General features: G+C 43.5%; 1 protein-coding gene across 1 annotated transcript; it reads right to left on the bottom strand.

Annotated features, from left to right (window-relative positions):
• Positions 1-39,032: 39,032 nt before the first annotated feature.
• On the bottom strand, positions 39,033-65,807 carry Lpl (lipoprotein lipase). Its single transcript, XM_075986927.1, has 10 exons — positions 65,505-65,807; positions 55,706-55,866; positions 52,008-52,187; positions 51,540-51,651; positions 50,370-50,603; positions 49,292-49,534; positions 46,551-46,671; positions 44,787-44,969; positions 43,130-43,231; positions 39,033-41,170 (listed from the first exon to the last, which is right to left on the bottom strand). Coding segments are annotated over exons 1-10 (1,425 nt in total). The 5' UTR covers positions 65,593-65,807; the 3' UTR covers positions 39,033-41,169.
• Positions 65,808-72,089: the final 6,282 nt, after the last annotated feature.

Raw genomic sequence — 72,089 nt, 5'->3', positions numbered from 1 at the left:
CTGGAGCCCAGCAGCTCTCCAGAATCCTTCAGGCCTTCAGCACCAGATGGGCACTGTTGAGGAAGCTAGTCTCATGGACGGAGCAGCTGCCAAGTTGTCGGACTCTGCAGTGTGTAAAGAGGCATGCTGGACTATCTACTGTATGGTGTATGCCAATGTAATAGGTCTTCTAATACATATTCATTCTATTGATGTTCCCCTAGAGAACCCTAGACTGTTCTATTAGAAACCTGCACTATAAAGTTTTGTATCATCATTTCTGCTGCTCCCTTTAGTACTACAACATAGCTACACATGGGAATCACATAGGCCCCAGGTCCTAGGGGAATCTGAAAAATACAGATTCTGCTAGTTGGATCCCACCCTGTGGATGATGATTTAGCTCACATGGGCTGTGTCCAGACATGACATTTGTGAAAACCTCCCCTGTTAATTCTAATATGAGAAAAATTGAGAACATTGTCTTACTGGATCATATAAGATTCCAGCTGATAGCAATTATTATCTTTGGTGGGGCCTTTTGTTTGTCTCTTTAGACTTTCTGCGTGGGGGCGGGGAGGGGGGACGACAAACAAGCGACAATTACCAGTAAGCTGGATAAATCTACAGAGAATTTCTCAACAGCAACCACACAGCTGCTTTAGGGACGGCTGAAGTCATGTGCACATCACAAGAGTTAGGGAAAGGAATTTGGCCCAGAGTAACCTTCTGGCCACTGGAATTTTTAAATGCTATTCTTTATGACCAGTCTACAGTAAGGGACATGATCGGAATTTTCTAGAAAGACTTTCAAAGCAAGAGTTAGGCCTCATGACACTATTTTCCCCCAAGTCATTACAGGAGATTAAGATAGCCTTTTTGATTTAAATCTAGTATTTAGGGCAAAGCATCACTGCCTCTTTGGAACCCGATAACTTGTATTTTTCCTCAAAACAGTGAAACGTTGTGGTTCTAACAATGCTCTAGGAAAGTAAGTGCTTTGGGGCAGTCTCATCCTTTGTAAGAAAGATGAAAGGGAGGAAGGGACACCTGGCCAGGGTCTATCTAGGAAATCTGGAGAACCAGAAGCAGGATGTGGGATGTTAATCAGATTTCATGGTCTTAAGGTTCCCAGGGACTACAAGTTTCTCTCGTGTAAAAAACAACCAGGCCAGCTGCTGCTTTCTGTTATCAAGATGGACAACACACACGCTCACCAAAACAGAGAACAATTTTTGTTATTGTACTGAATATCTTAACCCTTCAACATATCATTCATATCAATTCCGGATCCTGCGCAGCGTCAACCTCTTTGACAGACACAGAAAAGTCCTGTTGGCCTTGATGTGGGAGTCTGTGCCTGGGACTTTCTCTGAAAGCAATCCCCTGGGGGGAGACCCAAGTTCCTCTCTAACTCTGGGGAGTTTGTGATATAAGAAGATCTTAGCGTGGCAGGAGAGAAGGATCCAGAGAAAGATAAAGATTCACACATTAAAAAAAAGCCAGTTTGCAGAGGAAAATGGCCAGCCCTTCCTTATCTGAGCTGCTACTTCTTTTTTTATATATCCAATTTTATTTCCACATTTATTTTACTATAAATGTGAGTCATTATCCAGTTGTAGGCAGGCAGTTGTAGTAGGCAGGGTAAGGTTTATACAAGAGACAGAACAAAGGCAGGTTTGTGCTATGGGATCTACAACCCCAGGCAGCAACATGGCTGTGCCCATGTGTCTGTGTCGTCAGACTGAGCATCTTCTAATGAACCAGGCACAGCCTAGGAAAGACCCACTATATAAACCTAAGAGAGGGCATTCATGCTGTGTACGTGCCCTATAAAGGGACAGGTGCCATGTGGGTCAGAGCTTTTGGGCTTGTTCCTCACTCAATAATCTAGTGCCCTATTCCCATCCTTGGGAGTGCTTTTCCTTTCTTAGTAAGTTGTCTCCGTCTCTATGTTTAACCTTGCGTCCCTGGTACGATCTTTTGTGCTTGGACACAAATACCTGGAATCTAATCCCCTCTGAGCTCAGATCTGCAGCTCAGCATTTCTAAGTATTTCCCTGACACTCTGTTTCTCTGACCTCCACATTTAACTTAAAAGGCGTGGAGTTTTCTCCATACCCCCTTCTCCTGGCAGCTATCAAGATTTTCCGCTCTCCTATCCTGTTGTTTGTCTTTTAGTGCAAGCATCCACAGGCTTTCTTTCGAGTTTGTTTGTAAATTCTTTTATCGGTGTGGCTAAGAATCAAAAGGAAACTTCAGTTTCCCCAGTAACATTAGTGCCCACAGGGAGTTCCTCTGCTTACACTAGAATATCATCTGTGTCTTCAGGGTTGCTTGGTTACCCTGAAGCTTCTGTCTTCATCAGTGCCAGAGAAACACACATGTAGATCTGCCAGTCGATACTCAAATTTAAGTTCCAATTCCTTCTCATGGAACACAGCCAGGACAAATAAATAAATCCCCAAGAAGTGATATATGACTTTCAACTGATGAAGGGAAAGAGAAGGAGAGGGAGAACAAGGAGGAGTTCAGTTAAGGTCAGCTTTGGGAGAAGCCCAGAAAATGTCCTAAACCAGGGAAAGGTTTGTTACAGAGATAGAGAGAAACCCCTGGCTTTTCCATTGACAGGAGAGTCAGGTTATCCATGTGTGCTTTGATTACTAAAAAGAAATTTCTGTTTTCTGAGCTACTCCTGTATCCTTGATTTTTCAAATCAACCTTTATGCCAAAGAAGCACACTTGGGACTGGCACGGTCTGTCTCTTCTTACAAAAGTTGAGTATTTGGACTCGTAGCATTGGGAGCCCCATGTGCTGTAGTCCCTGGTAGTGCTTGCTTGTCTCTGTGGGAACCCACTTAACTTGCCCCTGCTATCATAAGCATAAAGTTTATCTGAAGCTGAAATCAGCTGACTTAAATAGAGAAAGATTGGAGCATGGTAGCACATATCTTTAATCCAAGCTTTCAATTAAGTGCTTTTGTTTATAAGAGTTGTTCTACACACACACACGCACACACACACACACGCATGCACGCACACACACACACGCACACACACACACACTGCACATATACATGCACTTGCAGTGGTAAAAAGGTAAGACAGTAGTGGTTGTCTCTGTCACAGTGCTGGACGTTCTCACTATGTAGTACTGGCTGTCCTAGAATTCACTATGTTAACCAGGCTGGCCTCAAACTCACGGAAATCCAACTGCCTCTTCATTCTGAGTGTGGGGTTAAAAGTAATCTACACCATGTCTGGTCTTTCTCTTTTTAAAGAAAGATTTTGTTCTATCTATCTATCTATCTATCTATCTATCTATCTATCTATCTATCTATCTATCTATCTATGTTTATGAGTGTTTTGCTTGTATATATTTATGTGTACTGTGTACATGCTTAATGTCCACAGGGGCCAGAAGAGAACATCAGATCTCCTGGAACTGGAGTTACAGGCAGTTATGAGCTACCATGGGGGTGCTGGGAACTGATGTTAGGTCATCTGCAAAACAAACAAATGTTCTTAGTTGTTGAGCCAACTCGAGGACCTTGGGTACCATTTCAACTCCCAGGGACAGGTCACCTATCAGTCTGTGCTGTGCAGGCAGTGCCAGTCAGATGGTGCTGCTCATATGTGCATATGAGTACAGAGTTACCCCTTATTATCCAATGGACTCAAACTGTTTGTAAAATGGAATTTCTCAGGAAAAGATGGAGGAGGGTCATCTGTCTATGTGTTACTTTCATTGGTTAATAAAGAAACTGCCTTGGCCCCTTTGATAGGACAGAAAATTAAGTAGGCAGAATAAACAGAACAGGATGCTGGGTAGAAGGCAGTGAGGCACATGCCATAGCTCTCCTCTCCTAGATGGACGCAGGTTAAGATCCTTCCCGGTAAGCTATTAGCCAATAAGAGGCTAGAACTAATGGGCCAAGCAGTGTTTAAAAGAATACAGTTTCAGTGTAATTATTTCAGTATAAAGCTAGCCATGCGGGAGCTGGTGGCTGGGAGCTCTCCCCGGCAGCGGGAAGCAGCCTACCGTTCCATCTACAAAAGGCATATTCTGCCAACCACTGTTTTACACACTAAGAGGTAATGTAGAATAGGGCACAGCCTGATGTAAAATAGCGTCTGTCTAGTAGATTCATGTGGTAAAGCATGGCCCCAGCTGGTAGATCCAAGTATTGAGAAGCAAGGGCTCAAACAAGTCAAGATGTATGTGAACAATTCGAGAAGAGTACCTGAACAGAGTGTGTCCTGAACTTGTCAATAAGAGCAAGGGTAGAGAATTCACAGAGGAGTTCTATAGGGTACTAACTATCATTAATTGAAACCCTACAATTGGTTTAAACCTGTGAGTTCATAGTTATCTAAAATGGGACTAAAAAAATTCCATTATTTTCCTTTAGAGCCACAAGGAACTATCATTATTCTGTAACCAATAATGAATTAACAGAGCTTCACAGCGATGGCATGACTGAGGGGACCTCCTGACATCCTGATGATTGTACACGACATACTATTGCTCAAAATATGTAACCTTAGTCTGCTCAAACCTGTAGATCTACTTGAGAATGTATCTGAAGTATGGAGAGCAAAGGAAACAGTTAAGTATTGTCAGTCTCTAGGGATTCCCCTTGACCTGGCTGTAGCCACCATGAGTTGAGGTACTATGGTTGTCTCTGAGTAGCCCTTGTGAATTTGGCTAGAATTAAATAAACAAAAACATTTCAGTGATTTTAGATGATGATGGAGCCTTGTGACCAATCCTGTTATCCATGCCATGCGTGTGTCTGAGGTCCTTGATTAGCAATTGAGGTGAAGTAGCTACACTCTGGCTTGGACAAAGTCTGCTCTGTTCTACCGCTGTGTGAGTCCCCTTTCCCTGACAATGGTGGCGATCCACTGCTCTTGCTGCAGCCCTTAATCACGCTTACGTCAGTAAGACCTCAAACATCCATTTGTAAAGAAGTATTGTCTATATTTCTACTTCATGTGACCTATGTAGAACCACAAAATGCTGTTCTGTAGACGGTGCAGATAGCTACCAGAATGAACTTCAGGGTTTAAGAACAATACCCCCAACTCACCTATATGTCCACATACTTTCAGTGAACAAAGAGATGCTCACAGATCAACACAGATACTCACAGATGCTCACAGATCAACACAGGTGCTCACAGATAACAGGTGCTAACAGATCATCACAGCTGCTCACAGATCATCACAGGTGCTAACAGATCATCACAGCTGCTCACAGATCAACACAGATCAACACAGGTGCTCACAGATCATCACAGGTGCTCACAGATCATCACAGGTGCTCACAGATCATCACAGGTGCTCACAGATCATCACAGGTGTTTACAGATAATCACAGATGCTCACAGATCAATACAGATGCACACAGATCAACACAGGTACTCACAGATCATCACAGGTGCTCACAGATCATCACAGATGCTTACGGACCATTACAGATGCTCACAGACTATCAGGCTCAGTATTACATAGCTGGATTTTTTCCTTACAAAGATCTGTAGGTTCAAGGCAATCCTGAACAAAACCCAGTAGGGGTTTTTGTTATTTTATTAATTTTATGGAGTAGAAATTTTATTTTAAAAATTATATAGAAATGAAAATAAAGAAGAGCCAGAAATACTTTTTAGCACAAGAATTAAACAAGTGGTAGTTACTGAGCATCTGTAAGCAATTATGAGGGATATTCCCAGAATACATCAGTCTTCTCTCAAGCTTCCGTGTTTGAGCAAGCAAGATATGCAAGCAAATGTCTCTGATTTAAATCAGGATGGTAAATACCAAAAACATGACCTGTGTTTGTGTTCAGAAAAAGCAGGAATTTGCAAGGCCTGAAGCCTGAGGGAGATGTGCTGGGCAGCTGGCTTTCCAAGCTTAGGAAGAGGCGGGCTCATTGGAGAAACCAAAAGGCCAGGGCTTTTAAGGTAAAAGAGATGAACAAACTCTGGATGGAAAGGGAGTTCATATTTGGGGACAAGGTTTAAACTGTCCAAGTTACTGGCTTGGCTATCTTTTTCACAGTGTGCTCAATACACACGGGGTGAGGAGAAGAAGGAACAAGGGGAGAGAGAAGGGAAAAGGACGAGGAAGGAGGGAGGAGGGGTAGGCGCTGCTTTCCAAGATGCTGAATCAGCTTATTCTCACAAACATACTCGTCTATCCAGCAGCAGAACGTCATTGCATTTATCAGCGCAATTCGAAGTTCTTTCTAGTCCTCTCTGGAGACAGTGGAGCATGTAAACAAACACTCCATCAGTCTCACCTTACCTTCAGTATGGACCACCGTCAGGGAGGGAAGATCTTTGCCCCTTTGTGCTCAACTCGGCAGATTCTAATTTTCAGGGGGGAAGAGAGCTTTAACCTCTTTCCCCTCACTTTAGGATAGCTCCTGCCAGGCCTGATGGGCTACCCTCCAAGTGTAGAGACAGTAAACAGGGCTGACTGCTTCCAAGAAAACCAAGCCCAGCTCTAAGCTCGCCAGAACCGTCTGCCAGAGAAAGTCAGACGGGAGTGAGCAGACACATTTGGAGGGACCATATATTTGTCCTCGGGGATACTGAGGTGAACGTGCTAATTGGGGCCGGACAGAAGACAGATTCTCCCTTTTGTATGTACACTTGTGTGCACATGCAGCTGGAGGCCAGCAGTCAACACTGGATGGCTTTTCTCAGGCACTCTCTACCTTATGTTTTGAGACAGAGTCTCCACTGTATCTGAAGCTCACAGACAGGCAGCCAGCAGGACCCAGCGATCTGCCGGTGTCCACCTCCTCGGTGCTGGAATTACAAGCACATGCCACCATGCTCAGCTTTTTAATGTGGCTTCTGGGAATTGAACCCAAGTCCTTATGCTTGCAAGGTGACAAGTGCTACTACCTCTTCCTGTCTCAACAGGGGACTCTCTAAGAAGAGCATGTGCTCATGACACTACCCAAGCCTTGGGATTGGAAGGCAACAAAATTTCCTACCACTGCACTATCGGGCATCCTCTTCTTTCTGTGATACGAGTCATACCCGTCATTGGTCTAGTGTGTTCATAAAACTATTATATATTTCTGATGAATTGAATATGCTTATGTGTGCACATGGGCCCAGTCTGCCTTCTTAAGTTTACAGGTGGTACCGTTTACTCTCAGGACTACATAGTATCAGCCTGTGCCTCATGGACGGTGATGGATGGGTCCTGGGGTCTATATGCACAGTGAGGTGCAGAGGTATTCTGCCTTCGTACCTTGCACACAAAATGAAGCCAAGTGCTGCCTGTAGGAGTCATCCATAGCCAGGCACAACCCTAAAGCAATGATTTTCCATACAGCACAGTGACTCAGAGCAGGCACAGACTGATCTCGACAGTTAGCCCCTGATTCCCTCCATCACTCAGGTCCACAGCCCACCACTGCCTTTGCTTCCCCGTATTCCAAAAGAAATTGGAATCATAATTAATAACAAAAGATGAACTGGCTGATAGTTTGGCCAACGTAGGGAGATAAGGAATGTAATTTTTTTTCTGTCCACCATGCCAATGGCTATCTTAAAATTTCTAAAAAACCATGAGGCAAAGGTCGGAAGATGGACAGATATGGCTGTGAGATAATTTAACAAACCTTTTTCTTGAGTGGTTGGGTGGGGACAGAGACCTCAGGTTCTTCGTTGTTCTTTCTGAACATGGAGGGGACACACATGTCTTTCTTTTAAAGATTTATTTACTTTTAATTTTATGTATGGGGCTGGAGAGATGGCTCAGTGGTTAAGAGCATTGCCTGCTCTTCCAAAGGTCCTCAGTTCAATTCCCAGCAACCACATGGTGGCTCACAACCATCTGTAATGAGGTCTGGTGCCCTCTTCTGGCCTGCAGACATACACACAGACAGAACATTGTATACATAATAAATAAATAAACAAATATTTTTTTAAAAAATTATGTATGCATGAGTGGGTATATGCGTATGAGTGCTGTGCCCATGGAAGCCGGAAGGGGGCATCAGATTCCTGGGAGCTGGAGCTGCAGGTGGTTGTGAGCTGGGAGACAAACTCGTGCCCTCTGCAAGAGCGGGAGTGTTCGTTTCTGCCAAGCCAGCTCTCTGGCCGCAAGTGCCTCTCTCTATAGAATATCTCCTCTGTCCTACCCCGGCTCCAGCCCATTCTCTCTCAGCAGGGTATCATAGGTATAATTTAGATTTGTGAAAATGACAGAAACAAAAATTACAACAGTTTATTTTCAAAAATAATCATTAGGAATTAAAATATTTATATGTATGTATGTCAAGATGTCTAGAAACTCAAGAAATTGTGCCTGGCCATCATTTGATTTCACCACTCTTCAAGGTCTGGCAATTGTTCCCACACTTTCTCTGGAACAATCTTTTTTTTCCACTCATGTGTAGGGCTAACTGTATGCTCTTAAGTAGAAGGGAAAAAAACCACACTGTTTTCACCCTTATCCCTTGGGTTGGTATAGTCTCTTTATTTTGGTTTTTTGTTTGTTTTGTTTTGCAAAACTTGTCCAGAAATTTTTGAAAATTTATTCATTTATTTCCCTCAAACTTATTTAATTATTTTAACATCTCTCTCTGTATCTCTCTCTCTCTCTTTCTGTGTGTGTATCGGTGTGCATGCATGCAGGCGTACACTTGCCTTTGCGCACACAGAGATCAGAGGACCGCACCCAGTGTTGGTCCTTGTCTTCCACCCTGCTTGGGACAGGGTCTCCTGGTTTTGTTGTTCTGGGGCTCTGAATTCAGATCCTCTGTGTTCCACTAGGCCTAAGCCACTGGATCATCTCCTCAGCCCTGGGATCTGGTCTGTGACTGTTCGATCCCAGAGCTTCTACTGACTGCCTTCTCGGTTTATTTAACTATGCATTTCCAGAACAATCTTTCCATTTGACCAGTAACTTCTGCTTTCATCTTGCCTTCTTTAAGGTTCTTTCAATGGCTGCTTTCCTACCTCCTCTTTCCTATATTAAGTAACCCACAGAGGTCTTGGCTTTCTGTCTCTCTCTCGTTTTCTCCATCTGTTATCTTATTTAATGAAGCGGCTGCTGACCTCTGATGAACTCCTGTGCTTCCCGTGCAGGTGAACGTCCACCCCCTCATGTTCTGTTTGCTGAGTCTAAGTCCATCATCACGTTCGAAACTGGGTTTTCTCCAGTTTATTTTAGTTTTGTTTTTTGATTTGGGATTTTCCTGTCGGTCCACTTGAAACCCGTTTGTCAATGTTTCCTTCTCCTTTGTCCCTCACCTTTGGTCCGGACCTTGCTCAATCACTCACTATCTCTTCATGAATTGCTGCTGATTTATCTCCCTCAGCCACGTTTCCTTCCTGAATTACTGTAGAATCGCCTGTCTTTGTTCAAGATTGCTTTTATATATTTCTGGGGAAATACCCCTAAACAGAATTTTAATTTTTTCACTCATTCTTTGACAATCTTGCACACATATGTAGTGCGGGCTGACAATGTTTACCCACCGCCCTCTCACGCACCCCACTTCTGTTGAGCCCCTTCTCTCAACAAATCTGCCCTCCCCCCATATTTCTACATCTTTTTTCTACAGAGCTCCTCATACCAGCTTTGTTGGTTGTTTGGTTGGTTTTGAGATAGGGTCTCAGTAATTGCCTGGAAATCAAGATCCATCTTTGTCTTCCTTTTGCCTTGTTCATGTACCATGTTCGTAACTCTAAACTTCAAACACTTTCCTTAGCATCTTCTAAATACGAGTGTAATTTTTGAAGCTTTTCCCCAGTGTCTACCAAATAAAATCCAGCCTTCTTATCAGAGCTTTGGCTTTAATTTTGTTCACTGAGCAAATGTTTACAAAGTGCTTGTTATTTGACAGATAAGACAGGGTAAACTAAGAGGAAATAGGAAGGGAAAAGTAATTCTTACCACAAAGTCTAGGAGAATTTTCTCACCAGGTAAGAATCAAGAATTCCAGAAAATTAACATTTGTTTTGAATATTGCCTACCTAGAGATAGTATTTCTTTATATAGAAATGTTTCAAGTAAAAATGCCACCGGTTGGAGAGATAGCTTAGTAATTAAGAGCACTTTCTGATCTTCCAGAGGATTCAGGCTTGGTTCCCAGCACCGGCACAAGGAAACTCACAGCTGCCTGTAACACCAGCTCCAAGGGACCCATCACCTCTAGCCTCTGCCTGCATTCACATGCGCATCACACATATGCACACATATGCATGCACACGCACATGGGAACAACATAATTTAAAAAGAATAAAAATAATCTTTTGGAAGGCTATTAAAACATCAACGAGTCATGCTTCAGGCATCAGAGTGGATAACTAAATCAGCCCCCTCCCAGTTATACATCTGTGATTATCTGGTACTGTCAGAGGAACTTCTATTTAGTGTTAAAGATCTGTTTAAACCCCTATCTACAACCCATGTGACCTGTGGCTTCACCTGACTAGTTCGCAATCCTATCCAGACACCTCCAGGAACACGGACCAAAAAGTAGGGGGAGAAGGTCTAGGGTATAATAAGAGTCAGTAGACTCTTGAGATTGTTCTCTCTCTCTCTCTCTCTCTCTCTCTCTCTCTCTCTCTCTCTCTCTCTTTCTCTCTCTCTCTCTCTGTGGGGTGTGTGTGTGTGTGTGTGTGTGTGTGTGTGAGAGAGAGAGAGAGAGAGAGAGAGAGAGAGAGAGAGAAACTCTATACTAATGTTAGACTCTCTTCCTAATAAATTCCAATTCTGCTTTCCTACTCATCAGCTCATTCTGAAATTCCTTTCTGGGACAAAGAAACCCATCTTTTCCTGAGCTACATTTCGGAAAAGAACTGAGGCCATTGCAGGTGGCCATGCACAGCACTGCCAGCCCGTGTCCTGCTGCACCGACAGCACACCTGCAGGAGGGGTGCACTTAGAGATCCCACACACGTCATGATCTAGCAGGAGAGCAAGGGACAACATGAACACACAAGCGGGGCCTCGGCCCATGGCCAGGGAGATTGCGTGTAGGAAATGCATCAACTGGGATGGGCAAGCACTCTGTTAAATTAGCAAACAGAAAGCAGGGGTAAGTGAGTTTCTAGCAGGACCCAGCAGCGTGAGCATCCTTGAACACTCTTCTAAACCAGCTACAGCCATGAAGCATTACACATTCTGGGGTTGAAAGTCTGTTTTATTAGGGTCTGTACTTCTATAGATTTCCACCCTGACCCACACTTCCTCTCTTTCTCCCTCCCTCCTCCTCCCTTTCTTCCTTATTGTTGACACGGTCTCATACATACCAGGATGGCCTTAAACTCACTGTGTAGCAGAGGCTGACCTTGAACTTCTGGATCCTCCTTCTGAGTGCTGTAATTATAGACTTGCAGTACCTGGATTTACAAAGTGCTGGTGCTCAAATCCAGGTCCTCATCCCACTACACAAGGTTCTATTAACCGAGTTATACTCCAGCTCCCATCTGCCCTTGTCTCAGAGCACATATCTTATCTCCATGCTCCATCACTCTTCTATCCCTCTTTCACTGTTTTTAACATGTATTTACTGTTTTTGTGTGTGCCACAGTGTACACATGGTTGTCTGGGGACATCTTTCAGGAGCGGATTCCCTCTTTCCATCATGTGTGCTCTGGGGATGGAACCCAGGTTGCCAGGCTTGGTGGCAGGCGCCTTTGACTGCTGAACCATCTCGCTAGTCTCTCTTTTCTCTACAATCTTCAGAAGCTTCCCTAACACAGAAACAAACTTATTTGTCTTTTTTAGTTCTTAGAAAAATTGCACTCAATTGCTTATTCAGGATAAAAACTCAGAGCTTTTCAGGTGCTGGAGCCAAGAATTTGAGGGTGAAGCAGGTATCACAGCGCAAACAGCACAGCAAGCTGGAGGCAAAGATGGGGTTGGTTGGGTGAGGAGCAGAGGGAGGATGCAGAGGATGTGGAGGAGGCAGACTCTTATCAAGTGCTCTTTTGAGGCACTCTTCCCTCAGTCTACATACCTAATCTCCTATGGGGAAGGCCTGCCGCCCTCTCTGTGGAAGCAGAGAAACTTGCCTACTGCCAGACAAGACTAACATGTTAGCTTTACAGCCATCCTGATGATTTCTCCTTCCCAGTTGCCTTCCTATCCCTGCTCACTTTGGGAGGAGCACGGGAAGCTGAAAAGAACAAGGAAATGCATAGTAGAAATTTTAGAACAAACTGAGGGTAGCAGAGGCAGGGGGAGCGGGGTGATCTTCAGCTTTAGCCCTTCCCGGATGTTAGTAGCAGGTTCAGTCGAGAGACATACAGATGATAAGGTGCCTGCCCTTGTCTATAACAAGGAGGGTGAGGCAAGGGGGCATGGGCAGGGCTCACAATTTAAATATCCGGGTCAGATGCACACATGCACACTCAACCTAGAGAGCGCATAGACACCTCCTTCAGTCTTGACAAAGGCGGTCTTTCCAAAGCTGCTTTTATTGAGTATTTAGCCACAGCCAAGAGACAAGTAACTTATAGCATCCTAACCCTATCCTAGGAGCCAGCATTGGTCTTTATGATTTAAGCATCAAAAATGAAAATGGCTGGTCCCGTAAGGTCAGACACCATGGACTGGCATCTGTGATGTGTTCGCTAGGGCACAGCCCAGAACTGGTTAGGTTTGCAAAGGAAAGGGAATATTCACACACAAATCATTTCCCTTCTCTAAAGAGTTACCCAACTCTGGGGGAAGGCCCCTCTTTTAACCTGTGCTTCTAAATCGTCATGAAATGTAGAAAACAAAACAAACAACTAACACAACTTAAAAATTTCCTTCAAAGACGATCCATGAAACTTGGGCTGGTGGCTCTTCAACACACCTCATCTCTCTGGCAGCCGGGATCAGTGAAAGACTATGGGGGTATCAGTCTCTGTGAGATCCTCTCTTTATCCTGATCTTAAAGCTATTGTTCCCATCTTATAACAAATCCAGAAGGTTTGGGAATATGGTAGACTCAGTCAAGTGGCTCAAAAACTGGTAAGGTTTAAAACATTGGCCCTTGGCTTTCTCAGGCATGAAATGATGTTTCTGAACTATTAGAGTCTGTAGATGTATCTCTCACCAAATATCACAACATTCTTAAATCAGTGATCCAAACCAGCTCCTTATTACACCCCAACATGTATGGACCAGGAACTCAGGCAGGGCATTGAGGCAGATATGAAGTGAAAGACCTCAGTGTCTATGACTTGTTCAAGAGTAGCAGCCAGTGAAGCAGCTAGAGACAGCCTAGCTCTCTGCAATGTAGCATGTTCTTCTGTGTTTAATTCTCTTAACGTGAGATGTGGGTCCCAGAGCTCCTCAGATGTGGAAAATGAACCCGGTGGAATAATTCCCACAAGCTCAAATGACTCATAACTGGAGGTTGATTTTTAGGATACACTTTTAAAACTTCCTGCCAGTTCGTTTATTATCTGTTGTAATTATCTCCTTGTAAGTTGTTTGGCCTCTTTAGGCAAAACTTTTCATTTATTTATTTTAGAATCTGTTGACTGCTGTGGCCCATCTCCCAGGAAAGAAGACCATTTTGTGCCAAGTGTTAAATATAACTTACAGTGGAAAGCATCCGTGGCAAAGGTCTCCTAGGAAGGGGTTGTAGACGCTAGATGAGGACAGGGTTACATTATCATAGGCCTAACAGCTTCTCTCCTGCTATAATTCTTCCCTGAATCTTGATGGAGATTTCTCACTTATTTTACCAAGTAGTGTGAAATAGTGAAGATTTAGTAGTCAGAATTCTACTTGTTTTGAAAATGACATGAGACTTTTTCTTTTTTCAAATTGGGCAACAATTGAATAGGTATTTCTTTTTAATTTTTAATATGATATTTTATTAATTCTTTTAAAATTTCATACATGTTTATAGTATATTTTGATCATAGCCATCCTCCATTCCTTCCCCAAACCCCTCCTAGAACCACTCCCATTCCTCTCCCAGATTCAGGTCTTCTTCTTTTTTTTTTTTTAAAGATTTTATTTATTTATTATGTATACAGTGTTTTGACTGCACATATGCCTCCAGGCCTGAAGAGGGCACCAGATCTCAATACAGATGGTTGTGAGACACCATGTGGTTGATGGGAATTGAACTCAGGACCTCTGGAAGAGCAGCCAGTGCTGTTAATCGCTGAGCCATCCCTCCAGCCCTCTCTTTTCTTTCTTTATTAATCCAGAGAACTCAATTTGTGCTGTACATGGGTGTGGCTATGCACTAGAGGCCGGTCAACCTATGAGAGCCCATGTCCTTAAAGAAAATCAGTTATAATTCTTTGAGTAGCCACCAGTGCCATTCAGCCTCCCCCGGGATTATTTGTTAACTTGTGTTATTCACCATGTAAGGCAATAGTCAGAGCCCACTTGAAGCTTAATGTGTTAGTAATATTTCCTACCCGATTCTTAGCTCAGTGTAACCCCCAGCACAACAAATCGACCCCTGATTTATAGTGCTTGCCATATTTAGTGTAAATAACCCCACCAGGGAAATTGGCAAGTGTGGACATGATGTCATTTATGAAACATGGAGTTGCCAAGAGATGAACCAAATCACGCTATTATGCAGTGTTTACAGACCATAGACACAGCCTCGGGGCCATTGGTGACGACACACCGTAACAGGTAACAATTGGGAAGTTTTGTCTCCCCTCTTACTTTGGTTTAAAACACAGTTTATTTAATTTTATATTCATGTGATATTTTTCTTAAAGATGTATGTACTTTTATTTTTTGTTCATGAGTATTTCATCTGCATGTGTGTCCGTGTATCATGTGCATATCTGGTCCCCACAGAGCAGAAGAGAGCACCATATTCCCTGGAGGCTGAGTTGCAGATGCTTATGATCTGCGTATGTATGCCGGGGACCCAACCTAGGCCGTCTGCAAGAGCAGCTAGTGTTCTCAACCACAGAGCCATCTCTCCAGTTCAGGTTTAACGACAGCAGGACTTAGAAACTGAACACAAAACTCCTAACAATGTAACAATGGCTTCTCTTGAGTTCGGTCCCAGAGCCCGAGCAGGCTGAGCTGGGAGGTGCTATGCCGCCAAAGAAGGGAGGGAGGGAGGAAGGGAGGGAGGGAGGGAGGGAGGGAGGGAGGGAGGGAGACAGGGGGTGGGGGGATCTGGATGTAAGCTGGATGGGATAGGAAGAGAGAGGAGGTATCGGGCAGTATAGCCCACCTGAAAGCTCTAGAAAAAAAAAAGAAGCAGACTCACCTAGGAGGAGTAGAAGACTGGAAATAATCAAACTGAGGGCAGAAATCAACAAAATAGAAACACAGAAAACAATCCAAAGAATCAATGAAACAAAAAGCTGGTTACTGGAGAAAATCAACAAGATTGATAAACCCCTATCCAAACTAATCAAACGGCAGAGAGAGAATACGCAAATTAATAAAAGATCAGAAATGAAAAGGGGGACATAACCACAGACACAGAGGAAATTCAGAGAATCATTAGATCTTATTACAAAAGCCTGTATAACACAAAACTGGAAAATGTAAAAGAAATGGACACCTTTTTAGATAAATACCATATACCAAAGTTAAACCAGGACCAGGTGAACAATCTAAACAGACCTGTTGGTCGCGAAGAATTAGAAGCTGTTATCAAACACCTCCCTACCAAAAAAAGCCCAGGACCAGATGGTTTCAATGCGGAATTCTACCAGAACTTCCAAGAAGAGCTAATACCTATACTCCTTAATGTATTCCACAATATAGAAACAGAAGTGTCATTACCAAATTCCTTTTATGAAGCTACAGTTACTCTGATACCAAAACCACACAAAGACTCAACCAGGAAAGAGAATTACAGGCCAATCTCACTCATGAACATCGACGCAAAAATCCTAAACAAAATACTGGCAAACCGAATCCAAGAACACATCCGAAAAATTATCCATTATGATCAAGTAGGCTTCATTCCTGAGATGCAGGGCTGGTTCAACATACGAAAAAATATCAATGTAATCCAGCATATAAATAAACTGAAAGAAAAAAACCATATGATCATTTCATTAGATGCTGAAAAAGCATTTGACAAAATTCAACATCCATTTATGTTAAAAGTCTTGGAGAGATTAGGGATACAAGGGTCATACCTAAATATAATAAAAGCTATATACAGCAAGCCGACAGCTAACATCAAATTAAACGGCGAGAAACTCAAAGCCATCCCGCTTAACTCAGGAACACGACAAGGCTGTCCACTCTCGCCATACCTCTTCAATATAGTGCTTGAAGTTCTAGCAATAGCAATAAGACAACATAATAGGATCAAGGGGATTCGAATTGGAAAGGAAGAAGTTTAACTTTCGTTATTTGCAGATGATATGGGTACATAAGCGACCCCCAAAACTCCACCAAAGAACTTTTTACAGCTGATAAACAGCTTTAGTAATGTGGCAGGATACAAGATCAACTCCAAAAAATCAGTCGCCCTCTTATACACAAAGGATATGGAAGCAGAGAGGGAAATCAGAGAAGCTTCTCCATTCACGATAGCCACAAACAGCATAAAATATCTTGGGGTAAATCTAACCAAGGAAGTGAAAGATCTATTTAACAAGAACTTTAAGGCATTGAAGAAAGAAATTGAAGAGGATACAAAAAAATGGATGGACCTCCCTTGCTCTTGGATTGGAAGGATCAACATAGTAAAAATGGCAATTCTACCAAAGGCAATTTATAGATGCAATGCAATCCCCATCAAGATCCCATCAAAATTCTTCACAGATCTAGAGAGGACAATAATCAACTTTATATGGAAAAACAAAAAACCCAGGATAGCCAAAACAATCCTATACAATAAAGGATCCTCTGGAGGCATTACCATCCCTGACTTCAAACTCTATTACAGAGCTACAGTAATGAAAACAGTGTGGTACTGGCATAAAAACAGAGAAGTTGCCGGGCGGTGGTGGCGCACACCTTTAATCCCAGCACTCGGGAGGCAGAGGCAGGCGGATCTCTGTGAGTTCAAGGCCAGCCTGGTCTACAAGAGCTAGTTCCAGGACAGGAACCAAAAGCTACGGAGAAACCCTGTCTCGAAAAATTAAAAAAAAAAAAAAACAGAGAAGTCGACCAATGGTATCGAATAGAAGACCCGGATTTTAACCCACAAACCTATGAACACCTCATTTTTGATAAAGGAGCTAAAAGTATACAATGGAAGAAAGAAAGCATCTTCAACAAATGGTGCTGGCAGAACTGGATGTCAACCTGTAGAAGAATGAAAATAGACCCATATCTATCACCGTGCACAAAACTCAAGTCCAAGTGGATTAAAGACCTCAATATCAGCCCGAACACACTGAACCTGATAGAAGAGAAAGTGGGAAGTACCCTACAACAGCTGGGCACAGGAGATCACTTCCTATATAGAACCCCAGCAGCACAGACATTAAGGGCAACATTGAATAAATGGGACCTACTAAAACTGAGAAGCTTCTGTAAAGCAAAGGACACTGTCACTAAGACACAAAGGCAACCTACTGACTGGGAGAAGATCTTCACCAACCCCGCAACAGACAAAGGTCTGATCTCCAAAATATATAGAGAACTCAAGAAACTAGACTCTAATATGCTAATTAACCCAATTAAAAAATGGGGCACTGAACTGAACAGAGAATTCTCAACAGAAGAAGTTCAAATGGCCAAAAGACACTTAAGGTCATGCTCAACTTCCTTAGCAATCAGGTAAATGCAAATCAAAACAACTTTGAGATATCATCTTACACCTGTCAGAATGGCTAAAGTCAAAAGCACCAAGGATAGCCTTTGCTGGAGAGGCTGTGGAGGAAGGGGTACCCTCATCCATTGCTGGTGGGAATGCAATCTTGTGCAACCACTGTGGAAGTCAGTGTTTCGGTTTCTCAGGAAATTCGGGATCAACCTACCCCTGGACCCAGCAATACCACTCTTGGGAATATACCCAAGAGATGCCCTATCATATGACAAAAGCATTTGTTCAACTATGTTCATAGCAGTATTATTTGTAATAGCCAGAACCTGGAAACAACCTAGATGCCCTTCAATGGAAGAATGGATGAAGAAAGTATGGAATATATACACATTAGAGTACTACGCTGCGGTAAAAAACAATGACTTCTCAAATTTTGCATGCAAATGGATGGAAATAGAAAACACTATCCTGAGTGAAGTATCCCAGACCCAAAAAGATGAACATGGGATGTACTCACTCATAATTGGTTTCTAGCCATAAATAAGGGTCACGGAGTCTACAATAGGTGAACCTAAAGAAACTAAATAAGAAGGTGAACCCAAGGAAAAACATAGAGTTATCCTCTTGGCTATGGGAAGTAGACAAAATTGCCGGGGAGAAAATTGGGATCTTGGGGGTGGGGTGGGATGGGGGTAAGGGGAGATGGGGAGAGAAAAGTTAGAAGGGAAGGAGGGGGGAACTTGGGGAAACAGGAGGATTGGGATAAAGGAAGGTTGGACAGGGGAGCATGGAACCACAATTCTTAGTTAAGGGAGCCACTTTACGGTTGGCAAGAGATTTGACCCTAGAGGGGCTCCCAGGAACCCATGGTGATGTCCCCTGTTAGTCCCTTGGGCAGCTGAGGATAGGGTACCTGAAATGACCCTATCCTATAGCAATACTGATGAATATCTTGCATATCACCATAGAACCTTCATCTGGTGATGGATGGAGATAGAGACAGAGACCCACACTGGAGCACTGGTCTGAGCTCCCAAGGTCCCAATGAGGAGCAGAAGGAGGGAGAAGATGAGCAAGGAAGTCAGGACCACGAGGGGCGCACCCACCCACTGAGACAAGGGGGCTGAGCTATTGGGAGCTCACCAAGGCCAGCTGGACTGTGACTGAAAAAGCATGGGATAAAACCGGACTCTCTGAACATGGCGAACAATGAGGGCTGATGAGAAGCCAAGGACAATGGCATGGGGTTTTGATCCTACTTCATGTTCTGGCTTTGTGGGAGCCTAGCCAGTCTGGTTGTTCACCTTCCTAGACATGGACGGAGCGGGGCGGACCTTGGACTTTCCACAGGGCAGGAAACCCTGACTGCTCTATGGACTGGAGAGGGAGGGGGAGAGGAGTTTGGGGGAGGGGGAGAGGGGTGGGAGGAGGGGGAGGGAAAGGGGAGGCTGGGAGGAAGCGGATACTTTTTTTCCTTTTCTCAATAAAAAAGAAAAAAGAAAAAAAAGAAAAGGATGAGACTAGAGACGCCTGGAGGAGCAGTGCCCTGCAGCACTTCAGCCGAAGCCTGCCCACAGTGGCTTTGGACCACAGGGCTGTAACAGGTGCACGGCTTTGGGGGTGGGGGCTTTTGTTAGAGCAGCAGTAGAAACTAACACACCTCAATGGGCATGAGCCATCACCATGGGTCTTGTCGATATGCACCTCCATTTATCTGGGCCCTAGGAATGTGCAGCTCTAACTTCACAAGAACTGAGAAAACTATTTTCCAGCGTGGCTGAACCTTTCTCTGCTGCCTCCAGCACTGTGAGAGACAGCTAGCTGCTCAGCATCTGTGCTAGAATTTAATTCATGTTTTTCTTAATTTTAACTACTTAATATAAAAATGTGCAACACCTTTTACACATTTACCAACAATATACTAGATGTTAAGCATCTAAATATTTTGCTTAATTTAATTTTCCCATCCCCACCACTCCTTTTTTGCCTTAGTAACAATTTGCCTATTCTGGACATTCACAGAAAGGCGGTCAAATTGGTGGGATTTTTTTGTTGTTGTTTGTTTTTTGTTTTTACTAAATTCTTGCCCTAAAGGTTAAGTGTTCAAGTACAGTATTTTGTTACAATTTATACCATGTTTTTCTCTCTCCTTGTAGACATTTGAACTGTTTCACCTTTTCCGTGTTGTGGATAAGGGTGCAATAAAAGTCAATGTTGACAACTTATTTTCCTTTCCCTAGGATGTATAACCAGAGGGGGGTTGTTGGGGTGTATGGTAATTCCTTGTTAAGTTGCTTAGCAACTGTCTGCTTTCAAACGTGGCTTGACTTTTTCTTCCCCACCATAATGCAGGAGGATTCTGCAATCACTAGACCCTCTAGCTCTTGTTATTCTGTTTCCATGGTTGCGGCTGTTCTCTTGAGGGCAGAGTGCATGCCCTTCCTCATGACTGTGAAGAACCTTTTCAGGTATTTACTGGTTAGTTGTTTATCTTTTCTCTAGAAATGAGTATTGATAACCTCTAAATATTTTTAAATTTGTGCTGCTTGTCATATATCATTACTGCATATGTCTTAGGGTTACTGTTGCTATGATGACCAAAAGCAAGTTGAAGAGGAAGGAGTTTATTTGTCTTACGTGTCTCAAATCCCAGACCCTTGAGGGAAGCCAAGATAGGAATTCAAACAAGACAGGAACCTGGAGGCAGGAGCTGATGCAGAGGCCCTCCAGGGGTGCTGCTTACTGTTGTGCTTTCCAGGGCTTGCTCAGCCCATATTCTTATAGAACCCAGGACCACAGACCCGTAATGGACTGGGCCCTCCTACATCAGACACTAATTAAGAAAATGTCCCACAGGCTTGCTGGCAGCTAGATCTTATGAAGGCATTTTCTCAATTGTGTTTTCTCCTTTCAGATGACTATAGCTTGTGTCTAGTTGACATAAAACTAGCCCTCTCAGACTGAGATAGTTTTTTGATTCATTTTAGATATAATTCCCTTATTAGGTAAATATTCTGTTGTGTGAGTTTGGTTTTCCCTCCCTCCCTCCCTCCCTCCCTCCCTCCCTCCCTCCCTCCCTCCCTTCCTTCTTTCCTTCCTTCCTTCCTGTTATTTATTTTTGTTTTTTGAGACATGGTTTCTCTGTGTTTCTCTGGTTGTCTTGGAATTCACTCTGTAGACTAGGCTGCCCTTGAACTCACAGAGATCCACCTGTCTCTGCCTCCCCACTGCTGAGATTAAAGGTGTGTGCCACCACTGCCCAGCTGGTTTCCACTTTCTTAATAATTACTTAAGCAGGAAAGGTTTTACTTTCCACACACTTCAATTTATCTGTAATTTTTGTTGGTGCTATTTTTTGTTTGTATAAGTTCATATCTAAGAATCCTTTGCCAAAACTAAAGTCATGAAGATTTACTCTTCTGTTGTTTTAAGTTTCAAAGTTTTTTCTTTTGTTGTTGTTGTTATTGTTTTAATATCCCAAATTAGTTTTGTATTTGATATAGGGAGAGACTAATTTTTTAAAGCATTTCTTTTATTTAAAATGTGTGTATGTGTCTGTGTGTGTCTGTGTCTCAACATGTCTGTGTGTCTGTGTGTGTCTGTGTCTATGTGTGTGTCTCAACATGTGCACTTGAGTGTGAGTGCCAAAAAAAAGCAGATCCTGGGGAGCTGGAGTTACAGGAGCTCCTGAGTCCCTTGATGTGGGTGCTGGGAAGGAAACTCAGCACCTCAGCAAGTGTAATGTGTTCTCTAAGCCATGCTTCTGGTGCCCATTAGCTTCATTCTTTGTTCTTTTGCTTTACCCCAGTTACCCCATCTTCAGGAGCTGCCAGGCAGGTGTATTTTGTTTTTAGGGATATCACCTGTGCTCCTGAAGGAGTGGAGAAGTAATGTTGCCTTTTGTTTCAGAGATAAGAAACTTTTAAGAAACTGCTAAAATTGCCAAGTCACCCTGCTGCTCCCACTCTGGGTGACCTGAAGTAAACTTTGTTCACCATTGCTCCATGGTCTCAGTCCTGGGGGTTTCCACTTTTTCTTTTTATTAACATGTGACGTGTGAAGAGATATAACCTCAAACTAGACGTGTTCAGGCCTGTCCCCACCTCCACACAAGATGATTAGTCTCCCAAATGAAAGCCCTGTGCTTTCTTTCTGTGTCCAGGGAGACGCTGGCTTTGGGAATTATCAGGTCTACCTGAGCTTTCCTTCACCCTTACTTCCTGTTTATCTTGTCAGCTGTGTTCTTACCACTGGGTGAACCCATTCCCCCATTCCGTTGTGCTACAAAGGACTGTGTTTCCTTCCAACGAACGGTTTTGTAATTCTTGGTGAAAATGAGCTGCCCATATATAAACATGTGGCTCTCTCATGGGCCCTGAATTCTACTGATCCTTTCTTTTCCCTCTGCCATCAACACCAGGCTCTCTGTATTACCATTGTCTTGTAGTAAATTCCAAAGAGAGCTTTGGCATTTTAGGACTTTTATAATTTCATATGAATTTTAGAATCAGCTTATGAATATCTACTAAGAAGACATCTGGGAGCCCTGATAGGAATTTCATCATGTCTGCACACGGAAATTAATAAATATTTCCATTTTACTACTTGTTAAATTTTCCAATCTATAAACCAGAAGTTTTTCATTTAAATACTATTGAGTCCTTTAAATTTCTTTTAACAATGCTTTATAGTCTCGATATGAATTCATTACTCTTCTCATAGCTGTGATCAAATATCTGTCAAGAAAGCAGCTTAAGGGGAGAGGGTGTATTCTTCTCATAGTTTAAGAGATATAAGTCCTTTGTGATGGGGAAGGCATAGAAGTGGGGGCTTTTCTCTTCTATTGTAGCAGGAGCATAAAGCCGTTTGCTCACATCTTGGTGGGTCGGTAAAGCAGAGGCAGGACAGGAGACGGAAGAGGGAAACCTTCACCCCTTTGACTGACGTCCAGCTGGTCACCTCTCCAGGGTTTCACAACCTCTCAAGATCGGCACTGCCAGTCAAGGGCCCAGTGTTCACATATGTGAGCCCAGGAGAACTGCTTCACATTCCAAATACAACAACATATAGAAGATTTTATTTCTTTTGTTAACTTTGTTACTAAGGATTGTTTGTTGTGGTGATCTGATCACAAATGATATCTTTGAGGATGTTATTTTTAGGTTATAGATAGTACACTGATTTTGTAATTTGATCTTGTAGGATACAGCCTTGCTGAACTTGTTTAAGAGTTTATCCAGAAATGATTATGAAGATTTATCTCAGTGTTCGGCAATTTAATACTTTTTTTTTTGCGTATATGCTCGAAGGTAATGGTCCAGACTCCTTCTCTTACCTGTGGCAGCCCAGTCGCTCTGTCTCCACAGGAGTTGACGGACTTTTAGTGGATTCATTGTTTTTGTCATTTATAAGTATGGATAGATGGATGCTCTATTTATTCCAGATCCTTCTGGTAACGTCTTTTAGCCCAACTAGAGCCTCCACATCAATACTAACTGGAAGTGATGAGAACAGACATCTTTTTTTTTTCTTTTACTTGAAAGGTAAAGCATCTAGAGTTAAGGACATGCCCCTTCTGCTCCAAGTTTTCTGAAAAGTTTTAGGATGAATGGATATTTGGCTGAACAGATGATTTTTCTCACCTTTAGTTTGTTTATGGCTGAAACATGATTCTGAGTAGAGGACACATATGCTGTGCACAGATCTGCTGTTACAAACAAAACGGCAATGACAAGAACACACTTACTATCCTTTTTCAGAAGCATTCATTCAAGATAAATTCCAGTGAGCGAGAAGAACGTGCATGTATTTTTGCATATATCATTAAGTAACCATCATAGGGGTTATACCAATGTTCTTTCCCACCAAAAGTAAAGAGTATTCTTGCTTCATAATAGAGTTGCTATCACTTTTTAAACATTGAGATCCTTCTTATCTGAATCAGTAAAAAGTGGCATTTTGGTATGGTATATCCGACTTCTTAGTATGAGTGACAATGATCTATCTATATGATTAAGAGCACTTTATATTTGCTCTTTTGTTTCTATCTTTGCTGTATGATTTTCTTCTTGTTTTTGTGGAAGTTGTTTTTTATGTACTTATTTTAGAGGTCTATGTTTCTTTTTTATTTTTGATGTGGGTAAAAGCTTATATAGTATTTATATTTGATGGTCACATTTTTCATTTGGTATTTCTGATAAAATTTTAAAGATTGTGACTTAAAAACACTTCAAGAAAATAGTTTTGGGTTTTTATCAATTTCGTTGACAAACTGCTTGTGGAAAGACATGCCCAGCTGTTGAACTTGATAGATAAATTGTGTCTGTTCATGTTAATCCTTCTCACAAAATATACCATATAACAGAAATGTTTCTTCTATCATGGTTGTAATAAAAATAAATAAATATAAAATAAAATAAAAAATCCCACCAAGACTCTCACGACATTTTCTCAAGTATGGATGGAACATTGAGGGCAAAGGAGTCCCATGGCCTCATCTGTTCGCTATAGTGTTACAACACACCCTTGGATTTGAAATCATTTAAGATAATTGATTCCACATCTCAGATAAAATGTTCTACATCATTGGTGTGTTAGTCATCCTGAAGACCTCTGAGAGTTTAATTTCTAATTCCCTAGTCCTTATTTGGATTACACAGTGCTGGGTCTACAATATCGTATAAATACTGCAGAGAACCTTTATCTGAGGGGCAGGATGCCTGTCCTCAGTGTGTGGCACAGCCTCACATGATGTTGGGATGTGCAGAAGCTAAAACAGTTTTTTTTAAAAACGTTATTAAGATATTGAAATAATACAATAGAAATGCCTCTCTTCCTTCTTTCTAACTTCTGTTTTCCATTGTTTTATCTTTTTTAACCCCGGTTCAGCAACCCACTTTTTCCAAATGGCTTTTCTGAGGGGAGACACAATATCTCAGTTCCTGTTTTTTCCTTCCTTTTTTAAGAACATATAGCAGAAATGCTTCCTAATGGTAATAATACTCATGGTTGCTACATTATTGAGAAATTCACTCTAATGAATCAAGCAATGTATTTTTAGAACATATTATATTTCTTGTTCCCAGGAAGAATGAGTACACAGGTCAGTGTCAATTGCTCCCACTATGTGTAGAACATTGTGAAGTGAAAATTTCATTTCTGTATGTTGGTCAGAGTTCAAAAAGTACTTATCATGATAGTCATTGTTCTTTTATATACTGGTTCATTGAACAGATAGTATTAAAATGTAAATACGTGTATTTTTTTTTACTCTTTGAGACTATTTAAGATGTTTTATTTATTTATGTGCTCTTGGAGCCCATGGGAATTGCAGCAGGTGACATCAAGTATTCAGATGTCAACCTACCAAAGGAATGATTCTCTGATGGGAAAAATCCTTTCCAGGCAGGGCCTAGGGGATCATCGACTCTGGAAACTGTTGCTATCTGTAATTACTATCTGTAGTTTTACATTTGCTAAAGCAACTATGGTTTCTCACAAATATCTGCACTGTAGTATGTAATTCCATATGTTATCCCATGATTGTATTTCAATATATGGACACATATATCTGTGGGTGGCCAGGAAAATGACTTTTTGTTAAGATGTACTATTTTGATATATAGAAAATATACTAGGATATGCTTCATAACTAGATCCACTGCCCCATGGGGACTGTGAGGACACTTGAAAGCCTACTTTGTTCCTATTATCCCAACTGCATGTAATTAGCTCATTTTTACCACAGAGCAAGTTCAAACTAGATTGAATGCTTCTTTAAATGGATCATTAGTTAAAAACTTTGCAGATATACACAAGATGAGAGTTGCAGATGTGTAACCAAGGTTATCAAAACAAAGCAACCTAAAAAATCATGCCAATTCTTTGCTTGCCAAGTCTGGCTGATAAAGACCTATGTCTTGCAGCTTGTCTCACTAGGCACCATGTCCTCAACCTCTGGTCACAGTCTTACACCAGAAACCTTGAAACCTTGTGTTACCATGGTAAACAGCTCTGTCCTTATCACTTGCCCAAAGAATGTGCTGTGACCAATGATATGTAATTCTTGTAACTTTCTTTCTTATTGCCTCAAGCCTCATGTAGAAATATATTTAAGCTAGGTGAACAAAGAATCAAGAGAAAATTGAAACAAAGGAGAACCAGAAAGATTTAGAACAATAATGTGTGTGTATGTACGTGCGTGCTCATGTACACACCATGGCACACTTGTAGATGTCAGAGAACAACATGCGGGAGTCAGTTGTCTCCTGCTACAATGAAGGTTCTAGGATTGGCAGCAAGTGCCTTTGCCATCAAGTCGTCTTGCTGGCCTAAGTCTCTTTAAAAAAAAATAGTAAGTAGATGAGTGACAGAGTCACTGCCATCAAGGTGACTTGCTGCTCACCTGAGAAAGTGGGACCGAGACAAACATCCATCTCTGAAAGCAGAGTGGTGGTACCAAATAAAGGAATGAACAAAATGTGTGCCCTGGCAATGCTGAAGCATGCATGGACAGACTGTATATGGCGGTTCTGTTGAATTTAACCATATTGGGTTTCATGGTCTAAGTTGATCAAGAGAACTAATCAGATCTCTTCCTCAAGAGGGCACCAGATCTCATTACAGATGGTTGAGAGCCACCTTGTGGTTGCTGGGAATTGAACTCAGGACCTTTGGAAGAGCTCTTAACTGCTGAGCCATTTCTCCAGCCGCCAACAACACCAGGCTGAAATAACAGCACAGTTTTATTCTTTTAGTTTTCTAGGAGCCTTCAGCATTTTAAAGTCTTTCATTAGTAATTTACATGAAGCCTAGGTCAGCAATTAAGTCTTGTTTCGGCATGTGTGGCGTTGTGTGAATTAACAAAAGACACCCCTCTGGGCAGATGAAGGCATTGCTGAAAGACATTTCCTTCTGAGTACATGACGCATGTGAAGACCTGCACTAGGCCAGCTCTCCCAGATGTCCCCGTGTCTGTGCAGAGCTTCAGGAGGTACGGAGACACTAGCACCTACAGCCGCCTGATATGGAGGGCATCTGGTAACTATCTGTCAACTGGAGTTGATGCTGTTCTTCACTCAAGGTGCTAGCCTCACTCACGCAGCCCGCTACCAATGGGTAGTCCATGTTCCAGAAGTGTAAAAAATTACTGACTGATTCTTCACTCAAACCAGTGAATGCCCGTTAGAGAAGAGATGGCTTAGTGGATGCAGCTGTAAGGACTGAGTTTGGATTTCCCAGCACTTATAGCAAAGTCAGCCAAGTATGGTGACATTTGACAGGCAAGAATCCCTGCCTCAATAAATACAGAACTATTGGGGAAGACATCTGATGTCAACTTTGGGTGCACGCACGCACACACACAAACACACACACACAAACACACCACACTCACTTTCACCTTCAAACACAAATATTCATATATTACATATACACATTCATATGTATGTACATGCAAAAGAATAAAAACCTTTCTGTTAGTCATCTTTCTGTCACTGTCACAAAGGGCTCTAGAAAATCAGCGTCCAGGGGAAAAGCTCTGTTTTGGGTCATGGCTTGAGAAGTTTTAGTCCACACTCTTGCCTCTGCTGTTTCTGGACTTGGTGAGGCGGTGGACCATGGCAGGAAGTACATGATGAAACAGAGTTGCTCACCTCATGCTATCTGGAAAGCTAAACAAGAACTTGTGTTTTTAACAAAATTCCTTTCCCTAAATATAATAAGCCATGAATCTATAATTGAATTAATTCATTCATAAGGCCAGAGAAGCTCTCAAAGTCCTCATCTCTGAGTGTTGCTGCCCTGTGAACTAAGCCTTCAATAGCTGAGTTTTGGGGACCAGTTAAGATCCAAACCACTGCAACCTTGCTGGAAACGTCCGGGGCCACTGTGCCCTGCGCCATGGCTACCAAATTACCTTCCGACTGTCATAGTTTGCTCTGTCCAAGCCTCATACATTTTTCCCTAGGGGATGGACTGCAAGACCATAATGGAAACAGACACTTCCGTGTACTCTGGATTGTTTTCCCTAGAAGAAAACTTGGTTAACAAAAGATTTTCAATAGATAATTTGCAAGTAGCCCAGATACATTCAAAAAGGCTTAAAACTGACTAAGGACCAAAATGAGGCTATGAAAGCCAACAGAGAAGGCTACAGGCTAACTGGAGTTCCCTGACAGTTGTGGAAAGACTGGCTTGACTCAAGTAGGATAGTCAAAGAAGAGACGAAACTAAAGTTAAGAGTTAGGAACAGCAAGTTGTAGGATATGTGTGGAGAATCCTGGGCAAAGGTAGATTAGAAGGTAGGACCGTGGGAGGAGAGCAGAGGAAGAGATTCCAGGGCTGGAGTGTTTATGTGTCATGGGCATGTATTCCAACTCTCCATGGCAGGATAGCGGGAGGAGAGAAGAGGAAGAGATTCCAGGGCTGGCGTGTTCACGTATCATGGACATATATTCCAACTCTCCGTGGTGTAATGTAGCCTCTCAAAGTCTAGTTTAAAGGATATTTTTAAGGAAGTATCTCAGATACATATCCTCAAACTTGCTCTGTAACTGAGGGTAACCCTGAACTTCTGCTCATACTTCCTCTATCTCCCAAGTGCTGGGATGATAGATGTGTGCCTGGTGTATGCGACTCTAGGGATCAAATCCAGGACTTCATACATGCTAGCCAAGACCTCTACCAACTGACTTAGTACAAACCCAATCAGGCCAGATTTATTATTTCTGTAAGTACTGTAGCTTTTCTGGACTTAGCTAGGCATTTCTCTTTCGGTGTCCCTCCTGTAGTGGTGTCTGGATGCCAGATGGAACCGTCGGTCGCCTTCTGAATCTCTACCTGGTTAGAAGTCCAAGATGGCTCAGCCTGACAGATGACACCAGCCATTGGCTAGGAGTTCAGCAAGGCTTTGGCACAGAGTGCCAGCTTCCCCTCTTTCATGTCTCTTGGAGTGTCTACATTCTGAGAGCTGAGTTCCAAGGGGAATTTCCTCAAGCATCATATTCTAGGATGCAGAATGAAGAAGCTAGAGCTAGTGAAGGGCAGGACCCATGCTGCCAGTCATTTATGTCACGTTCTATTCATGGGAACAACTCCTGCGCCCACTAAGTCAGAGGGGTAGGAAGTGAGACTCCAACTCTTAATGGCGTTGATGAGAAAATACTACAAGCACATCAGGAATGAAAGATGCTGCAGGGACCATGTCTGGGAACAAAATCTGTCACAACATGGGTACTTAAAGACTTACATTTTACCTGGGTGGTAGCAGTGCACCCCGTTAATCCCAGCACTTGGGAGATAGAGGCTGTCATATCTCTAAGTTCGAGGCTAGCCTGATTTATAGAGTGAGTTCCAGAACAGTCAGGAATGTTACACAGAGAACCCTGTCTCGAAAAGGAGGGGCTTACTTTTCGTTTTCTTCATGTGAATGTATGCATAAGTACATATCACATGAGTGTGGGTTCCCATAGAGACTGAAAGAGTCTATCAGATCTCCTGGGGATGGAGTCATGGATTGTAGTGAGATACCCAACTTGGGTGTTGAGAACCAAACTTGAGTCCTCTGAAAGGGTAGGAAGCAGTCTGAATCACTGAGCCATCTCGTTAGTCCTCCAAAGCATGGGTACTTAAACCAGTAGGGATGATGACAGGACCAGAGCTGGAGAGAGAGTGAGCAAGTTGCTAAAATGATAGCAGAGAGAAAACACAATTGTAAAAACCTGCAGCAAGGAAAAATAGGAGCAGTAAGTTTGTTGTGTTAGTTTGCTTCCACTTGTAACAAACAACCACCAACTTGGGAAAAAAAGGGTTTCCTCAGTTTACACATCCCAATTACAGCCCATCATTGAAGGAAGTCAGGATAGCAACGTACAGGCAGTTACAGAAGCAGAGGCCATGGTGCTTCTGACTTGTTCTGCATCACTTGCCCAGCCTGCCTTTTTATACAGCCCAGGACTACTTGCCTGGGGGCATCACAGTGCACCATCAACTGGGTTTTTCCTATCAATCTCTAAGAAGAAAATACCCGACAGCTTGCACATAGGCCAATCTGATGGACACAATTCCTCAGAACTTTGAAGGCCTTTGTGGTCTCCTCTTCACAGACATGTCAAGGTTTTCATGACAAAAACTAACCAGCCCCTTCACTGACATAAACTTTATTGAAGGGAGAAGTGGCAAAATGGAATGAAAAAGGCCACTCTAAGGCCAAGGAACATGATGAGAAATAATGAGTTTGTGGGAGAGCTTAAGGAAAAGAGTGTGCTTCAAAAGTGGCCAAGTCTCAGAGCAAGAAGGCCAAGCTTGTGTTCAGACAAGAAGCTGAAGGGGGTAGTGGTGGCCTTTGCTAAGGACAAACACGATTTCAGAGAGAACTGTGGAAGGATGAGGGGGTTGAAGGGTATACAGTGCTGCCCGATTAGGTAGCACACATATTCTCTAGAAGATGGAGGCGGTTTGGGACTTACAGCCTCCTGATGAGCACTGTGGGATTAAGGTGTAATAATTTCTTAGACAAAATGCTGCATCAAAGCCGCAAGCGTTAGGCATCGTGTTTTCTCTGGGGAAGAGAAACACTATGAGGCCCCTTTTCTGTTTTGGAGACTTGAGCTCCAGGAGCTGGGGGAATCTCTATAAGAAATAAATTCATCTCTATTATTTCTGGGCATAAATATTATACAAATGCCTTCCTCTTGGTTTTGTTTTTAGTATATTATTGAGCTATAACTGACCCATAGCGAACTACATCTCTAACTTGTACATTTTTCTCTAACTTTTAAAAGAAGCTGCCTTTCTCATCTGTGCGTGTGTGTGTATTTATGCGTGTTGTTGTTTGACACAATTTCTGAGGAGATTTGAATAAATGTCCACTCATCCTTAATAGAAACCCACTACAGATCAAAGTAAGGATACCACCAAATTCTAACTTGCCGGACCAGTGAATTTTTTGGAGTTACTTAAAGAAGTGTGGAGGAAAGGTTATAGGATTGAAAAGAACTCAAAGACGGTCACATGACCAAAGCCTATCCCAGCACGGGTGTCAGCACACAAAAGCAGAGACCCAGAGTGGCCTGCCCAATTTGCAGGCAGATCAACATGTTGGAGACTGTCCTTTCCAGATAGCTCAGTTGATCTGAACGTCTTCAAGGCAGCTTGGGTCTCAACTTTTTGCAAGAATCTTGACTGATCTGCTTCTTGGGAGTGTCTAGGCTGGTCTGAAACTTTCCTAGTCAGCGTCCCAGCAACTCAGGTTGTCTGGGAGTAGCTCTTAGCATCTCTGCCCTTTATATATGCTATACCTGGGAAGGGAGAGGCCTAATGAATTTGGTCAGTTTCAGGGATTTCCTGAAGCAACTGGGTTGTTACTTCCTACACATAACTAGTGTCCAGAAGAATGGAATATTTCACTTTCCTTAGATGGTTTTGTTGCTTCACCTCCCTTTTAATATGTCGTCTTTGCAAGCTTCGCTCCATACTGGGGAGTTTTATCCCTGAGGCAATTGCTACACAATAGCGTTATACATGTGTACATGTGGTGCATTCTGTGTGTGTGTGTGTGTGTGTGTAAGGGTCTGCACACATGCTCAGAGGAGGGTGTCAGGTTCCTCCTCCAATCTATGCCTAGTTCTTCATTGAACCTTACCCCTTGAAGGTCAGCTCTCCTTCTAAGCCTGGAACTCATATTTATTGGCTATGCTGGCAGCCAGTAAACCCAGTGATCCCCCATTTCCAACCTTATAGCACTGGAGCAACAGGCACACAGTGCCACACCCAGCTCTTTGTGTGGGTCACAGGGACTTGAAGCAGGTCTTCAAGGTTGTGCAGCTCTCGCAACCACTGAGTCATGTCCCGAACCTCAGCTTTTACAGCCGAGTAAGCAGGCGATGGTGAAACCCTCAGTTCAGTCAAGATCATGAACATATCTATGACTTCGTGAGTCTTTCGTAATTCCTGCTTCTGTTTCTTTTCCCCAATTCGTCTTCAGGCAGTTGCCAACCCGCTTCCTGGCTCAATGGGTTAATTTGCAGTTACTAGAACTCTAAATACACAGAGGGACACAGTGTGCACTCTCCGTTTGGTTTCTTTTACACAGTGTGACTATTTGGAGGTTTGTTAGTGCTGTTGAGTGTTAATAACTCATTCCATTATAATTCAGAGTAATACAGATCAATGTGTTTACATCCTTGTTGAGTGATATGAGCTTATGTCGGGTCTGTAGCTGTTCCAGATACAGGTACTGTGGGGGACTATACGGTTTGTAGGTGTTATATTAAACTCTTTGTGTGTTGTTCCACATCTTTGTCTCCAATAGGCGAGCATCCAGGTACTCAGCATTATCATTAAGCTATTCAGTGATCTGTGTATCTCATTTGGACTTCTTTATAAGCACATTAACATGATGGACATGATTAGATAGGCATAGTGTGCTGTGATTTATTTTTACTTTGTGCTTTTGTATATTGTTTTCCTTCCACTTTTCTGGTTTTTGAATTGTGTATATTTTATTCCTTCATTTTATCTTCCAGAACATTATTTGCTTTCTAAACTGTCTTTCACTTAAACTTTTTATCACAGTCTTTTCTCTAACGGCGCCAGACACTCTCTCCTGCTGCGTAAGACCCCTTCGGTCATGGAAGGCTTCCGTTTGTCTCCTCCTCTCTGGTTCACTGTTTTATTCTGTTTCCCTCCCTCCCCCTCCCCTCCCCCCTCCTCCTTCTCCTCCTCCTCCTCCTCCTCCTTCTTCTTCTTCTTCTTCTTCTTCTTCTTCTTCTTCTCTCTCTCTCTCTCTCTCTCTCTCTCTCTCTCTCTCTCTCTCTCTCTCTCTCTCTCTCTCTCTCTCTCCTCCACCCCGGGCTTTTGGGATGACTCTCTATTGTAGGCAGAGGTTCCAGGAGTCCCCATCCAGTCGCCATCAGCCAACTTTTCACTTCAACCGTCACTTGAATTCTTTGCTTTGCACTTGTGATTCTTTTCAATGACTTTGCCTTTCGGGAGCCGACACACCCCTTTCCCATCTTCCCTTTCGGCAGTCAACACACCCCTTTCCCACCTTCCTTTTTGCAGTCAACATGCCCCTTTCCCACCATGCCTTTTGGGCAGCTGACAAGCCACTCTTCCTGGAAAAGGATTTGGCAAAACTCTTTCAACTGTCAGATAGTTAAACTATTTACAACTGGATTTCAATTAAATATTGAATAATGAGAAAGGTAATTATGCTTCTCTAACATAACATTTTATACTTGTGTCTAGTCAAAATGTCAGGCTGGTAAGTAAAAGTGTCTTTTGTCATGTGAGCACATTTCTGTGCAATTTTGAAAATAGTATAGTTAATCTCTGGAACAATCAGAATCTGAGGTACAAATGTTTGACAGTCATTGGAGTGTGAACAGACTTTCTGTCACCGTGACAACGAGGACACTCTACACAGGCTTCGTGACTCAAATGGCCCAGGGAGGCCTCAGTGCAGTGTTGTGAGAAGACATTCCACCCTTGTGACCCATCAGCCAGGGCCATGTGTATAGCTATCACAGCACAGGAACAAGGAGGCTTTCTCTGCACAGCGATGAACTCAATGCCCATTCAGCTACCGCCCTTGGCGAGTCTGTGTTCAAGTCCGCACCTACAGCTTGACCTGATTCTCCTGTTTTGTTTGAGCTTTGAAGCTCAAAGTCAGGGTTAGTAGGAATCTTGGGAACAATAAACAATGTGTCAGCAAACGCTCAGACCCTAAAAGTCCCTTATACTGAGGTCACATTTGGTTAGGGCTTCCTCTGTGTTCATTGCCATTCTCCTACCCCAGAACCAAACAACATGGCCGTCTAGAACTCAAAGCCAGCATAGATATCAATAGCACTTCTCTTCTTAATTAAAAAAGTGTGTGTGTGTGTGTGTGTGTGTGTGTGTGTGTGTGTGTGTGTGTGTGTAAGAGGGAGAGAGAGTCTGTGTATGTGAGTCTGTGTGTGTGTGTAAGAGGGAGAGAGAGTCTGTGTATGTGAGTCTGTGTGTGTGTGTGTCTGTGTCTGTGTTCACGAAGGACTCTCTGTCCCTGCCTATGACTTTATGTGCACTTCTGCTGCTATATGCGTATGAAGTCAGGGGACAACTCTGGGTGTCAGTCTTCACCTTCATCCTCCAGGCTAGCTGGCCTGAGAGCTTCTAGGTAGTCTCCAGCCTTCATTTCCATCTTACTATACGAATGCTGGGACTTGGTACCCAGACAGGTCCTTATGCATGCATCAGAGGCACTTTATCTATGAAGCCAGTGTCCCAGCCCCTAATGGGTAGCATTTCTAGCAGCCTTCAAGCTGTCTCACTTGTTTGCATGTCTGTGTGCCCCCCATCCCCCTTTTGGCCATCTGACCCATAATCTGACAATGTAGATTGTTACATTTCTCAATAGAACATCCCTCTTACCCACACATGTTCAGACAAATCCCGCATCTTCCACATGCTGAGGATTCAGGTCATGAAAGGAGTTTTCCAAAACAAATGAGAATCTGAAGAGAATCAAATTTTCATCTGAATCAATACAGAATTTATTTTTCGACTTTATCCTTGTGAATTCTATTGTCAACAATCGTTCTTTCAATTCTTTGTAGTTTCTTCCCCTCCCTCCCAACAACTCTCCTGTGCCCTTAGAAGAAAAAGCCAGCATTTGCTTCTGTTTTCATCTCTGAAGGCTGTGCTTTGCATGCAGATGTAAGTCTCTTTTCTTTTTTCAGGAAGGATGCTGTTCTCCATAGTACTCAACAGGCTCCTTCCTGGGCTTATAGTAGTCTGAGGTCTGTGTTTCTTCCTCATGGTAAAGAGGTTGATAGATTCATCTTGTTGATAGATTCATTCATCATAGACCAAAATGGAGTCCAGGGGAGCTCTACTGAGATGTCCCCAAGTTCAACACTAATGCAAGTATGTAAAGCTGTTTTGGCCACACCTCTGTTTTCCTGCCTATCTCTTTGCTTGTTTTGACATGTTCCAAAAAGCAAAAGTCACACAGCTTGCATTTCAAGCTTGGGCATATAGCCTTTTCTATGGTTCTTTCTAGATAACAACTTTTATTCCTAAATCTATGTTTGTGGGGCTTTCTCCCCAGCTTTGTTATAACACAATCTCTAATAATAAGAAAATCAAGTGGAGAATTTTTACTTCCTTAGATGTACTCTGCTGTGGGAAAACATTTGCAAAGCCAAGTTCAAGTATTTCTGGCCAGAATGAAATTTTCAGAGGGGCAGTGAGGACAACCAATCACTGCCAATGCATTTATTCTGTCCAGCCTTCAGGTTTAGTGCTGATGAGAAGGTCCTCCTGAAGTGTAACATGAGGGGCCAGCTTGTTGAAGTTTCTGTCCCACCTAGTACCCCACAGCTGGCAAGCCCCAAATAAAATCACACAGAGATCTCTATAAGTTATAAAGCTCAGGATACTTATTAGCTCTTATAGCTCATATTAACCCATTATTCTGATCTATTTTTGCCATATGGCTCAGTACCTTTTTCAGCTGTCAGGTCACATCCTGCTTCTTAGGTGGTCTGCACAGGACTGGGAAGAATCAACTTCCTCCTTCCCAGAACTCTCCTGTTCTTATTGCAACACCTCTACTTCTTGTCTGGTTTTCCTACCTATACTTTCTTCCTGGCCAATCAGCATTTATTTAAAACACGATTGACAGATTACAGACAATTCTCCCGCACCACTGAAGTGTGTAACATGAATAACTTGTAGGATGGAGCGGTTAATGAACAAAATAGATGCCTTGTCTAAAATTTTAGTGGCTTAGTCATTGTTAAATGTCTTAAGAACTCAGGAAAGACTTTTTAAGACCATGCTCAGATTTAAGGCAAGAAGGAAGCAAAATCTGATAGGACTTGGGCGCAGCACTGTTGGAAAGCGTGTGCTTGATATTGGCATGTGCTTGATATGACCTTGGGGAAAGTCTGCACAATGTGTCACATACTTAGAATCTCAGTTTAGAGGATAGAAAGACAGGAGGAACATGAGTTTGAGGAAGATAGCTTGGTAGAGCCCCAAACAAGAATACAAATTTAAAACACAAAATGCGCATTGTGATACTGTTGGACCCTAGAGTCCAATAACTGAGGAGGAGTCGCCCCAAGAGACCATCTCTCACACCACAGTTGATGTAAAAGCATGAGGATTTTACTAATTCTATTGTGACAGGGTCTTTCAGCATTCGAAAAACCAGAAAGATCCCGAATAGCTGGTACACGCTACTTTTAAAGCAAAAAGCCACAGAAACAAGGGGGGAGTCTAGGGGCTGTTCTTTAACTATTATGATTGGCTTATTCAAAGGGCAATTACAAATAATTGGCTGGAGAGTTGGTTGCCAGATCAGATGAGGTAAGAGGGAACATCTGAGGGTCATTTTGCCCCTTTCCCAGGGACTGAGTCAAAACATCTGTGGGCATCTGTGGGTTATCTTGTCCCAATTCCAGGAATGGAGCTTTATTTGGAGAACACTCACAAGGACTCAGGGAGATGGAAAGTTCCCAACATCTCAGTATGTGCATGTGTAGCTGTTAGGTCCTTAGTTCCCAGGGAGGGGGAGCACTACTGCTGAGAGGCCTCAAAATTGGCCTCAGAGTTGTCAGAAATGGCTTTAGAGTTATTTTAGAGTTCTACAATACCAGCAGTGGTGGCACATGCCTTTAATCCCAGCACTTTGGAGGCAGAAGCAGATGGATCTCTATGAATTCAAGGCCAGTCTGCTCTACAGAGTGAGTTCTAGTACAGCCAGGGCTACACAGAGAAACCCTGTCTGAATGCCCCTCCCCATCAAAAAAGAGCATTATGGCTGTGGCAGGTGTTTGTCTAGCATGTAAAAGGCCTCAAGTCTGAACAACAACACCAAGGGGAAAATATAAATAAGGAAGAAAGAGGAAAATAATATACTGCCAACAACACTTAAGGTCAGGGAGGTATAGTTATGGAATCAAACAGTAAAGGCTTCTGCGTTCTGGAAGGATCACTGGGCTAGAAACTGGTGCAGGACTCAGTCTCCTCCTTCAGACTTGGCAAGGGGCATTTGCTGTGGTTTGTCTGGGAACACAGAGGCCATCCTGTGGATTATGTGCTAATGAGCATCACAAAAAAAACCCATGGCAGTGCAGTGAGCTTGAAGGAAATCTCTCTTCTCTGTTTCCTTCCTTGTACCACATCCTCCAGGCTTCTAGGGAGAGAGTTCAGTTGTCTTCCTCTAGAATGTCCCAGTGCTGAGTCACCTAGGCTAAAAGAGACAGCTTATTTATCACACCAATGTAATGACTGACCATGGGAAGGCATTCAGTAAGCTTGGCTAGCCTAGCCCTGGGACGCAATGCCAGCCAGCTTTTCTGTCCCTTCTCCTAGAACTTGTTCATTCCAGGAAGACTCCACCTTAAAGATTCCACTCTTTAACCCCTGCGTCGAAGGTTCTCAATGCTAGAAAACAAAACAAAACAAAAACAAACCACTCACCAACTTGGAATTGTGCTACTGGAAGGGTAGGGGAAGGAGGCCAGCTAATAGTCATGGAATTCCCAAACCACAAGAATTTCATGAGGTTCTGTGTGTGGAACCAATTTCCTGGAGGGGAATGCTATGGGAAAAGGGATTGTAATCCAGTTGGCTATTTTTAGCTCCAGGTCTCATTTAAGAATGTTGTCATTGCTGGGTAGTGATAGTGCACGCCTTTGATCCTAGCACTCAGGAGCAGAGGAGTTCGAGGCCAGTCTGGTCTACAAAAGCTAATTCCAGGACAGGCTCCAAAGCCATAAACAATTCTATCCTGTGAAAAGTGTAGTAAAAACAACATTATGGTGATGTTCCATTGAGTAGCAATTCCCTTCGACATAGAACATTCCATCCTGGAGGGAAACTTGATATGGCTCAAGAATCTAAAGGCTTCTTAAGATTCAGGAAGTACAATCTCACAAGACTCAAGAGCACCCTGAAACTTAGCGGACTTGCAAGGCCTTTTCCTCCTAAGGCTAATATAAGTAGTAAGGACTGGTGAGGAAAGAGACCCTTCAACCTGAGAAGCTGTCTGTAAGTCTTTCAGAGTCCCCGGGATGCAGCTTTGATGAGTGATCATCTTTCCTGGAGTGGATTTTCAGTGATGTAGCTGCCTGTGAGCTATCCCAGTAAGCAAGCCCTCACCTACACTCCTGCACAAAACTGCACTAAATTCATTGGTTTAAGTTGGCTTTGTAGTTCACGGCTTTGGTCTGTGTTTAACTCCTATCTGGAGCAAGCACACATTTGTCCACACCTCCCCAACGGAAGTCTATATCACAACATGGGCTCTTCCCACCTCCTTGAGAATATACCACTTTACTCTGTAATAAATACAATATAGAACATATTCTATATGAACAAAAAAAGGAAGGGAGGAAAAGAAAGTGATGAAAATCAAACCCATGATGCTGATAGTTATTGTTTTTCAGAATACCAATGAAAGGCATAGAGATAAGTGTAATCTTCAAAGCATAACCTTCCCTGTTTCTTTTGAAATATGGACTTGTAAGTGTATAACTTACAAGGAATAAATTAACCAGATAAAGTGAATTATATATCTTAGTCATTTATGTCTGCATAAAAATCTAGCCTCCAAACTGACAGGTGAAACATTTATTCCCAGTCTCTGTGCACTAAGAATCAGGGGCACCGGGAAGCATCAGGGTCCCACCTGAGGTTGGTCACCAGCTTCTGCCTAGGAAGCCTGACTGGTTGTGAAGGAGCGATCTCAAATTACTCGCAAGTTCAGAGTGAGTTCGAAGATGCAGGTGGTGCCTTGTGGTCCTCTGTAGAGTGCTCCAGGACAGTCAACATGAAAGAGGGACCCCAGTGGAAGCCGAAGTTCTTAATAACCTGAGTTTTAGAATGAGCATGCTCCTGGTCACACAGATCTTTAAGGCAGAGACTATGCAGGTGTGTTAATACCAAGTGTCAGCAGCATTGGAGCAACTCTGGAAACTGATTCCTGCCCTGTCCGCACTGCTCTGTGTGTCTGCATGCATGCTTAGTCCACAGAGGGTGAGCCCTGTCTAGAGCAGTGTGGGACTAACAGGGAGATCGGCAATGTGAGGAACTTCTCGGCATCCACAGTGTAGCCATAGCTTACTGGGAAGTCTGGGCATGTGTGCTGTTGTAGGGGAGAGGAGCTGAGATAGATTGGATTCATTTGATTTTAGTAGATGAACGGCACACATCTAATGAGAAACTTGCATTACTTCGATGCCTTAGCAAGTACTGTGGTTACTCAGTCAAAATTTCTGTACTGATTCTGCCCTAAAAAATAAATCTAATTTGCCTTGACTCTAGAAGGGCTAAAATGATACAAAATAAGGACTTGGTATCAAGATGCAATGTTGTCAAGTTTATTAAAAGCAGATTCCATTTTTTCACAGAACCGAGTTTCTTTTCCTCATTTAAAAGCCTGATTCATTGTACTATTGCAGCAGAGTAAGTTAGCTCAGTGAGACAGCCCATCACTGATGGAGACGGACACACAGCTAGCACCACAACTCTACTCTGCAGGTACCCACAAGCTTTCCAGTGTTTACAAGCTCTCTTACACACCCACACATATATTTACAGCTAATAAATAAAATTTAAAGCCAAAGCATCATCGAGATACATATGTATGTGTATATACACACGTACGCACATATTGTCTTTAGAAGCCAGATGTTCAGTGATATGTACAGGTTGGCTGGATCTCTTAAATTTGTGAGCCCTTGATCCAAACCCAAATGTACAGAGTCAATGAGTTAGTAATAAAGGGGATGCCAGTGACAACTTGTACATCATTTTATTGTTACAATGCCTCCAAGCCTGATGAAATCAGTCACGTTTGTCCTGTATTACATAGGTACAACCATCCGTCCCCTAGCAAGCACTGATATGCCAACTTATCTGGAACTACTTCTCTGACGTTTTCCAGTACATCCCATGACTCTCTCCTTTGCAAATTGCACTGAATGACCACGACATTTGTGGGACTTTGCATGTGGGTAGGTGTTCAGACACCCACAGGTTCACAGTTGTGTTCCCAGAAACAGCCTCTGGCATGGGACTCCTTTATCACTTATACTAATATACAGTAAAAACCTTCTGAAAATAAGAGATCTAGTTCATAAATAAGTGTTCACCCACTCTTGATTAGCCTGGCACTTTTTGTGGCTACTGCAGGTAGCAACTCCCTTCTTTGTACACAACAATTTACAAGCATTGATAAGCATACTTCCTAGTCATTTCACCTGTTATGTAGTAAAATGGTCCTGATCTAAAGTCTGTACTTTTCATGATGCAGAATTTGAACTTAATCCCATCTAAACTAAAAATGAATGTGATGTGTTCAAGATGTGGCAGAGGCATGGCTGAGGAGAGTCCCAAACTAAATGCTAACTATTGGCTATTGAATGCGTTCAAGTTGACGAAGACAAATAGGAAGAATTCTGATAATAAAAGTATGGTATCAAGCCAGGTGTGGCTCATGCTAACAATCCCAGCCCTCAGGAAGCTAAGTTAGGAGGATCATTGCGAGTTCAAGGCAAGCCTGAACAACATAGCTACAGAGTGGGACAAATGAGACTTTTCCTCAAAAAAGCAAAAAATAAAAGTAAAATCAGAGTAAAATTATTTTTCTTTCTGTTCAATATATGTGTCACTTGGATTATAAACTCATTTTCAACATCTACCCTGAGAACATTGTTAAAATATAAGACAAACTTTTGAAAAATGGAGGGGTTAAGCCATAAAAATTCAAGTCTATTAAGAATTATTCAATCTTGAAAAATGGAGGGGTTAAGCCACAAAAATTCAAGTCTATTAAGAATTACTCAATCTAATTCTGTGTTTCTGTTGACTTGTACTTTGTCATGGTGAGACCAAGGCTCAGGACTTCGTGAGCTCTGGCCTCCACTGTTTTTGCTAAGCCACACATTGTTCATTATTTTGGGGGGAGGAAGCTGGTGTGCTTCATCCCAATGGTAAAAGAACTAGTTACAAAGGACAGGTGTTTCAAAGGCTAAAGAAATTGATTTGACTCATGACACAAAAATGTCATCTATATTAGACTTGGAGAAAACTCTGGAAAGGGTCTCAGTATAAAGCCCCAGAATTCTATCAAAATAAGAAGCCCTCACTAATTTTTGACCATGACCAAACATCATACAAAGGAGTCTTATTTATTGGGAACAAATGATTCCTTCTTAAGGGACAAAAGACGTCATGCTTCTCCTATCTGCTGTCCTCTGGTGCTGGAAGACATGCTATCGGCCACGAGACTCCTCACCTTGTAGTAGTTACGTTTTAGTATTTGAGCCTGTCTTCTAATTTAACTAACAAGATTGAGATGGAATTAATACTCAGGAAAACCCATGTTCAAACACCCAAACAAGGGTATCTTTTTCTTTTTTATAAAATTTACTTTGTTTACTTCAGTCTTCAAAGAACTCATCTGCTTTCTTCTCTTGTCGGTCTGTCCAGTTTCTGAGGAAAAACAGAAGAAAGGCAATTTGTCATCCGCTTTTTCCTTACAAACCTTTGGCCCACCCCGTCACTGTCATGATAAAGAAGTGTCCAAGTAACACTCAGAGCAAAGTTTGTGAGCGGGAGATGAGGAATCTGCGGAAGCAGGGTGCCCGGAGCAGAGGGCACACTTGATGCATTTAAAGGTAGGCTCCTGTTTGAGCATCATCTTCAGAAGACTGCCACGTGTGGCTGAAGTCACAAAGCTTTCCTTGGATGCTAAACATAATGAGAAGCTTGTCATTCTTCTCCTGGAATGTGAGCCTTCTGAAGAGTGAACAGGGGTGGTACTGCGGTCCTGTGAGGCGAAACCCTGAAGGTTACTGTTGGTCTGATTCATAATGCCCTCCTGAATATAAAGTGCATTGCAAGAAATGACTGCCTATGTATTTGTTGTTTGGGAATCCTATGAGCTGACCAAAGATGTGTCATTAGACCTTCTTAGGCAGTTTCTTATAAATAGTCTGATCAGAATGTTTCATAAACAGTTGAGGGTATTTTTTGGAGGTTGGGTTTATATTTATAAGTGGGGATTTTGTTTTTATTTCACATATCTACTTATAAAGTTACTACAGATTGTTCGGGGGGAAGGTAGGTGAGTATAAGTGCATTCATGCACATAGCTAAATTTTCTACTGGAGTCCCCATTTTTAGAGAGGAGGCAAGTGTGAAGGTCTGCGATCTGTAAGTGGCAAAGCACTTACGGCATGGTGGAAATTTCTGCCCTTAGTTGAGAGTCATTTTGCCAGCTTAATACTGGCAGCTATTCCCCTGGGCATTCAGATCCACATGGTCTCATTTTTCATTGTCATAATTCTATGTTTGTGATATGAAAGCATACAGATGTCACATATAAGTGGTAAAGAATATAAATCAAATTGTTAATCACATGTCAAATGTTACTGATAAGGCCTTATTGGTTGTACTTTATTGATGTCTGTTTTTCCTCATTTATCTATAGTGTGAAATATATAATTTATATGTAAGTAGACATTTTAAAGGAGGTGTTCCACACGGGTCCTTTAATATTCTTTTTTCTGAAGAGGCAATTTTTTACTTGGAGCTTTTGTCTATAATAATGTAGGAATCAGGATAAAGCAAAAGCGAGTGCTTTTCCTATTTCCCAGGGCCTCTGCAGCCAGCCTTTGTTGTTGGTTCTGAGGCACTGTTTTGTGGCCCTATCTAATATTCTTCCTTTAATAAGAGTAACCCATTCGCACTTGGAGTCTGGCAGGGGCGTGAGGGGCGGGATGAAAGCAGCATATCCTGAGAACTTGGGAGAGGAGATGGAAGGTCACATGCTCAGTCTCCACTTAGCACTGACGTGTTGGAAAGATTCTGCAGCCAGCTGCCATGTGGATTAGCCCGAGAGGTCATGGAGGACAAGCCAGCAGTTGTTTTGAGATGGGAGAACGGTTTCCTGTATGCTTATTAAACTTTCTCTCCATCTTTGAGGTTTTGATATAGTTTAGCTCTCCCCTGTGATCCTATGTTCTGGAGTCTGTGGCAATGGGAGAGAGAATGCCACTATGTGGCTACAGCTGATATGAGACACTCTCACCCCTGGATATATCGCAGGAGGAGTTGAACCCACTGTCACACGCTCCCTACTTCAGACAGCATCTATGCAGCTAACAGACTTGCAGCAGTGGGAAATGCAGAAGTGAAGACTTGTGGGTAGCTCAAAAGGTATCGGTAAAATTTAACTTGTATATCTGGGATGAAGGTCAGCAAGGTAAGAAAGAAAAAAATATTAAGGAGTTAAAAGAAATAAATAAAGCAAGTGACCATAAGATAAGAAAAAAGGGCTAAGAGAGACCCCTAAAGACAGGGACCACAAGAACTGCCAGCAAAGAGCTGGGCAGAGGCCACTTGGAGAGAAGGCTGAGAGAGCGGGGGTAGGGGGCCCAAGATGCTCACCAGCCAGACTTCTTCAGAGACTTGTCATGGCACTTCACAAACACGGCGGAGTCCTTTCCCTTCTGCAGCTGTGACACCTTCTCCCTCGCACAGAAGATGACCCTTGGAAGAAAGTAGACAAAGCATGGAGCAATAAGAACAATTAGAACAACCGCTCAAAATGGGTGACTGGGTCAGGATCATTTAAATCTTTCATGATCACATTAACTGTGGTGACATTTCTGAGAGTTAAGGGTGACACAGGGGTCGTATCTCACTCAGGAGGTCTGACCAGGAGAGGAGTCACGGAAGCACCTCTGAGCATTGTGTCAGAGAATTAGGACGGCAGTTTTGCGTCCATCAGAGAATTACGACGGCAGTCTTCAACTGCTTTGGGAACAAAGGCTCTGCAGAATTTTTCTATCCGTAGCGTGTCTTAAGAGTTTTTGTAAACAACAACAAGAAGAAATAATTTCTCAATTCTACTTTAAAGAGTTGTTTCTATCAATGGTATGCTTGCAAAATCCCTGAATATGTTTGTGAGGATTTCAATTGTATGGGGGCCTTTATGCAAATTATTTTATAGATGTGTGTGGGGTGGACTGAGAATCCCCTGTTTCTTAACGAGTTACTTTTAGCCCTTCGATGATACCATCTCTGAGTTTTTATTCCATGTTTTGTAACTATTTTACGCTTGCAGGAAATCGTGCTGGACGAATACTGAGATTGCCTGCTTCTGATCCCAGCTGTCATTCCAAATAACTTTGGTCAGCTCAGGGTTTACACGTTCCCTACTTGAAATACAGAAATACTGCAGGCTAAGCAACCCCAACCCAAAAAAATCCCAAATGTTCCAAAATCTATGAGTTTTTGAATACCAAGTGGGAAATCGAACACTTGACCTCATGTGGCACACTGGGGTCAGAACGCACAGCCACTGTACAAACTACCTGCAGACTATGCGTGCAAGACCAACATGAAACACAAGCTGGTCCCCTCTCCAAGATACCTCATTATCTCTAGGCAACTATTCCAAGATCTGCAAATAAAAACAACACAAGTCCAGACCCTTCCAGTCCCAAGCATGGTCCATGCTCAGCCTGTCCTTCTTCCTCTGTGTGGCCATAAAAGACTGTTCTGGAAGCATTTCTGGAATAATTAACTAGGTCCCACAGGACTGAAGCCGTTTCCTAAAGTTCCTTCCACCTGCGTGCTGAAGGCTCTGGGAAGGTTTCTTAATGACAGGGGTTGTGCAACATGTGCAGGGAAGCATCCCACTCAACCACAGGGGGATGGACAATGTGTGAGGGGAAGCATCCCACTCAACCACAGGGGGATGGGCAATGTGTGAGGGAAAGCATCCCACTCAACCACGGGGGGCTGGGCAATGTGTGAGGGGAAGCATCCCGCTCAACCACAGGGGGATGGACAATGTGTGTGTGGGGGCATCCCACTCAACCACAGGGGGATGGACAATGTGTGTGTGTGGGCATCCCACTCAACCACAGGGGGATGGACAATGTGTGTGTGGGGGCATCCCGCTCAACCACAGGAGGCTGGGCAATGTGCGGGGAAGCATCCCGCTCAACCACGGGGGGCTGGGCAATGTGTGAGGGGAAGCATCCAGCTCAACCACGGGGGGCTGGGCAATGTGCGGGGAAGCATCCCTCTCAATTACTTTTTCTGCGTCTCCCCTGCTTTCACTCGGATCCTCTCGACGACAAAGCTGGGGCTGCTCCACCAGTCCTGCCAGCTGAAGTAGGAATCGCTCTTCCACTTCAGCTTCATCATCAGCAGTTCTCCGATGTCCACCTCCGTATAAATCAAGAAGGAGTAGGTTTTATTGGTGGCGACCTCAGGCCTGAGTGAAAATTTCATAAGTTTGGTTACTTTCAAAAATCAGCCTTTTCTCCTCCCTAGATGTAAATTGCTTCATTGTCTGAGTGCTATTTTAAAAATGTGGAACATGCCCAAGATGAATGTCAGCAGCATTTGGCCAATCGTAAGATCCCACACTGCTCTCCGGTGTTTCAGAATTCCTCCTAACACTGTAAACTATCTAGTACAGTTCTTAGGGGAAAATGCCTGTCAGCCAATTTTATTCCCACCTAGTTCTCTTTAATTTATACATGTGCGAACGAATGTTCACGCAATTCCAAAGTGTATCTCTGGTTCTCCACTTGGCTTTCTCTATTTTCCTCATGTTTTACCTACTTTTCAAGAATTCTGATTTTTAGAGGCTATATTGAATTTACTGACATGAGGAGCCATAACTCACATGACCCTTGATTTAGGTTGTGGTACTGCATATACTGCAAGTATTGCATGATAGATAATAAATCTGCCACACTGAAATGTTAGAAAAACCTTCTATTGAGTATATCTTCAAGATGCATTGTAAAAGAAACCCTCCTAATCCTTGTAACTATAGCTATGAAAATTATGTCCTCCTTGCCTTCCTGGTATGGAAAGTTCTAGCAGCCAACAATACACCCAGTCACTGTGCAGTTTAGAAGATGTATTCATTTAGGAATTAGTAAAGGGTAGCTTCAAATTTTCCCTAATCAAAATAAGGAGTAATGCTTTGTCATGGGCTTTTTATCTATAACATTGTCTGTCTGTCTATCTATCTATCTATCTATCTATCTATCTATCTATCTATCTATCTATCTATCTATCTATCCATCCATCATCTATTTATATATCTATGTTGTAGAGTAGTTTCCTGTTACAATTGTTCACCCCTCCTTCCCTCCCCTCTCCCCCTCTTCCTGTCTATATTTTTTGGAGATGCTGGAACCACACCACCTCCCAGGGAATGTAACTATTTTGTCATTGCTTATTTTTTTTTAACAAAAGAAATGAAGACCTGAAATGTTGAAAGAAAACATGAAGTAGAGAGGAACTAAAAGTAAAAAGAGACTAGAAAACAGTATATGATCATATGAAGTGGTACAAGAGTTCCTTTTTTAATTCTAATTTCTGGTTTTTTTTTTCTTTTGGTATTTTGAGACAGATTTTTTGTATAGTCCTGGCTGTCCTGAAACTCACTGTATGGAACAGACTAGCCTTAAACTTCACAGTGGTCCTCCTGCCTCTGCCTGAGTGTTGGAATTTCAAGGCATGGTCCACCACACATAGCTACATTCCAATTTCTTAAACTGGAGTTTCTTGTTTTTGTTTTTTGTTTGTCTTTTGAGACAGGGTTTCGCTGTAGCTTTTAGAGCCTGTCCTGGAACTAGCTCTTATAGACCAGGCTGGCCTCGAACTCACAGAGTTCTGCCTGCTTCTGCCTCCTGAGTGCTGGGATTAAAGGTGTGCGCCACCACAGCCCAGCAAAACTGAAGTTTCTTTTTGGGGATGGGGGTGATGCACTTCTGTTTCCCAGATCAAAGGCTCTGGCAAGGAGCTACAGACTGGAGGTGTCCCCGGAGCTACTCACAGAGTGAAGGGGATGTTCTCACTCTCGGCCACTGTGCCATACAGAGAAATCTCGAAGGCCTGGTTGTGCTGTTTGCCACTCTCAGTCCCGGAGAAGTGAATCTTGACTTGGTAATGGAAGACTGTACGGGAGGGGAGAACATTGGAATAAGGGAAGGAATGTTAGTCCCTAAGCAATCGAGCACTTTGGGCTTGTAGAGCGAATGTCTTCCTAGGCCCCCACAGGACAGGCACACATTGGTCTGCATGAGTGGCTTGGAAACACTTTCTATTGGAAGTGCAGACCTGATGCGCTTCCCAGGGTGGCTGCATCTAATTGTATCTAATTGCCCACCTGGAGGGGACTACCAGGGATATCGACTAAATAGCCCAACACCTTCAGAAGGCTCTTTGTGACCTCTGCTTGCCTTGGTCATCTTATATTTCTACATCTGTACCAACCATATTTGGCATTTGCTGCTTTATTACTGCGTATGGCCTTGCGTCTTCCCATTTTGTGGGTACACCGTACTCCCCCAACCCTCGTCTCACTCTGTTCCTCCACCATCTATCTGCATCGGGAGGCACGTGGCACACACAATACAACACAAAGCCCTGAGGTCTGTCTTACAGAGCCAGGTCCCAAACTATCCTGACTTAAGAAGTCCATCTGGAAGCAGGAACTTGAACCTCTGTGTCTCTTCCTGGTTCTTCCCCGCTTATCCACCAAAACCCTGAGCCTGAAACATAGCTACTGTGGATATAATGGGGTCACCCTGATGCTTGTCTCCTGCAGCCCAGGATTCTTAAGCATATTTTTATTATACTGCTGTCTGTTAACTGCAATTTCTGTTAAGTTGGATCAAAGAAATCTTACAGGCTATGGGATCCAACATCCTTAACTCTAGTGATGTAGAGTGTGGCAAAATTGAATTCTGATGTTACTTTGGATATTTATATTCCTGAAAAACATTTCAATACGTTAGTTTCTTGTGACAAACTTTATTTAGTTTTGCTATTTGTTTTAAGTATATTGTGTACGTGTGTGTGTGTGTGTGTGTGTGTGTGTGTGTGTGTATGCATATGTGTGTAAAGACAGGATCTCACATAAGCCCAACTGGCCTCAGACTCATTATGAAGTTGAAGATGACCTTGAATTCCTGATCCTCCTGCCTCTACTTCCCAAGGGCTGGGATTACAGACCTGCACAACTATGCCAACCTTATACCTCATTTTATAATGAAAATAAGACAAGTAAAAACAGAAAAACAAAACAACTAAACCCCAGGACTATTCGAAAGTAAAGCTAAATCATCCTGGTCTAAGGCGGTGCTCTAGGTCACAGCAGGGGAGGCGGAGGCGGGGAGAGCCATGTGTCTCTAGGAAGTCCAGACAGAGCTCTGGATGACCCTGTGTAAGGCTACCCCTGTTTTCAGAGGTACCTACATACCTACACCTGGTTCTAGAGTTGGAGGAAATGAGAGTTCTCTCATAGCCTATAAGATTTCTTTGAATAACACGTGCTCCGACATCTGGGTCACCTTGCACAACTGCAACGTACTGCTGAAGCAGACGCTTTATATGAGGAAACTGTTCCTTAATAAGGGCCCTTACTTCAGGCTTCCACCCAGACTTTACCAAAGGCAGTGTCCAAAATCAGTCCCTGTCACCAGATGCACCCCACAATACAACCCCTTGCTCTCTTCCCCTTGTATGTCTTCAAGTCTCAAGAGGTCAGGCTTTAAGCCCAAGTTGGAAATGAGTTCATGGCAAGATGGACATATGCCTTGTCATGTTCTTGCTTTCCTAGTGTGTTGACGAGCTTTATGTCAACTTGACACAGCTATAGTCATCTGAGAGGAGAGAATCTCAATTGAGAAAGTGTCTCCATAAGATCAGATTGTAGGCAAACCTGTAGGGCATTTTCTTAATTAGTGACTGATGCAGAGTGCCCAGCCCATTGTGGGTTGTGTCCCTCCTTAGTGAGAGGTCCTGAATTCTATAAGAAAGCAAGATGAGAAAGCCATGAGGAACCAGTCATTAAGAAGCCCCTCCATGGCCTCTGCATCAGCTCCTGCCTTCGGGTTCTATCCCTGTTAGAGTTCTTGTCCTGACTTTCTTTGATGATGAACAGTGAGGTGGAAGGTGAAGCCAAACAAAGCCTTTCCTCCCCAACTTGCTTTGGTCACTGTGTTCATCACAGAAACTCTGACGCTTGAGATACTTGAATGTTGGTTGTTCTTGACTTTGTGTAAAGTGAATTTTAAACATGACACGTGTTCTGTGAAGTTCTAGAGAGTAAGTAATTTAGTCTTGGTGGGCTATGTGGGCTTTGTCACTATTCCTTGAGTCTGTCTTTGTGGCAGGAAGACAGTGTTAGATAAAATGTAAAGGAATGTGTCTGCCCATGTTTGAATAAAACTTTATTTACAAAAGCAAGTGATAGACTGAATTCGGCCAAAGGGCTAGATCTTATAATCCCAAAGTGATGGTTTCCGATTAGCTAGAAACCCAGTACTAATAGCTGGTCACAGCTACAGAGAAGGCTGGTTGCATACTCAAGGCTGAGCATCGGGGGTCTTTCCGATATGGGAATCAAGAGTTAGATAAATTGACTAGAGAAGATCCTTCTATATTAACAGAGGTACAAGTGAGGGTTTAAGACTTAGTAACATCACTTCATTAACTTTGTTAATAGAATCAACCCATGATAATCGAGATGGCACTGACCAACTTTCCTCCTTCCCACAGCTCTCAGCCTACCTTTGTAGGGCATCTGAGAACGAGTCTTCAGGTACATCTTGCTGCTCCTTTTGGCTCTGACCTTGTTGATCTCATAGCCTACATTGTTGCAGCGATTCTTTCTGCAACTCAGGCAGAGCCCTTTCTCAAAGGCTTCCTTGGAGTTACACCTGTAAGCCTTGCTTGGGTTTTCTTCATTCAGCAGGGAGTCAATAAAGAGATGAATGGAGCGTTCATGGGAGCACTTCACCAGCTGGTCCACATCTGCACACAGAGACATGGAAAAGGGTTGTCAATAAAGAGATGAGTGGAGCACTCATGAGAGCACTTCACCAGCTGGTCCACATCTGCACAGAGAGACATGGAAAAGGGTCATCAATAAAGACATGAGTGGAGCACTCATGGGAGCACTTCACCAGCTGATCCACATCTGCCGTTCTCCAGAGACCTTGCACCAGGTAGACTTGTTGTCAGGACCCCCCTTGGGATGTGTCCTCACCTCCCTCCATAACTGTCATGTTGACTGTTAAAGGTTGACGAGGAACCTTCACTCTTGCCATCTTACCTTTCTGAATGCTTTTTATGCCAATAATAACCAACACCCAGGCAGAAGTTATTCCCTCCAGCTTAACACAACCATTGCCTTCTTGGAATTGTCTACCACATCTAATTGGTTCCAAAAGCACAGTTCTAGAAACCACATCATAAAGGGCATAACTGTAAAATTAATAGCAGACAGAGGTCAGAGGACAAACTTGGTCCTTGCCTTTCACCTTGTTCAGGACAAAGTCTCTTGTTTGCCACTGAGTACCCAGGCTAGCTGGCCTGCAACCGTCTGGCATTCTTCTGTCTACCTCCCGTGTCACTGTAGGACATCCGGGATTACAAACAGGTACTATTGCATCCGACTTTTATGTGGATTCTGTGATCTAAATTCAGAGTCTCACACATGCTCAGCAAGTGCTTTACCCACTGAGCCATCCTTCCCTTCTCAAGTGTGTACACTGAAGCCCCACACTGTGGAGGCAGTGAACAGAACACAATGGCGTTGAGACCTAAGCCTCAAAACTCACATTTACGTCATTTCCCATTTACTCACCCCCAAGGCCCCTCTCTGCAATCACACGAATGGCTTCCCCGAGGTTGCATCCTGGCTGGAAAGTGCCTCCATTGGGATAAATGTCAACATGGCCTACTGGCTTCTGGATCCCAATACTTCGGCCAGGTGACCCTCTGGTGAATGTATGTAAGACGTCTACGAAATCTGCATCATCAGGAGAAAGGCGACTGGGGGCCTCTGCATACTCAAAGTTAGGCCCAGCCGGATCCAAGCCTTGGTGGGAAAGAAGAGGTCCATAAAATTTAAAGTCTACCACAAGTTCAGTCCTTACATCAGAATTCCTGCTGTAATGGAATCAGAAGGCTCTTGACTTCTTATCACTCCTTGTCTTAGGTGTTGGCTCTTCCAGTGACTAATAGCCAAAAAAAAAAAAAAAAAATAGACATAGCTCTTTGAAAATGGAATCTTATTCAATCACTCCCTTGCTGTGTCACTCTCCCAGGCTAGCCTCGAACTCTTAATCCTCCTGCCGGAAGTTTCATAACGTTCTGATTACAGATGTACACTACTGTAGCCCACATATCTGAGCTCACCTACTTCCCACCTTTATCCAGATGCTCCTGTTACCAGATGGCTTTCAACACACAGTGTAGCTGGCAGTGGCTTTGAACTTCCTACCTCCCCATTCCAAGTGTTAGTATCACAGGCCTGCATCATCAGGTCTAACATGGATCTTTGAAACTGACCAGTCCACAGTGATTTTCACACCCTGCTTTCTTCTTGAAGGTTCTTTCTGAGTCTGGGAAGACCTTTAATCCATGATTAATTCTTTTCTCCCTCTCTCTACACCAAGCCATTTATAGCCACTTCCTAGATGGCTGTCTTATTCCTGATGCTCTCTAGAATCAGTCCTGCCAGTCTCCCTGGTACTGATGCGAGAGGGGATGGCATATATGCGGTCTCTTAGCTCAGCTGGAGCAGAGGAAGGTGATAGTTCTTTCTCAGAGGAATTGTGGCCTCTGTAATGCTGCTATCCACTCCAATGCCATGGCCAGTGGATGGAAAGTTAGAACTGAGACAAGAGATGATGAACATCAGGTACAAACCCCAACTCCATGCATTTGGTACCTAATGGGAGTGGCTCTAATCCTCTTTCAGAATGATTGTCACACTGGCTCTTGTAATAAATGAACAAAATATGCCTCTTACCAGTGATTCTGTTAACCTTCTTTTTGGTCAGACTTCCTGCCACCCCAGCAGCGTGGGCTCCAAGACTGTATCCCAAGAGATGGACATTGTCTAGTGGGTAGTTAAATTCTTCCTAGGGGAGAACAAATTAGAAAAGGCTTGATGTAGCAAAATGAAAATAAATATTGGTTTTAAAGTATTGGTACTACTGTAAGTTAGTTTTACTGATTTCATGTTCTAGTTAAAAGAGACAAATATCCTATGGTGTTGAGATTTCTTTAATGACAGAATTAGGGAGGGTCAGATCATTTATTGGCTGTATAATCTAGTCATATTTACCACAGTGTAAAAATGCCCTTCTGAAAATTTGAAATGTTTCAGGAAACACCTCAGATCTTGGTGGTGGTGGGAGGGGAGGAATCAGCCAACTGTCTAGCTCTCGTCAAGTGTTTTTTCCTAAGCAGAGAAGGCTCCCTTTCTCAGTCTTACCTCCATCCAGTTGATGAACCTGGCCACATCATTTCCCACCAACTTGGTGTAGCCAGCAGACACTGGATAATGTTGCTGGGCCCGATACAGCCAGTCCACCACAATGACATTGGAGTCAGGTTCTCTCTTGTACAGGGCGGCCACAAGTTTGGGCACCCAACTCTCATACATTCCTGTCACCTGAAAAAAGATGGTATGTGATTTCTTCTAGACATAATTCATTGTAAATATGACACCATGAAATGAGGGATAAAAGCTTGCACGGAAGCCCCCTGACTCAGCGTGAAAACTCAAAGTGCAAGGGGAACTCTGTTCCTACTCCTTCCCTTCCCAGGGCAACTGTGAGCACACCAGGGAGATGCTGGCCTTGGGAACAGCAGGCTGGGAGTTAGCTCGCTTTAAAAAGTATGTTTTATCAATTACTGAGACATCAGCAACTTATCCTATTAAAAAAAAAAGGTCAGGGCCAATGTATTAAAACTTTACAGCCAAATTACACACTTTCAGAAAAGAAATATTGTTTAATTACTTTCAATTAATCCAGGAAATGTTGCCCAGAAGAGCTGACTGAAAGGCCAGGCCCGTCCGGCACGTCTATAATTCTAGCAGCTCTGCAGGGTGAAGCAAAGGTAAGTTCACGACCCGCCTCAGTCACAGAAGGACTTCAAAGTCAGCACTGGGGACCTTAGTGAGGTCGTCTCAATAACAAAAGTGGGAGGAGGGCAGGGACATTGTACAGAGGCAAAGTGCTTGGCTTGCGTGTACAGAGCCCAAGGCTCAACATTCAAAACTGCAAAATAAGAAAGGTAGATGTTTTTAAAGGATGCAATGCACTACTTTTCTTATAAAGAATGGTTTGCTAAGGAGGTTAGGGTCAGATCACACTGCAGCCAAAGTAAAGGCTATCAGTTATTTGCTGAACTTAGAATATTTTCCTGGAAGATTTATTTACTTATTATGTATACAGTGTTCTGCCACTGTATGGCAGAAGGGGGCACCAGATCTCATTAAAGATGGTTGTGAGCCACCATGTGGGTGCTGGGAATTGAACTTAGGACCCCTGGAAGAGCAACCAGTGCTCTTAACCTCTGAGTTGCCTTGAACTTAGAATATTATGATACATGTGTTTAAAGTACCTTAATGAAGACCTCTAAAAACCAGCAGAGAAATGGGAACCTTGGAGACACAGACCGACTGGCTCCACTTGGAGTTTTACACTTATGATATGAGCTTTTTTAGACTCCATGTTTGTTTACGCATTTACTGGACTAAACTATGAAGCCATGAAGCTCACCTCACTCCATGCCCTAGACAAAGTGCACAACTTTTCACCTAGTTTTTGTGCCCCATGTTGGGGCAAGGCCAGCCCTAGAGATATGGACTGTAGTTCTACCTCGCTTGTTTATCAGTTCTGTAAACTAACTGCGGCCTTTCTGGGACACCTGCACTGCGCGGCTGGCCAGGAGGTCTCAAAGTTCCCCACACACTTCCACTGCGACCAGTCTGCTTGCAGTCTCCCTGTGGGCCTAGGGTGAGCGCTACAACTATTTTAAGCACAGAGAGAAAATGAAGAAGACAAGGTGTAAAGGTGACATCAGCCCACCAGAAATCCAGTTAAGACTCCTTGAAGTGTCTCAAAGTCCAGGTTCAGAGTGTGTGCTAGCTACCTCTTTTCCTAACTGCTACACTGACTGCCTTTTGCAGCTCCAAAGCAAGTCCATGAGAAAACAGTGGCCTTTCTCCAGAATGTAATGCTAACTCACTGACTGTCTCCTTCCGCACCCCACCGGAGAACCAGCAGGCACAAAGCTCCAGGGAGTATGCGGCTGTCCTGCTGTGAAGAGAAGGTCTTGACTTCCCAGAGTCTGTGCCCTTGAATGGCCTGGAAGCTTATCTCTGATAAGCTGTTTGTCTGGGTTCTCTTGTACTTTTTTCTCTATTGGCATTTTCAAGTCAGGCTGTCTGGCAAAGGGCAGGTGACCAACTTACCTACACTGCTGGGTGCTTCTAGTAACTCAATAGCAACTAATCTAATCCTTTCTTTTTGGTTCAACATCAATGCAGATAGAAGAAACAAAAGAGGCTGAGGAAGCTGAGCACTGTCATCTACTTGGGAAAGGTCTCGTTTTCTCGATTTCTCTTCTTACGACAGACAAGTCTCCAAACCAGAGCCCACTCTGCTCCAGGCAGCAAGTGGTTTGACTGAACCCAGTCTGTGTTTGCTTTGATAAGCCATGATCAGCTGGCTTTATTATTATTCCAGACGAGGCAAGTGCCTGCGATAGGGAGACACGGGCTGTTTGGCCAGCAACCTAGCCTGAGCCTAGAACTCAGAACAATAGGATCCATGACCTGAAGAGCACCGGTGGGTTTAGGAAGGCAGCAGGGCCAGGGGCAGCATCTGGCACTACTTCCAGAAGTTGCTTTAGTCATGACATCTTAGCAAGGGAGGGAAACTCTCCCCACCCTCCCGCAACTTCCTAAAGACCCAAATTCTATCAGGGTGAGAGAGATTGAGATGCTCAAGACTTGAGAGGCACAGTTGCTTCCCATGCAGAAGCTGCTCACTGAGCTTAAACTTCTCAGAAATCATTAAGACTCACGCTGTGCACATCCAAAATGTCTCTAAACACCTCAAAGATCTTTGTCCTACTTATGGCTATGTTAGGGACTTAGACTTTCATCGTGTGCTATATACTGTACTATGTTCACTAGTGAATGGGTACATCTTAAAAAATACATCTGTATGAGTCCTGTTGCTGGCATATTCATGGAGACAATGGTATTTATCCTATGGTTTCAATAAAAAGATCACTTCAGTATGTGGGAAGACATAGCTGGCAAACATCGTTTTATATACATAATTTTTACCTAATTTCCCTCACTGGAATTCAGTATCCAGTGATAGCATTCAAAAGTTGTATCTACCAAGAAGATGACCCATCTTTAACCATGCGTACAGTATAAATTATTTTTAATAAATAATGCAACCTGCTCACTAGAAATTGAAAATTGCAAAAGTAAATTAAAATATTTACATAAGACCAGCATCATCTAAAACACTACTTGGCATATTTCGGAGGGGCCATTTATGAATATTTTAAATAAGTAGCTTTAACCATAGCTTGTACTTTTCTGCCTGTCTTTTTTAAGTGTGTGCACGGGCACGTGTGAGACAGTCTGAGGGGTTGGTTTCAGGAACTGTCCAGCTTGCATTTTGAGATGGGGATCTCAATCTAGCATTCACCCAATTAGTCTCACTTGCCAGTGAACCCCAAGGATCTCTCTGTTTCCGCCTCCCTGAAATTGTACGAGTGTGACTCTGTGCCCTGCTTTTTATTTACTGACTTCTTAGGTGGTGGAATAGAACTCAGGTCCTGTGCTCGCAAGACGAATGCTTTATAGACGGAACTATCCTCCTAAGGCTTTTCTCCAGCCTTCTCCCATGACAACCTCCTGATAAACATCTTCTTCCCACCTCCACAGAGGATTCAAGGGCCCCAGCCAGGCACTGTGCCGAACCAAAGGTGGGAGTCAGCCAGGGGAAAAGTTTATGAACCTGGCTGGGACTGTAGGGACGAACTTGAACCAAACCTCAACTCACGCTCAGAACAAAGCTGTCAGAGAACAGACACAGGTCATGGGCTTCCAAGAACTGGGATCTGCTTGACCTTAACCTCCTCTGCAATCACTCTTACCGTCCAGCCGTGGATCACCACGAAGGTCTTGCTGCTGTGGTTGAAGTGGCAGTTGGACACAGATTCTGCTACTCCAGGAATGAGGTGACAATTGTCTTCAGCTGTGTCTTCAGGAGTCCTTAGGGCGAATTTACTTTCGATATCTTTAAAGTCTCCTCTGGCTACAGGAAAAGAAGTTAGAGAGATTACTCGTGGTTGGGTGTTATTTTGCTTTACTTGGGACTTAGAGGTTTTAGGTTCACAAACAGCCAATGACAACAATGCCCTTGATTTTTCTAGAGGATATTTTCAAAAAATGAATATGGGTCCGTGCGAGCATGAAGACTTGAGTCCAGAATCCCCGGGGCTCATGTGGTGGGAGTGGTGACCTGCTGTAGGAAGACCTGCAGCTTGTAAGTACCCACCTACAGGGTGTGGCCTCTTATACTATATACGCAGATGCAAAATCTACATCCATCCCTTTTTTCCTTTCTTCTTTTGGCCAGCTGCTTGTTTGGATTGCGGGATTCAATTGGTCAAGCAGAGAATTCTGATTTGTGAGTTTACCCCTAAATAAATATCTATTTCTCCATTCTGAGCTAGTGTGGGATTTCTTTTAAGTGTCCATTCACCCCTTCACCTGGCAGGTTCCCCACGACAGTGACCTGTTGATGTCCAGCCTCACAAGGCAGAGGAGAGGTCTTCAGAGCAAGTGGCAGTAATAACCATATCAGTGAGCTCTGGGTTTGATTGTAAGACCCTGCCTCAAAGAATAAGGTGAAAGAAGGGCCAAGAATATCACCCTCCATCGACCTCAGGCCTCCATATTCACATGCACACATGTGCATTTGAACATATGCAAGCATCATACACTCAACACACACACACACACACCTAAATAATATTTTTAAAAGATGCTGGGTAATGATGGTGCACGCTTTAATCCCAGCACTCAGAAGGCAGAAGCAGGCAAATCTCTGTGATTTCAAGACCAGCCTGGTTGGTCTACAAGAGCTAGTTCCAGGACAGGCTCCAAAACTACAGAGAAACCCTGTCTCAAAAACCAATATCTACATATATATTTACATATATATGTAGATATTATATATTTTTTTTAAAAAAGAGAGAATGTGGATTACAAGAGAATGACTGATGTCCCAGTAGTGATGAAGTGGACAGAGATGACATTAACTGTGAATTAGGCACTCTGTGACTGCCAGCCTTTTCTTCAGCTCACATCCAGTTAGGGAGTATGTGGAGATGCGTTTAATTCACACAAGTGAGCTACTGTGTGGAAATTCCTTCTTTTCATCTTGTCTCAAGTGACTTGGCCAAGATGGGAAAGAGAGGGTAGACTAGCACCCAGGACTTCAAGTTCAAGGTCCATGATTGTGGAGGAACCTGCCCTTGTGTGGCACGATTCTCATTATTCTGTGAGCTATTCTGCTTTTTTTAAATATCTGGCGACAACACAATCATAACATAACATTGAGACTCATTGGAACCTGGAACTCAGAACCTATAGCAACACAATTAGAATCATCTGAAGAAGGGACTCCCCCCATCAGAATTTTAAAAGATCAAAAGTCGAGAGCCTAAGGAAACCTTTCCCTTCCTAATGGCAACATGAGCGATGTCTCAAGCCATTTCAAAAGTGCGGAACATTTAAAGACACCATGGAATGTGTGAGTCATGGTCAATATGTTACCTAGGTAGCTTTCCTCTTCCTTTTATTCTTAGAATCTTTCACACAGAGTCAAACCTTTTAAAATTACAGCAAATCTTAGCTTGGTGGTGGCAGGGCACATTTTTAATCTTAGCACTTGGGACTTGGGAGACAGAGTCAGGTGGATCTCTGAGTTCGAGGCCAGCTCATTTAAAACTGTAATCTATAATTAAGAAATATAGGTTATTAGAGAGAGTCATCTTTATAAATATTGGAACTGTAATTCTTGCTTGATAACTGTTTCATTATATATAATTTTACTATGTTAAAGCCTTCCTTTTTGTTTAAACAGAAAAGGGGAAATGGTGTAGAAGGTTCTTCTGTCTTTGTGTTGCTTTCATTGGTTAATAAAGAAACAGCTTTGGGACTGTTGATAGGGCAGAACTTAGGTAGGCAGGGAAGACAGAGCTGAATGCTAAAAGAAGGGCAGAGTCGGAGATACACCATGGATCCACCAGAGGCAGATGCTGGGAATTTTACCTGGTAAGCCACTGCCACACTGCAATACACAGATTAATAGAAATGGGTTAAATTAAGATGTAAGAATTAGCCAATAAGAAACTAGAGCTAATGGGCCAAGCAGTGATTTAATTAATACAGTTTCTGTGTGTTTATTTCAGGGCTAAGCTAGCCGGGCAGCCGAAACGAACAAGCAGCCCCTCCTTACAACAGTTTCAAAATGTCATTATTTTTTTCTACTGTGTAGTACTCCATTGTGTAAATGTACCATATTTTCCTTATCCATTCTTCAGTTGAGGGGCATTTAGGTTTTTTCCAGGTTCTAGCTATGACAAAAAAATGCTGCTAGGAACATAGTTGAGCACATGTCCTTGTGGTATGACTTAGCTTCCTTTGGGTATATACCCAAAAGTGGTATTATTGGGTCTTGAGGAAGGTTGTTTCCTAATTTTCTGAGAAATCACCTTACTGATTTCCAAAGGGGCTGTACCAGTTTGCATTCCCACCAGCAATGCAGAAGTGTTCCCTTTTCCCCACAACCTCTACAGCATAAGTTGTCATCAGTGTTTTTGATCTTGGCCATTCTTACAAGTTTAAGATGGAATCTCAGAGTAGTTTTGATTTCTCTGATGTCTAAGGATGTTGCTGTTCCCCTTTTACAACTAAACCTTTGAAACCTTTCATTTCAAGCTGACATTTTAGAAATCAAGGCATGAAGGAAAGCAAGAAGGGCGCACCAAGTCTGACAGTACAGTCATTGAAATTGGGCTTGTCATGCGATTATCTGGGGGCGGGAAGCATTTCCCTTTCTAGATGTTATTATTCAATGCTGTGGTTAGTTGCTGAGTGATTCAACACCAGCAGTAACTCAAGCATACATGTGCACACCCACAGCAAATCTCGTCTACCTAATGCACAGGAGATATTTCTTAATGATTGAATTGCTAGAGAGAAATGAGTTTCGCAACAGTTGTAAGACTTTATCCAACTAAGGAGCTTTGCTAAACCCCTGATCTTTAAAGCTCTTAGTAACTCACGGAGTCCATCCTGCTACCAAGAATATGTGCTTCTTCTTCCCTAACCGGAAAACACTGCTAACCTTACCAGTTGGTGAAAAAGAATATTACATGTGTTTAACCTAATTGATCTGATTCTGCCCAAGAAGTTGCTTTATTTTTATAAAGCATTTTAGGAAGAAAGAAGTAAACTAGCCTCACTTGATTCCGCCTCTTTCTACCTCAATATCTCTTCCTCCCCTCCAACAATCTGGCTTTTGTGTTTGATTACCAGTCTTTATGTCAATTTTATTCCACTATGTTTATATCCATGTCACACACATGCATAGAGCAGCACATGTGTACCTGTTAAAGAGGGAGAGTCAGTTCTCTCCTTCTTCCATGGGGGATCTGGGGCTCAAACTCAAGCGGTTGGCTTGGCCTATGGCCTTAGTCTGCTCCGCCATCCTAATTATCAGTGCTTCTCAAGAAGGAGCCACTGAACAGCCCAGAAGACAAGATCCCTCAATGCCCATCTTTGCATTGCCACGTCAGAAGAGGACGCGAACAGCTCCTCAAATGCTGCTCTCTGTGGTCTCCTTTACCTAGGAATGGGCAGTTTAGTGGTCCTGGTATTGCTCCTTACTTTGAAATGGCCATGGTATTTTTGAAATTATTAAGGATGACTTTGTACATTTCCACGAGAAAAAAAAATCTGTTTAACGCCAAGATGCCTATCCAAGGCTCAGAGTGGATTCCACACAACCAGCATATCCACTGGACCTATTGCTGATTTAGAGAAAACAAACAATCAGGAACTCTCATACACCATCACGTAGATTGCTCGTGGGAACTTTCATTTTACTTTTAATGGAAGAATTGTGTGTGTGTGTGTGTGTGTGTGTGTGTGTGTGTGACATTTTCACATGAAGACGCTGCTGCTTACTGAGTGCCCCAATAGTGTCAGTTCTATGTTCTACACCGTCACAAACAAGTCTTTCTACTGCTTAGCCTATGCAGAGGACTTTTTCATATTGCTAGTGTCTGCTGCTCTTGAACAGTATCTCAGTATCCTAAAGATCAGTGTGCCTCCCACCCTCTGTGGTCCCCGAAGCATCAGCGGAGAAGAGCATGTGAGACAGGTAAGAAGATGGACTCCAGGTAAGAAGATGTGCTCCAGGTAAGAGGATGGACTCCAGGTAAGAAGATGGAGTCCAGGTAAGAAGATGGAGTCCAGGTAAGAGGATGGAGTCCAGGTAAGAGGATGGAGTCCAGGTAAGAAGATGGAGTCCAGGTAAGAAGATGGAGTCCAGGTAAGAAGATGGAGTCCAGGTAAGAAGATGGAGTCCAGGTAAGAAGATGGAGTCCAGGTAAGAAGATGGAGTCCAGGTAAGAAGATGGAGTCCAGGTAAGAAGATGGACTCCAGGTAAGAAGATGTGCTCCAGGTAAGAGGATGGAGTCCAGGTAAGAAGATGGACTCCAGGTAAGAAGATGTGCTCCAGGTAAGAGGATGGAGTCCAGGTAAGAAGATGGAGTCCAGGTAAGAAGATGGAATCCAGGTAAGAGGATGGAGTCCAGGTAAGAGGATGGAGTCCAGGTAAGAAGATGGAGTCCAGGTAAGAAGATGGAGTCCAGGTAAGAAGATGGAGTCCAGGTAAGAAGATGGAGTCCAGGTAAGAAGATGGAGTCCAGGTAAGAAGATGGAGTCCAGGTAAGAGGATGGACTCCCTGAGTGTTCATTACCCAGGTGCACCCTGGGCTGACAGCTGCAGTGGCAGATGAGCTGCAGCTAATCTGAGGTGACTGTTGCTAAGGAAACGGGGAAATGTGACCAGTGACTCTGCACCCATCCAGCTCTGCTGCCTTTTACTAGGTTCCCTGGTAAATTAAGACCACTTTAGAGAAAGGAAAAGGAGAGGGGGAGAGGGGGGAGGGGAGTGAGGAAGAAGAGAGAGAATGGGGGAGAGAGGCAGAGGCACGCAGCACGTTAATGCTACCCTGACAATCAGGACCACACAGACATGTCTGAGTTAAACACCAGGGTGACGTGTGTATGCAGGTAAATCACAAGCTTATGTGTTTCCTTTACCATGTGATCTTTGCTCCTAAATTTCTAAGCTAATAAATAGCTCAAGTGAAGTCTAGAACAAAGAAAAGACATTTACCCTGATATAAATAATAATCACAGAAGTGAAATTAGGCTGTGTCAAAGAGCCATAGAGAAGGATAAGGTTCCATGGAGAGGTCTTGCTACTGTCGGACTAGGAGCAGGGTTGAGCTCTGAGGAAGGGACCGGTGACACTGGCGACAAAGGAAAGCAAGCAGGTGAGGAAGCAGCGAGTGCACAGAGTCAGAATGCACCCTGGCCTCTCCTCTGTCAATCACCTGTTCTCAGATGGGCACAGCACTGTAGGGTGCGGGGTTGCAAGAAGAAAATGAAAGAAAACAATTTCCGTGAATAGATCAGTCAGTTTTGGTGTGGAAAAGACAAACCAACATTGCCGCCTGGCCGCCCCCAGGAGTGTGCTTAGACACCTCGGTGCGGGCACCGTTTGTGGCCCAGCTAACCAATTAGCGTTTGCACCTCTTATAGACAGAAAAGAAGAACATTTTAAATTGAGTAATAAAAAGGAGTTCTACCTAAATGTCGTGTTGAATTTGTTCCAAAATTAGGAGAAAAATCCCGTAGTACTTAAAGGCAGGGTAACAAACGGCTGTGAGCAGTGAGTGTGGGCACCGCTCAAGGAGACCCTGTGGCCTGTGGAAGGAAGGAACGGCTGGGTGGAGGGTCCTCCTGTAGGTATTCAAATGAAGATTTCTAACTGAAATTCAAAATTCTTGCACAGTTAATATGAAATTACTTTTTCTTTGCTGATAGAGACAACAAAGAAAAGTCCAGTTATTTTAAGCTCACACCGCGACAATCAATGCTTGCTATGATAACGGTCTGACTGAATTACCATACCAACATTTGGTCTGAGGGAAGGCCAAATGAAGACTGGCACTCCAAGCTGGTAATGGGAGCTCACAGGTCTAACATCAGTATTCAGGAGGCAGAGGCAGGTGGATCTCAGTGAGTTTAGGGCTATTCTGGTCTACATGCTCAATGTTTGGCCAGTCAGGGTAACATAGGAAGACCCTGCCTCAAAACAAAAGCAACGCCAAAAGAAGGCCATTGCATTATTTTATTTAAACTATAAGCTCCACAGAGGTAGATTCCCCCAGCCAAAGATTAGGCAGACCTCAGGGAACCCTGCAGAAGGGGAGGAGGTCAAGGACACCACAATAAACCCCACAGAATCAACTAACCTGGACTCATAGGGGCTCACAGAGACTGAACCGACAACCAGGGAGCCTGCACGGGACTCTGCATACATGTTACAGCTGTGTGGCTTGGTCTTCTTGTGGGACTCCCAACAGTAAGAGCAGGGACTGCCTCTGACTTTTGTGCTGGCTTTTTGGCATAACCTCACAATGAATTGCCTCGGTTCAGCCTTCAACTTTATGTTATGGTCTGGTTGATATCCGTGGGAGGTCTGCCCTTTTCTGAATAGAATGGAAGAAGAGTTGATGGGGGGCACAAAGGCGAGGTGGGGGACAGACTGGGAGGAGAGGAAGGAGGAGAAACAGCGATCAGTTTGTAAAAATAAATAAACTCAGTTTCAGAGTAAGCTATAATCTATTATTTACTCCTTCAGAAACTGGAAAAGTTTGAACTATGCCAAGAGTGGGTGTGACAAGGACCTCCTGTAACAAATACCTATCAGGTTACAAAGTCACACAGAGAGAGACAGAGACAGATAGGGGCGGGGAGAATTATTAATGTATTCAAATGATGTTTTCTGACCTGCAGAACAATGATGCTTATATTGAATTCTTCTTCACCATATGTGACCCAGATCCAGCATCAACCACCATTCTGATGGCCAGAACATTTTCCCAGATAAAAGGATGCACCCAGAGGAGAGATGGTGGCACATGCTTTTAATCCCAGGATAAGGGCGCAGATGCAGGTGGATCTCGATGAGTTCGAGGCCAGCCTGGCTTATAGAATGAGTTCCAGGACAGCTGGAGCTACACAGAGAAACTCTGCCCCAAAAACTAAACAAAACAAGCAAAAAATGCAGCATTGGTGATAATGATGTGGAAATAGATGAAAAAGGAAAGGCCAACATCACGTGTTGGACAACCTAACAGAACAGAAACAGCCGGCTGAGTATCATGGTCTCCTCTACAACATAGCAACAGAGGGAAGCTGTGCTAAAAATACACTCGGTGAAAGAAACTGAACATCTTTCCATTGCAACTCTTCCCTCAACTGACTCCCCCCACCTCTCAATGCAGCTATTAATCAACCACTCCCCTGTCAATCTCTCTCCCAGTGGCATTTGCCGCTCAGCCGTCGTTACCAATTATTTAACTCTGATATTAGCCTGCAAGTGAGCACACTGGAAGAGGACAGCAAGGAGCAGGTTCCTCTCTGCACTCTCTCTTAGCTCTCTACCCTCCTGAGAGGCTGCAAAGTCTCCAGGAAGAAGGCACTCCAGGGCAATGCCACACACACACACACACACACACACACACACACACACACACACACACACACACACACTGTTCGCAGGAGAGGGAGGGAATCAAGAGTGAACAAGGAAGCTCTCGGAGCCCAAAGGGAAGTTGGGGTCACTCCAAACTGCGCCTTGCCTTTCTGGTTTTACCCCTAGGTGAATTCATTTGCTAGAGAAGGGGCTAGAAGAAGAAGCACACGATGAAGGGCAGGTAGAGGTAACAGAGAGATGATCAGAGAGAATAATTTTACATCTGCTTCAGCATAATATTCCCTAATACATTTTATTGCAGGAAAATCGGGGGTTGGCTAAAGTCCAAAATTATTGCACAATTACTTGGGTGTCCATTTAAATTAAAGTATAATGTAGTACCTCAGGCACTTTGAGCCTTGCCAGTTGTCCTAATGTTGGAACCCATACAGCTCACCCCACAAGGGTGACACACTTAAGTAGCTGAGAAGCTGGGTCCAGACCTTCTAAGGAAACTTAGCAAAACTTGAATATGTGGAAGACCCCGACGGAGTTTACAGTAAAAGCAGTTTTATACTGTGATGTGCTTTCTGGAATATGAATTGAAAGTTTGCTCCTATTTTCTTAAGCAGAATGGCAAACTATGCAGAAAGACAGCCTGCCACAGGAAAGGCACAATCTCCGCGCTCCCGAACACCCTAGATTCTTATCTTCCTTGCCGGTCTCCCATGATGGGTTCTCTTGTCTATGACAACTCAGCAAAGACATTAACAACTATACACAGAAACCAAATTCGCTTTCAGCTGCAGACCCAGACTCCACTAAGACTGGAATTAGGCTGTGGACAGACGTGCCCCCTTCCACAACTCCAGGGGACACCACCCTCTGTGGCGATTCCACCAGTAGCAACACAAGGAAACACCAACCTCCTTTTATGACTGGGTTCAGTTACATTTTGAGTCTCTGCTCTGTTAGCTCAATCAAGGTTCAAGTTACAAGGCTTCTCAGTTGTGGGCAGGTCTCGACTTCAAGGCCATAAAGAAACTCACAACTGACCCTAATCTTTTTCTCTAGGCAAAGAGAAGCCTTGTAACTTGTCACCTGTAGGTGACTTCCTTTGTGACAGCAGTTGTGCCTGAGACGTTAAAATAAATAAATAAATATAAATAAATATCTAAAAAAATTTAAAAAACCCGCTTACTCTCAGCTAGCAGAACGCCTCGCCTCGGGGGAGCCTTTCCTGGAGGGCTGAAGGATAGAGTGCTTAACAGGCAACCCCCAAGCCAGAAGCCCCAGAGTGCTGGTGGTTGAGCCACGTTTACCGAAGGATCCGCCCTTTGCAGGGTTTTCTTAGGTACTTAGCTAAGGGGAGCGCAAAAGCTTGGAGACCGGAGCGCTCCCCGGAGCAGAAATGCGTGCAGGACGCTGGGTCCTGGGACTCCGCACCAAACGTTTCTGTGCACCACAGCACACTCCCACTCCCTGCTCTAGCCCTGCGCTGAGAGAGACAATGCCCTGTGCAGCCGGGATGCAGACAACGCGTCCTCCCACTCCTACCCCTAAAGAAACCACACTCGGCTCACTCTTTCGGCCTCCGGAGGAGTCTGACCCATGGTCCCAGCCAAGTTAGACCCACCTTGGCCCGCGTGCCTTGCATTCAACACTCCCACTCCCTATGGGGGAGGTTTCAGCTTGTCGCTACTCTGCACCGCTCGACCCCCACGCCTCCCCAGTCGCATCGGTCACAACCCTGACCCTTCCCTGCTTCCCTGCCACGGTCCGAGGCAGGAGAGAGCAAGGGACAGAGTGGGAATAAGAGAACGAGAGAGAGAGAGAGAGAGAGAGAGAGAGAGAGAGAGAGAGAGAGAGAGAGAGAGAGAGAGAGAGAGAGAGAGAGAGAGAAAGCGGGAACCCGGAGTCGCCACAGGAGGCTGAGTCTCTCCTGAATTCCTCTCCAGGCACCCTTCCCGGGACTCCCTTTCCCTGCTGCGCCCGGGAGCCCCAGTGCACGCCACTTGCAACTTTCTCCTTCCCATCTTCAGATGGAGAGGAAGCAGTCCCGGCCGGGTCTGCAGGTGGAGGCGTGTTGGCGCGCAAAACGTACCGTCTGCTGCAGCCACCCCTGCGGGGAAGGAGGTCAGACTCTGAAGCCACACTCCCAGGGCCACCAGGAGCAGGGCTTTGCTCTCCATCTCCAGGCACGTCCTTCTGCTTTGCTGCGGGAACTGCGCGGCGCCGGCAGACGGACGGGAGAGGATCCGCGTAGCAAGGGGGTGAGCGAGAGGCGCAGGAGGGCTGGAGCGCAGTAGAGCACCGTAGGGCAAGTCAACCTTTAAAGGGAAAGGGCAGGGCAGCTGGAAGGGGCAGAATTCCTCCGAGAAGGAGGAGGAATTTAGTCTGACACCGTTTCCACTCCACTGCTGCTTAAGTGATTGGAAATATGCAAATAAGCCTCATCACCTATTGGCTATAAAATCATAAGTTGGGGGGAGGACTCTAAATTCACTTCCAAATATTTGAGCAAACTGTAGCGAGGCTCGGCGGTGCCAGCAAGAAGAAGGGGAAAGGGCAAGAGGGAAAGCTTGCTTGTGATTTAAGTTCCTTTGCTTACCCTTGAGGAACCTGCTCCCCAGGGACCCCTGTAGAGACACGGAGGAGGGGTTTACACTGATTTACGTTAAGTATTCAAGGATCAGTTTTCCGAAGAAAGGAAGTTTTGTTCTTAAAAGATAGCTGCCCAACACTTTGATCCCTTCCCCCCTTTTGATGGATCGTCTTTGTTAAAATTCGGAGTTCCTTTCCACCGTACCCTCTGCCCCCTTACCCCGCACCACAAGGACCTTGTGACGTACACTGCTCGGCGCCTGCTGCTTTCACAGTATGGTTTTTTAACGTTGGCAATACGGGTTTCCTTCTGTGGTAGAACAGGCCCACTTGCGTTAACTAGTTTCTAATTTTTGCCTTATGAAAATTGTACTCGATTTTCTAATTCAGCAAGAAACTCAAGAGTAACATCTTCAGAGGCAGAAGGTCATGGTCAAATATTGTAAGCTATACTGTATTCTCAGCGGAAGAAGGCATTCCAAAAGACATGCATTGCACCGTTCCAAACCTACCTAAAGACAGGAAATACATTAGTGATGGCCCAGGGTCAAGGGATAGGGAGCGCTGGGGGGAGGGGGGGTTGACAGAAATAGTCTGAATTCCATTATGATTACCACAGTACAACTTTTTAGACGCATTGATATCAAGTTGTACTCTTCACAGGTGAACACTAAGCTTTTGCAAAGTGCATTAGGACATGTATGTAGAATGAGAAGATAAAATCACATCGTACACTATGTCTGTCTGCCCCAAAACTTGGAATACGTGTATCTTTTTAAATTAAAAGGATGCTGACTAGAAAGAAAACAAACATTGAACTTCCCACCTTAATGATGAGAAGCCACCTCAAAAAGTCAGAACCTCCAACAGGCTTCCTTTATTGATCTCGACTCTCTGTAACACACACACACACACACCCCTTAAGTCTTAATAGAAGCCCACTTTTCAAGTTTTCCCAAAACTATAAAATAAAAGCTAAACATGCAGTAGATGAGCTTTGTCCCCATTTCTCAGTATCGTCTTGCATTGCAATCCTCAAGCAGTGTATCGTCCACAGCCATTACTAGCTCCAAAGCTTCCAGGGAATCTTGAAAGTTGACGAGAGCAAAACCCCACCGAACAGCTTTGGAAATGGCAGAAGATATGCCAGGGCACATAACTAGAATGTGGCCAACCTCCAAGAGAAATATATAAGAAGCTCTGGTTCCAAAACCACAGAGAAACCCTGTCTCGAAAAACCCAAAAACAAAAAAAAAAAAAAACAAAAAAACATGGCATTGGAGTAAAAGACACAGAAACAGAAGTGCAGAAACACCTACCGCTTTATTTAGAATACCCACACACCCAACTTCAAATAATGAATGTGATTTGATAGGACTCCAAACCGAACTCCCGTCTGCTTGTAACTTTCAGAGAACTGTAAGATTTTATAAGATTAATAAAGGGGTGTCTGATGCTTATAATGTATTTCCAAAATGATCTCTCTGGCTAACCAACCACAAAAAGCACTCAAGAGTTGGATATTGCATATATATATATATATATATATATATATTTGAATATTACATATATGGGTATTATGTATACGTATAGTTGTTGACAGATGTATATAGTTGTAGATACACACACACATATAGTTGTTGGTAAGTGTGAACCTGGTTTATACTGGCCTGTATTGTCACTTTGTCTAACCCAGCACAGGAATTTCCAGGAAGAACTAACACAGAATTCAGCCTGGTAGAAGAAAGCAGACAGCCTGGCTCCTCTCCAGGGGACAAGTGGTGGGCAGGTGGGTGTGGCGGCCACATTCCGTCATGATTGGTTGTGCTGGCCTTGGTCAGGTGCCCCAGTTTTCCCTGCAGAGGCTCACATGAGCTCTGGGACAGGATCCTGTGTGCATTCATTAAGTCTGATGCCCAAACCGCCACAAGGTTATTTGGCCATGCACAGCTTGAGGCTTGGCTTTTTCTAAAATTGACTTTTGCTTTGTCATAGACTAAAAAAGGTGTCTAAAGTTGAGCGTTTTAAAATGTTAACAAAGTAATATCTGTAGGGTAGGGCACTTCGGCATCTGCTATAGTCAAAAGTGATGTGAGTAAAAACCAAAACCACCTATGTACGGCTGACAAGACATTGAAGTTCCAGATTCCAAGAGCCACTGTCTGTCTATCTGGCTGTCTGTCTGTCATGGTTTTGACTGATGGCTTGCTATTTGAACACTGGGAAATTTTCATCCTCTTATGCATTTAATGATTTTAGTTGTAACAGAGCTGAATAATTTTCCCATACTACAGAGGGGAGAAAATGAAACTCCCCGAAGATTAAATAACAATATCCTGAGGTCACAGAGTGCACTTACTCCCTCTACTGTGGCAGTCTCAGGAGATAAAGGTAATGTGTTTGCTATGTTGAATTTTAATATTTTAATTGCAAACCATCAAGGGAAGCACACTTCTTGTACATGAATACTTTAGGTTGGGTTTTATTCTGTGTCTTCCCTGTTAAAACTGAAATGTGATGTAAACTCTAAAAAGGTTAGAAGAACGTCAGCGCTGAGCTGGAGCTGATGGCGCACCATGCACTTCATACGGGGAAAGCAGGGCTAATAGAGAATATGTAAAAGTACAAACAACTCATAAATGTGACAATATTTTAAGGCCGGAGTGTTGACCTAGTGCTTACGAGCACTGGTTGCTCTTCCAGAGGTCCTGAGCTGGATACCCAGAACCCACACAGTGGCCCACAACCATCTACAACTGCAGTTCCAGGAGATACGATGTCCTCTTCTGACTTACATAAACCCAGACAAAACACCCATATACGTTTTAAAAATGTTTTAAGTCAATTTAAAATAAGTCCAAATAAAAAACAGCAGCAGCAAATGAAGATGTTTTCCTTCCTGCCCTCACCTAGCCATATCCCAGGGTTAAACTGCTGGTGAGGACGGGGCTTCAAGCTGATCTCAGCTGCCATGGTGACCAGTGTAGTGCGGAGGGAGGGACAGTGCAAAGATCCGCAGCTATGAACCTGCGAGTGATGATGGAGCTTGTTTCCGGGCACCCAGGAGGTAGGTGGAGGCTCTGGCTGCAGATCCTGTCTTAACCACTCACTCCATGGTGCGGTGCTGAAGAATCCCAAAGCATGTATTTCAGAGATATTAAACGCAGTTTCTTCTTCCAGGCTGAGTGTCAAGACTGAAAGATGCCCAAGGTACAATGAATGTATTTAGCCAGTTTCCTACAAGCCTAGCCCCCCTACATGATTGTGTTTGACCGGGGCTGTTGACTGCAGTGGGATGTGGGTTTGCTTCAGACTGTGAAGTTATGGTGTAAAACGATCTGGACAAATCTTAAGGATCTTCTTGCATTGTGGATAGTCACGCAATCTCTACTTCCTAAAGCAATAAACAGCCAACAGTCATAGCAAATGTCTAGACGTAAACACACACATGCATAATAAAAGGATTTTCAGGACCCAGTTTGTCTGAATAAAGAATAAAAGTCAATTTCTAAAAAGAAAACAAAGCCTCCCACAAAGCCAGTGTATCGCAATGGTGCTGCTAACCCAGGCTGTGTGGTGTGTGGGGTGTGGGTGTGGGAACACTCAGGTGTCTCCTTTCCGAGGAGACAGTTCATAAGAACCGAAAAGGATGTCGTTTCTAGCCCATGTTCATTTATAATCAGATTCCTTCCTTTTTCTAAAGACGTCTGTATAGGAAGCTCACTTAATAACATGAATACACAAAGTCAAAATGCTTCCCACAGTGATGTCACAGTTAGACCCCACCCAAAACCCTGGTCAGCCCAGTTTGGCCTCACACAGCAAAGGAGGTGTTTGTGGCGCCCCCTGCTGACTTGATGTTTACACTAGCACATCTCAAAAATAAGTCTAGAACACATTTGACTTGATTATTCTACATCTTCAATTTGGCATACAAATGGATTTTATTATAGAGATTTAATGCAAATTATCATTTATTTCAATTTTTCTCCATCCCTGCTGCTTTCCTCATCTTTCTTGCCCCCTTGGCTCTTATTGGTCTCTTCCCCCCTCAAATGGTGCCCCCTTCTGCTTTCATATCTCATATATTTTATTACCCTCTCTTTTCCTCCGTCCTCTCTTTCTGAAAGTCTCTTCCTCCCCTCTAATGATCTCCTTATAATTTAATGGTGCACATGCACGCACACCCCCCCACATGCACATGCACGCACACACACACACCCGTCCCCCCACGCACACGCGCATGCACACCCCCCCCCACATGCGCACACACAGATGTATGTTTAAAGATAGAGTCTGCATGTGAAACAAACCATAGTGTTTGTCTTTCTAAGCCTGGCTTATTTTGTTTAGCATAGTAATTTCCAGTTCCATCTATTTTCCTAAAAATATTATAAGTTCGTTGTTTTGAACTGAGATATCTCTCACACACACAACACACACACATTACATTTCCTTGCAAATTTTACAGAAAATAAAACAAAACACAGTATGTAGAATGCCAACTGAAGACCCCTTAGGAACACGGGGTTTTATTGCCACAATTCAAGGTGTAATCTCCTATACAGGAGAAGGGCAAGGAGAACACATTTAAATGACAATCTTGTTAAAAACAAACAAACAAGGCTTTTGCTCTGTGATTAAAAGTTACGCATTATCATATCAGAAATGAAATTTAAAAGATTGCTTAAAGTAGCTTAAACCTTCACAGAAATTTTTTAGTAAACAGGTAAAAGTCGCCTCCAGTATCTTAAAACACTCTCATCCCAAAGTTTAATTCTCTGGACTCTTACAGTTCGTGAGGCTGTCAGAGTACAGTGCTCCGTCAACAATCTGTAATAGCGAGCACCCGAGATTCTGTGGCATGGCTCCATCCTACACTGTGATGCCCAGGACGGCCACTGTACCTGTGGGCTGTGTCTCCTGTGATGCCCAGGACGGCCGCTGTACCTGTGGGCTGTGTCTCCTGTGATGCCCAGGATGGCCACTGTACCTGTGGGCTGTGTCTCCTGTGATGCCCAGGACGGCCACTGTACCTGTGGGCTATGTCTACAGCAGAGTCAACTCCAGCTATCTGAAAACATAGACAGTCAAATTTCCAGATGGGTTATATCTTATCAACCTTATATATTTAGAAGACTTGAGGGTGCTCTTAAAATTCTTAAGATAGGGCTGGGGCGATGGCTTAGTGGGTGAGGTGCTTGCTGTGAGGGCCGAGGTGCAGGCGTGAGGGCCTGAGTTCAACCCTCCAACACCATGTGGAGATATAAAAGTCTGCATGCGATGGTACACACCTGTAACTCCAGTACTGCACAGAAGGAAGGAACAGGGTGACCTGGGAGCTGCTGGCCAGTCATTCTAGACGAAACTGGACTCCATATTCAGTGAAAGACACCAGTAAGGTAAAGAACAAAAGGGGGAGATGGCTCTGTTCTATGTGAGCCCTTTACTGCACAGATGATTTATATTATACTTAGTGTTACAAGAAAGTAATAAAGTGAAATATATAACCATAATAATTCAGTATTTGGTTTAACAAAACTTGGTTCTCTCCACATCTATATCTTGCAGCACAGGGTGAGCAGAATCCAGTGTTCTTACGAGCAGTTGAAGGAGGAGTTAAGCATGGAAGAGAGACGTCATTGGTGGGTTTGAAGAGCTGTGGCAACAACAAATAGATCTTACTAAAAGACTAGTGCAGGGTCACGAAATCCACCCAGTATTTTCCTCTTTGCTTAATATACACATTGATTTGCTTTTTGCAGATACATCAGGGCCAGGAGGTGGTGGCACATGTCTTTAATCCCAGCACTCAGGAGGCAGAGACAGGTGGATCTCTGTGAGTTTGAAGCCAGCCTGGGCTACAGAGCAAATTCTAGGGCAGGCTCCAAGCTACAGAGAAACCCTATCTTGGGGGAAAAAATGCATCAAAAAGACTGGATGAAGTGAAGGCATCAGCCGTCACCATGAAGACAATCTGGGTAACTACAGTACACTTCTCGTCAGCCGTCACCATGAAGACAATCTGGGTAACTACAGTACACTTCTCGTCAGCCGTCACCATGAAGACAATCTGGGTAACTAC

The sequence above is a fragment of the Microtus pennsylvanicus genome, chromosome 9 (assembly GCF_037038515.1).
Source record: "Microtus pennsylvanicus isolate mMicPen1 chromosome 9, mMicPen1.hap1, whole genome shotgun sequence".
NCBI classification, from domain to species: domain Eukaryota; kingdom Metazoa; phylum Chordata; class Mammalia; order Rodentia; family Cricetidae; genus Microtus; species Microtus pennsylvanicus.
The sequence above is the reverse complement of the archived record's forward strand: the minus strand, read 5'-3'. Positions and strand labels throughout refer to the sequence as shown.

What these genes read in the sequence shown, in the direction of transcription:
- Lpl (XM_075986927.1), bottom strand. Translation starts at nt 65,592, where the DNA reads ATGGAGAGCAAAGCCCTGCTCCTGGTGGCCCTGGGAGTGTGGCTTCAG. An exon ending in GGTTCATCAACTGGATGGAG is followed by an intron (nt 51,652 to 52,007) that starts GTAAGACTGAGA and finishes GTTCTCCCCTAG; the next exon opens with GAAGAATTTAACTACCCACT. An exon ending in GCAGGGGAGACGCAGAAAAA is followed by an intron (nt 43,232 to 44,786) that starts GTAATTGAGAGG and finishes CTTTCTTCCAAG; the next exon opens with GGTCATCTTCTGTGCGAGGG.